The sequence below is a fragment of the Lontra canadensis genome, unplaced genomic scaffold, assembly GCF_010015895.1.
Source record: "Lontra canadensis isolate GAN:19392208 unplaced genomic scaffold, GSC_riverotter_1.0 scaffold34, whole genome shotgun sequence".
Lineage (NCBI taxonomy): Eukaryota > Metazoa > Chordata > Mammalia > Carnivora > Mustelidae > Lontra > Lontra canadensis.
Genome location: NW_022631028.1, coordinates 19,371,734 through 19,443,822, shown reverse-complemented (window position 1 = coordinate 19,443,822; position 72,089 = coordinate 19,371,734). Strand labels below are relative to the sequence as shown.

The window sequence follows — 72,089 nt, the reverse complement described above, 5'->3', positions numbered from 1 at the left end:
TAGGGGCATAGATATTTACAATTGTTAGATCTTCTTGTTGGACAGATCCTTTAAGTATGATATAGTGTCCTTCCTCATCTCTTATTATAGTCTTTGGCTTCAAATCTAATTGATCTGATATAAGGATTGCCACTCCTGCTTTCTTCTGATGTCCATTAGCATGGTAAATTCTTTTCCACCCCCTCACTTTAAGTCTGGAGGTGTCTTCGGGTTTAAAATGAGTTTCTTGTAGGCAACATATAGATGGGTTTTGTTTTTTTATCCATTCTGATACCCTGTGTCTTTGATTGGGGCATTTAGCCCATTAACCTTCAGGGTAACTATTGAGAGATATGAATTTAGTGCCATTGTATTGCCTGTAAGGTGACTGTTATTGTATATTGTTTCTGTTCCTTTCTGATCTACTACTTTTAGGGTCTCTCTTTGCTTAGAGGACCCATTTCAATATTTCCTGTAGAGCTGGTTTGGTGTTTGCAAATTCTTTCAGTTTTTGTTTGTCCTGGAAGCTTTTAATCTCTCCTTCTATTTTCAATGATAGCCTAGCTGGATATAGTATTCTTGGCTGCACGTTTTTCTCGTTTAGTGCTCTCAATATATCATGCCAGCTCTTTCTGGCCTGCCAGGTCTCTGTGGATAAGTCTGCTGTCAATCTAATATTTTTACCATTGTATGTTACAGACTTCTTTTCCTGGGGTGCTTTCAGGATTTTCTCTTTGTCACTAAGACTTGTAAATTTGACTATTAGGTGACGGGGTGTGGACCTATTCTTATTGATTTTGAGGGGGCTTCTCTGAACCTCCTGGATTTTGATACTTGTTCCCTTTGCCATATTAGGGAAATTCTCTCCAATAACTCTCTCCAATATACCTTCTGCTCTCCTCTCTCTTTCTTCTTCTTCTGGAATCCCAATTATTCTAATGTTGTTTCGTCTTATGGTGTCACTTATCTCTCGTATTCTCCCCTCGTGGTCCAGTAGCTATTTGTCTGTCTTTTGCTGAGCTTCTTTATTCTCTGTCATTTGGTCTTCTATATCGCTAATTCTTTCTTCTGCCTCATTTATCCTAGCAGTGAGAGCCTCCGTTTTTGATTGGACCTCATTAATAGCTTTTTTTATTTCAACTTGGTTAGATTTTAGTTCTTTTATTTCTCCAGAAAGGGCTTTTATCTCTCCAGAGAGGGTTTCTCTAATGTCTTCCATGCCTTTTTCGAGCCCGGCTAGAACCTTGAGAATCGTCATTCTGAACTCTAGATCTGACATATTACCAATGTCTGTATTGATTAGGTCCCTAGCCTTTGGTACTGCCTCTTGTTCTTTTTTTTGTGGTGAATTTTTCTGCCTTGTCATTTTGTCCAGATAAGAGTATATGAAGGACCAAATGAAATACTAAAAGGGTGGCAACAACCCCAGGAAAATATGCTTTAACCAAATCAGAAGAGATCCCAAATCATGAGGTGGGTGAAATGGGATAAAAAGAGGTTCAGAAAAAAAAAATTAAAGAAAAGAAATAAAGAAAAATATAGAAAAGAAAATATATATATATATATATATATATTAGATAAACTAGTTAAAAAACATTAGAAAAGAAAAAGATAAAAGTTTAAAAAAATTTGGCAGAAGATGAGAAAAAACAATTGAAAAAGAAAAAATATTACATTAACTGCAAGGCTGAAGAATCATTGGGAGAAAGCCATGAGTTCCGAGCTTTGGTTTCTCCTCTTCTGGAATTCTGCTGCTCCCCTTGGTATTGAAACTGTACTTCTTGGTAGGTGAACTTGGTCCTGGCTGGATTTCTTATTGATCTTAGGGGGAGGGGCCTGTTGTAGTGATTCTCAAGTGTCTTTGCCCCAGGCGGAGTTGCACCACCCTTACCAGGGGCCGGGCTTAGTAATCTGCTCGGGTGTGCTTTTGGGAGCTTTTGTTCCCTGAGTGCTTTCCATAGAGTTCCAGAGGACGGGAATGAAGATGGCGGTCTCCCAGTCTCTGGCCCAGAGGAGCCAAGAGCCCGGGACCCCACTCCTCAGTGCAGCCTCAGAGAACAGCGCCCAATTACTCCCATCACCCTGGCCTCTGGCTGCACTCCGAGCTGACCGAGGCTTCGACCGGTTCAAGGTAACCCCAAGCTTAGAGCTCACTCCTCGGCTCCGTCTCTGTAGCCGGCTTCCCCGTTCTAATACCTGCAAGCTCTGTGACACTCAGACACCCCCGATCCTTCTGTGACCCTGCGGGACCTGAGGCCACACTGACCCCGCATGGGCTTCTCCCCAGGTAAGCCTCTGGAGCGATGTCCCTCAGTGGAACAGACTTTTAAAAGTCCTGATTTTGTGCTCGTTGCTCCGTTGCTTGCCGGGAGTGGGCCACTCCCCCCCCCAGTCTATCTTCCAGTCGCTTTGGATTCACTTCTCCGCCAGTCCTACCTTTCAGTAAGTGGTTGATTTTCTGTTTCTAGAATTGCTGTTCTTCTTCTCTTCCATCTCCCATTTGATTTGTAGGTGTTTGCAGTCTTTAGATAAGCTATCTAGCTGATCTTCTGCTACATAAGTAGTCTCAGCCTCCTACTTCTCTGCCATCTTGACTCCTCCCCCAAAAATCAACTCTTAAACTGCAGCTCCGGTCCATGAGTTCTTTTATGGCCTTAATGAAATTACCCTAAAAATGTCGTGCCTTTTGTTCTGAATTCATACTACCTAATTTCTCCATCTGTGGCTCTATTGCTGAGGGCTCTGGACCAACATTAGTACCCATTTTCCATTTATGGTGCTGCCAACGGCAAATGTGACTATACCAAACTCTTAAACAAGAAGACATGAACTATTGAATCAAAGTGATCCTTATCTTTGCAGGAATACTCTCTCAGTCAGCAGAAATGGGGTCTAGATTTTAGTTGTTTCAGAGGCCAGGGTCCAGCCAAATATTGGCTTTATTTGGTATATTTTTGTCACTTGATTCATTATATAATCTCCAGAAGGGTGGATTGTAGGTTCGTTCTCTGATGATGAAGGGACGTGAGAATTTATCATCTTTGATCTTCATGAGGTCAACAGATGCTTTCTTTAATCCTGAATTACAGTTTCTGGAAGTCTTTGAAAATGACCAGGTATTTACACGTTGGCCAGTCCATTTATGTAAATAGAGGTATACCTCCAATTGTTCATGAATGAGTGGATGGGATGGTGATGAAATCAGCCACTGATAAGTCTTTAGGCAGCAGAAAAACTCAGATGTTTTGAGCATTACTAAACATCTCAGATCCTGGAGAAGGTAAGAAATTAAGGTGAATGAAGGAAAATAAAATTTATGTGTATTTTAAAGGGTAACAACACATTACGATTTTCTATTTTTACCACATCTCCAGTGTCTCCTTGGATTGGGCCACAGTGATTTTCATGATTGCTGGGCAGGTTAGGCATGCCATACCAGGCATTTAGAATTACCAAGTTTTCTGGGGACTTAGCATTGGAAATAAAACTTTCAGTCTGTAACATAGCAACCTTTTGATGTCTCAGGCTCCTGAATTGAGAAGGAAGGGGACCTAGATGGGGGACTAAGATTTCTAGGAATTAGAACAAGATACTCCCCCTGGAAACTAGAAAACTGACTTGTGGTCCATGTGCTTCAGGCTTTTATGTTTGATTAGCATGCGTCAACTTTTCCATGTCCAGCAACTCTGGGCTTTGGCCAGGCTGAGACCTAGGCTCTTGGATTATGGTCCATCCATTCAGGGAAGCCTCTTAGAAAAGAGCTTTTTGTGTATCTTCAGAAAATCCCTCTCCACTCTTGTTGAATTTTCCTCCACCTAGATCTCCTGACTTCTCATTTGGGCACGTATTTTTGTGAGCCATGTTGCCAACTCTCTTCTACAGGTAAATTTATTTCAATATATAACTCTGATGGCAAGCATTCTATTTGTTTACCTAATCGGTCTACCTACCAGAAATTTTCCTTTGACTTCATAAATGTATTTGTATGTTTAATCTTGTAGTTTGGAACTTCGTATCTTGTGGATCTTTAGTGATTATTAATCAGAGAGAATGAATTAAAATCAAGCAAAGAAAAAATTAGACAAAAATTAGACTAAATAGTTGGTGGTTATAAACCTACCATGTAAGTCAAATGTTAATGTCTTGAGTAGGTAAAAAAAAAAAAAAAAAAAAAAGGAAAAAGGAAGAGAAAGAGGAGGGGGGGAGAGGAGAACAAGAAGACGAAGGAGGAGAAACTTTAAGAGAAGACTAGTAGTAAAATTTAGAAAAAGGCTCACATGATACCCTTGGCTTCCACTTAGAAGAGATATCAAAAATATTTGTACGATGTGATATGAAAATATAGTTCATTTATTGCCAAACACTTAAAATTGAGCCTTTTTGGGGGGATAGGTTTTTTAATGGTGTTTGGTTTGCTTATCACAGAAACAAAAAACAAGAATTCTGTTGGAAGTAATTATGACTGGATGATCAGGTTGACAGTAAAAATCAAAATAACTTGTAGTTTAAAGTGGAGCTGATAATCATCTGTTCTGACTTGCCAAAGTCTGGTGAAGTTTTTCAGGGTAGCTTCCATTCTGATTGGTTGTGAGATCTGTTGGATTGGGTAATATCTACTACATGTTTTCAGTCTCATTCCTAGTTTTGGGTAAAATATACTTCATTGGCATCTTTCTGTTAGAGAGGGCAGCTAACATTTATTGATAACCTACTGTGTGCCTTAATTTCTTCCTTAAAGCTTGCCTGTAAAGTAGGGAGTTTTAGCCTCAGAATTTGCAGGAGCAGTTGAGGGTTCTGTAAAGTCAAATGTTGCCCAAGGTCACACCTTGAAGAGGCTAAGTTGGGAGCTGAAACCATCCTGCTCAGTTTGTGCTCTCTTTACTCCCCTCCGTAAATAATCACCTCCTGCATCTTTCCCTACTCTCAGGAGAGCCCGGAGTTACAAATTCCTGTGAAAGTATGCACCTCTGCTTAAAACCTTTTATTCATTGCTGCTCCAGGCAAGGCATATGCCAAAAAAGCATTAAATAAATTTACAGGCCAAAAGCCTTATGGGTAAAATCATTATATTGTTTATCTTTGGGGGATTTTTGATTCTAAGTGTTATTATCTCTCTAGTCAGAAGAGAAAATCCATTGGGGGGAAAAAAACACAAAAACCCCAAACCCTCCAAAACCAAGTAATGTGAATACTGCTTTGTTTATTTCCTTTCTTTGGGTTTTTCCTCATTTACTTTTCCGAATTATTTCAGGTTTCAACCCTTGAATCATGAGTTAATATTGTGGCACCAACTGTAATTTTGCAGTTTACTTAGTCTTTTATGTTATTGCTCTTTTAAACTTCTCACAGTCCACCTTCAGGTGATTTTTGTGGTGCTGCATACCATGCAGGGATCTTAAGACAACAGCTTTCCAGCCTCTTCCAACCAGCCTTCGTGCTGTTGTCTTGATACACTTATTTCCACATGTGTTATAAATGCCACAAAACAATGTAATGAAGTTTGCTTTAGGCAGTGAGTTTAAGAACCATTTAAAGTTAAAAAAAATGTTTATCTTTATTTGGAGCATTTCCAGATCTTTTCATTTCTTTATATAAATGCAGGTTTCTGTCTGGGGTCTTACTCCTTCTGCCCAAAGAACATCCTCTGCAATTTCTTAGTTCATGTTTGCTGACAATAAGAAATATCTGTTCATTTGTTATTCTGAGAAGTCTTTTATTTTGACCTTATCTTTTAATAAAATTTTAATTTAGGGATAATTTTAGAAAGACAAAATATGAATATAGTACAAAAATTTCCCATACGCTCTATAACTACTTTCCTTTATTATTAAAATTTTAAGTATGGTATATTTGGGTACAATATTGATAACTTATCATTATTTGCATATGTTACATATAAAATATAAAGTGTGAAAGTATAAAAATTGCATTTCCGTATCTCCATGATACATTTATTAAAATTAATGGGCTAATATTAATTACATCATTATTATGGACTAATTTTCTTAGTTTTTAGTTAATGTCCCTTTTCTAGAATCCTGGGCAGAATACTTGTATTTGGTTGACATGTCTCCTTAGGTTCATCTCCTCTTGTTTGTGACAGAAGTCACAAGTGATAAGAAGTCTCAGACTTATAATTTTCAAGACCTGGATGGTTAAGACCTGGCCAGTACTTTGTAGAATGTCCCACACTTGAGATTTCTCTGATTTTTTTTTTCCTTATGGATAGAATGGGATTGTGGGTTTTTTTGGAGGAACAGCATGAAGGTAAATTGCCATTCTCATCATAATCACTCCAAGAATACATGCTATTAGTACCACTTATCACTGTTGATACTGACCTTATCATGGCTGATTTTTTTTTTTCATATTTCAATGCTAAAAAGTTTCTCCTATTTTCCCCATTTCCATACTGCACTCTTTTTAAAGAAGTCATCATGTTTCCCCCACACCTAAGGTGTGGAGTTATATTTCATGCTTTTGAGGGTAAGATATCTATAAGTGACTTAGAGTTCTGCACAGAGATTTGTCTCTTCTCGCCCATTTATTACTTGTGTATTCAACCATTGATTTCTATGAGTGGGAACTCATGGATTAATATTTTGCATACCCACCCTCAGCTTTTAGCAGTTCCTACACACTGTGGCATAGATGGCATCTCCAGGTTCTTGCCCCTCTAGCATAGGGCTGCTGTTGCTCCCTCCTTAGTTTATCATCATAGGGGAATGGGGGTAAGAAGGGTGTTCTGTTTTTCTGGCCCAGCCTCAGGTTTATAGGACCCTTCACATCTGATGCTTTCTTGGCTTTCCTTCCTTCCTCCTCCTGAGAACCCAACTCTGACTTGGATCTGTAGTTAGTCTTAGCTGGTAGTTTTCTACCTCATCTTCAATCATAGCAACCTCTGCTTGGTATAGGATTTTTGACCCAGTATAGTTTCCGGTTCTTACCTTGGGGTAAAGGCTTTGTCTACCCATCCCCCATTTGCAATGGTTCTTTGCTGTGTCTTGGCTGTGACAAAGTTTATTTTCCTACTCCAAGCAGCTTAAGGCTTTTGTTTTTGTAGGAAAGAGAGGTCTGGGGAAGTGTTTTTGTTCCTATCTGCCAGCAGCTACTGATCACACTTGCACTGAAATTCTGTCCCAAGGGAGATTTTCTCCAGGATATGTTTTTGTCCCCAATGTTTCTGATGAGTCCTCAACTAAGAGCTGTGGGCAATGTAAATTCTCCTTGTGTCTGGAGGTATCACAGGATGACATTATAGGACATAATAGTCTACAATTAGCCTTTAATGAATGAATTAAAATTTTAGCTAACTTATTACCTACTTCAATGGTGGCTGCCTCTTCTACCCATTGTGTTCTATTTCTTCTGGGAGAGGCCTAGTTCTCTTTGTTTACTTATTGGCCTAGATTTTACCCCTAAGATGGAGACAAAAGTGTGAAGGCATACAATGTCTTTTTTTTTTTTTTTTCTTTTCTGAAGAGTGAGTGCCTGTCTATGCAGAGTTAGAGGAGGGGCAGGGTAAGAGGGAGAGAGAATCTTAAGCAGACTCCACACCCAGTTCCCAACATGGGGCTTGATCTCAAGATGCCAAGATCTTGACCTGAGCTGAAACCAAGAAGAGTTGGATGCTTAATTGACTGAGCCACCCAGCTGCCCCCATGTCTTAATTTTTATTTTCATGCTTATTTCTTTGTATTGAATCTAATGGTTTATCAAAGTAGTGTTTCTGTATAATATTATTACCTGAAGTGTCTTCCAGACTCATCACTTTTTTGGACCAGTTCTTTGGAGGGGTTTCTTAACTATTAATAGATTAGGCTTCAGGAGGACAAGTCCTGAACTTGTACAGACTCACACACCAACAAAGAAGGAAGGGCCCATAGGCCATGCAGTGCATGGTGTGGCACCTCCCCCTTGAGAAAGAGAAATGGTACAGAGTAGAGTGAGCATGGTGTCAGAAATCTAGAATCAAGGTGTCTGTGTCTTCTAATGGCTGAAAAAAAAAAATCACCTGCTAAGCACTGAAGAGGTATCAACTCTTCTATAAAATTTTATTTTCATGCAAAATCAGTTTTTGAATGCCCAAGAATGACATGAGGACTTGCATATGTGACTTTGGCAGCTTTATATAGAGACCATATTGGTAGGAAGAATGCATTTGCATCTAATAATTGATCTGAGGGACAGAATGTAGGTAGGACAGGGAATGGTTAAGGATTGGATCATGATTTCTCCTAGTTACACAGGTGCATGGTGATGGTTAATGTGTTAACACTTCAAACTCCTTTTCCCCATCATTATCCATCTGGACCTCTGAAATTCCTGGGGAAGACACTACCTACTCTCTCAAGATTAAGTCTCAAGGTGTCTATAAGTGTGATGTAAATATCATGAAATGTAGGGTCAGTGGACTTGGATCTTGGATCTTGGACCAATTTATACTTAACATTTCGAACCTCTGTTTCCTCATCTGAAAAAATCCCAATACTTTGAGAGGATAAATCAAATTGTGGTTATTGAAAAAAAGCACTTTTCAACTCTCAAGTTGTGTAAAATTTTTCATTTTTATTATGGCATCACATTTTGTTCACCTGGACTTGGTGGGCCAGAGCAGAAGACATATTCAGTTTTGAGAACAGATTTTTCTCTCCATGTTCAAATGTGCTCATTCCTACATTAAACAAATATATAAATAAGTATATAAATTTGATCAGTAACTTAGTTTGTTAATCTGTGTCTTGAGATATTTGCCTAACAAGATTTTCTTTTCTTGCAAACTGAGAAATGATAAATTAGAAAGCTGTGGGATTACAGACTTAAAACACTAGTCAGTAGAGGAAATATGAAATTAACAGGGGTACCATAGAGGTGTAGCAAAAACTAGAATATTGGAAAGCAAGGGAATGATAGTTTGAGAAGAAAACATATTTGTATGTTTCCAGAGGACTTGCTAGTCAGAAATTTGCCTTCTGACTGAATGGATTTGTAGTATGAAAATTAATTTTCTCTGCTATTTTTAAGTAACTCTCTGATTTTAATCTTCAACCCAGCTTCTTTCTGGTCAACACTAAAATTTCTAGCATGCAAACAGTACATGAGAATGGTAGCCATAAGTCAAAGACTACATTTGAGGAGCCAATGATAGGATGAAACTTCCTTACAGCTTGAGATGACTATTCTCTTTGGTCATAATTTTCATGGATTCATGTTACTATTTGTGTATTTCTGTCTGTTTTTCCTTTTGATCGGGAGAGTATTAAAATTAAGAAGTGTGTGTGTGTGTATGTGTGTGTGCACAATATGCATGAATATTTACATTGGGAGACAAAACTAGCATCAGTCATTTATTGAAATTCCTTTTGTAAATCCTTCAATCTGGCTCCAAAGAACTCTGTTTATGCCTCAATATGTTATCTTTGAAGCTTACCTGTTTCCTTCTAGAAAGTTACATGTAAAGTTAGAGAAGATCTCATTTTCTCAGTATGCCATCAGACCTACAAAATTGTTTTGTAGTAGTAAGTACTAATTAAATAGTGAGGCCATTCAAACTGGAATACCTTTGTCCATTATAAATTACAGAAAAACAGAATTAAACAAACCCTAGGGCAAACCAGGGTATATTCTTACCCATCGATAAAAATTTGTTGATTTTGAACTAGATTAAATAATTTATGATCTCTGTCATGGTTTCGTGATTATAACAGAACAGTTTTCTTTGGATGAGTGTAAGTAGTCATCCTGAATATTCATATTAGTCATGCTTCTTTCAGATGATAGAAACTCATCTTTACTTAGCCTAAGCATAAAAGGGAATGTATTAGTTCAAGTACCAGGGAGTCAAAGGGCATAACTAGTTGCAGGCATAGTTGGAACCAGAGGTTCATTTAATGTCAATAATTTTCTCTTTGTCTTTCTCATTCTCTGTCTCTTTCTCTCTCTCATCTCCTTACTTGTCTCTGTTTATCTCTGAATATGTTCTACTTTTCCACTATCACATACGGGATGTTTTCATGTGGTGGGAAAGATAACTGTAATGTGATATCAAACCTAAGTTATAACACCTTTTAAGACTCCAAAAAGAGATATAGTCTTTCCTGATAACTTTTTTCCCCCCTCTGGAGGACTTAATGGAACATTCCTCCTGGCAATACCCACCCAAATCTGTATTTATTGAAGTAATAATGTGAACCAGTTCTTTTGGAGCCCTTATGTGCTAGGTTTGTCTTATGTAATCGTAACTACAACACTCTGAAATATGTGTGTCCATTTTCTTCCACACATAGATGAGGAAAACAGAAGTTCAGGGATGTTGAGTAACTTTCCAGAGATTACACAGCTAGGTTCAAAGTGCTGACTCTGGGTTCAAACTATCCAAGTTTGACTCTTAAATGCAAAATGAGCACAAAGACATTCAAAAAATAAGAACATCACTGAGACATGTGTTTGAAAATTTTTGCAAATTGTGAATTATTCTATAAATGTGAATTGTGTATCAGTGTGTAGTTCATTGCCAGGGGCAGTGCTAGAGCAGTGGTCACTGGGAGTGATTTTTTCCCCCCAGAAAAATTTGACTAAGTCTGGAAACCTTTTCAGTTGCCACAGTCGGAAGGGGGGGTTCCTATTGGCACTTAGTAGGAACTGGGTACGCTGCTATGCATCCTGCAATGCCCAGAAAAGCTACCCAGAAAAAAGAATTATCCAGTCTATAATGTTGAGGTTGTAAAAGCCTGTGCTAGATGAATAGAGGTAATAAGTGAAACTTGGCTCTTAGAAGCTCACAGTTTAGTTGGGGAGGCAGACATGTAGACAGATACTAAAAAAAAAATGCAGTGGTTCAGTAGAGTTGGAGATTTTTAGACTAAAGAGAGATCAGGGCGGGGTGGTACCTGGGTGGCTCAGTGGGTTAAACCTCTGCTTTTGGCTCAGGTCACGATCTCAGGGTCCTGGAATCGAGCCCCACATCAGGCTCTCTGCTCAGCAGGAGCCTGCTTCCTCCTCCTCCTCTGCCTGCCTCTCTGCCTACTTGTGATCTCTCTCTGTCAAATAAATAAACAAAATCTTAAGAAAATAATAAAGAGAGAGCAGGGACAAAGTTACCTTCATGAACTATTTAAGGACTGAAAGAGTGTAACCCTAAGTAGCAGACGGATTTCAGCTCTAGAGAAGGTGAGCAGATGTGCTCTCCAGGGATATGGAACGTGTGCGTCTCCTCACAGTTATATCTTTATGTCTAGAGCTGTGCCTCACAATGAAGTATGTCTTAACATGTTGAATGGATAAACAGATAAATTGATGAACTTAAATGTAGAAGGGAGGTTAAAACAGAATCCTGTCTCTTTTAGAGATTCTTTGATTTTATGACAGTCATTCTTGAGGAGTTGGAGACGAAACTCTTCTTGGTGGGTAAGTCTTTGAGGAAGTGGAAAAGATGAAGCATCTCTTCTACATCAGAGAACATCATGAGCAAAGGTGTGGGTGTTAATATTCTAGAGGTGCAGTATTCTATCAAGGTGGGTTCTAAAGAGAATTCTTGGAAAAACAGAAAAAGAGAATGAGATTTTCATGATCCACTTGGAAGGAGTATGATAAGAGCAGCTGTTTCTCTCCTACCAATTTGTTTTCTGTGGAAACAAGTATAGCTGGAATGAGAATGAGTAGTAAAAAAATTGTATATGTATGTGTTAAAGGAATTACTTCTTGTTATTATCTCTATGAATTAGTCATTGTCACCAGATGTGGTAAATGGAAACGGTAGAACAGTTTCAGCATTCACCTTTTATCTTTTCTGAAGTAATTATTATCAAACACAAAAATAGAATGGTATATTTAATGAGTATTTCATGGGAAAAAGTCACAGGGCCATAGTTATAAAATCCACTTACTGAAATTATAGTATCTGTATTTTTAGTAGGCGAATTTGGAAATGGTGTAATATCTTTGTTCTATGCAATAGCCTGAGCTGTTTCCCATTGTGCAGCATGGCACTATGACACCTATTGCTTATCCGCTCAACATTCCCAAAGCCCCTGGGTTTTTATTAACTTGTATCTTTAATTTTGTTGTGTATGTGTAGGGTTATACTGTAATACATTCACAATGTGCGAAGATGATTTGTTGACTGCCACATCGAACAGTGGCAGAGGGGTGTGCCAGACTTTGATATGAGCAGGTGTTTTCTGTATTGTTCAAATTTCTGTAGTATCTAAATGATCATAGGCTGTTCTTATCTTGCTCAATGTGCAGTAGAAGAATACTTTGTTTAAAGATTGGAGATGAATGAAGATTAAGGTGCTCCAATGTTGACATGTTCAAAGAGCAGTGTGATGTGTGATCAGTAATTTCAATACTGAAGAAGGTATCACTACCTGCATTGTACTATTTATTCACAAATTACTAAAATAGTAATGCTAATACTAGTATTTTATTTTAAATGGTTCAGAATTCACAAATTTAACAAATGAAACTAGATATTGAATGTATTTCAAACTAGGAATTTATAAACACTTCAAAACACATGTAAAATATTAATTTTTGAAAACACAAATGTTGCACAAGCATACATATTTCTAACATTAAATTTTAGCCATACTGGTGCTCAGCATCCTCATCTTCAGTCCTCAGCAGTTTTGATTTCTCTTTCTTGGTTGACCTTATAGGTCATCTCTGCCCTTAGTCCATATCTTCCCCTGTCACCCCCTGGTGACTGTATCTACATGCTTTTCTAGGTACCTCCCACCAGCTTCATTTTTAATCTTGATGATGATGATGATGATTGGTATAGTTATTATTAGGTAGGAGGTGAAGAGAAGATGGAAGGGGACAGGAGAGTTGCATGAGCTCAATGAAATAAAAGGGCTAGGAAAATTGTGGTGAGGGTATTGGGGATGGGAGGGAGAGGGCAGGAGTTATGGATTGAAGAGAGGAATGAGAAATGGAAGGACATGACTGACTCATATCTGAAATAATGATATTATACTAACAAAAATCCTGGAATTGATATGTTAAAATAACAGGTTGACTTTTGGTTGAAGCAAGATGTCATAGATCCATTATTTCTGTTCTTCTCTGCTAAGCACAACCACAAACCCTAAAAATGGTATAAGAGACTGCCAGAGGATGACTCTGCTAGGTGGTAAGAAGAAGATGAGCTAGTTTGGGATCCTAGGTCTGGAAGAACAACATAGTGGCAGGAGGTTTTGTATCTCACCCAAAAGAGGAAGGTCACAGACCGGTAATTTTCTGACTCCTGATGTAGCAACAAAAGACAGTTCAGGATGCTTTCCTTCCCATGAATTGAACAGAAGTCCCATTCACAATATCAGGTAAGTCTGATACCCCTGGGAAGAAGGATTCATTGGGAGCTCTGACAGAAACAGGGGGCTATTTCTTCTGCATCAAGATTGGAACTCCCCTTTTTTACCAGGAGATACAGAGGAAAGGTGGCATAACTAGCAAGATAAACCCAGGTACAGCAAGTTTCCCTGTCCAGTAAACCTCTTTGTAACTACAGGTTCTTTCTACCCTGACCCCCCAAATTCCAGATGGACCAGCAGAACCAGAAAAAGAGACCTGGTTACAGCATGTGGCTTAGGCTAGGCAGCCATTTTGTCCCTAAAGACCTAGGATTCACCCTTTTTCTCAGAGACAGTGGGAGGCTTGGGGACATTGGTAAGGGAGTCACACTATACCACACTCTCTCCTGTCAAGAAACACTTGGTGACCGAGGTGGAGAACTTCTTTTTTCCCCCTTCAGACAGCACCACAAAGGATCAAAGGAAGCCCCATGGTCACCACATGATCACGGTGGAGAAACCAGGATAATGAGGTAGGTGAGAAGATGGTGGCAGAGGTTGAGATCAGAATGGTAGAAGAAGGACTGATTGATTGCAAAGATGCTTGTATGCTTTGTGAAGAATGTAGAATTTTATCTGGTAGACCATAAATAGCCACTAGAGGTCTCAGTGGAGAGGAGGAGGTAAAGGGATTTAGGAAGACTTAATTGTGTGAGTCAATATCTTGACAGTGTAGGAGGGACACCAAATGTGGATTTCAAAGCCACTTTGACCTTCCAGCCACATGATATTAGGCAAATAACTTAATCTATTTTGTGCTTTTCCCTCTCATTTGTAAAATGGGCAAGAACATATCTTCATACTATTTTATAGGCGTTGTGTGATGATCAAAGGCTATCATGTGTACAGAAGTGTTTTGTGAACTGTAGTTTGCATTTCCCAAATAATGGTTGAATGTTGTCTCATTTGTACATGTTTCCATGGTAAATTAAGATTCTATTATATATGTCATACTGGACACCATATATATTATGGTCATGAATAAATGATGATTATCTAATACATTAAGTGGATTCATTTAATTTCTGAAGAGTACAACACCAATATACAGCCAGTTTTGTTCTTCTCTTGTGATACTGGCATATGCAAGGGAACATTTGAGTTTAAAGAAAATTAAAAGAATTCATCACATATCTCCCTTTTGGCTGGCGAAGTTTGCCTGCTTAGATTTTTCACTTTGCTGCAATGAAGTTTCCTAAGGGTTGCCCCATCACAGCAAATGTATGTTGCTTATTTCCACACATAACAGATTATGCTTTCATTAACACTCCAGCTGCTGCACTTCTCTTCTAGCTTTTTAACATCCATAAATTCACATCTTTACATGTTCTTATTATACAGATAATGTTCTAAAAAGGCACAGAAATGCAATCTGTTTGAAAATTCCAAAGTGATTTTAATATGGACAAAGACATATCTAAGATAATTACATTGAGAAGTTTGCTTCTTATGTATTATTGTATATAGAGTTATTGCTTTTAATGTGGAGTGTCACTGTCCTTGTCTTACCCTCTTTCTTTATCATCCTTACCACCATATCTCCTTTCTGTAAATTTTGGTCGTTTCTATTTATGCCCACTTCCTTGGTAATCTCAGCTACTCCTTCACATGGATGAACCTTAATTCTACATATTCAATTCTGGCCTTTGTCCCAGATATTAATGGGAACTTTCCAACTTCTAGACATTTCTTGGCTACCCCAGCTTGGCTATACCGTATTTACATAAAGTGTACCATAGGATTCCATTATATACAACTCTGTTCTTTTCTTGTCCTCCAAATCAACTCCACTTCTTTAAGTGACACACAGAACTTCTGCTCATCCAAATCTGAGACATTAGAATCATGTTGGACTTGTCTTCTAACTTTTTCCGGCTGTCATAATTTCTGCCTGTCATCATCACTTTCCAGTCATTAAAGTCCTCTCAGTCCACCCTTCAAGCAGTTTCCTCAGGTCTTCATTCTCCTTTATATTATCACCACTGTTACATTATAGTTACACTCCTATTACTGTACACCTGAACTGTGGCACTAACTTCCCCAGTCTTCCAATCTCTAATCTACCTAGATATTTCTATGGCCTGCCACTCTGATGCTCAAAAACTTCAATAGGTCTCTATTGCCTGGACCATAAATTAAAAACGTTCTGACTGACTGATAAACTAGACTACTGTTTCCAATTTTTTTTACAATAGGATTATAAATCCCAGTCTTTTCCACGTAATTTTGCAGTACCTCTTCATGTAGATAGAGTGTACTTTGCCACTCCATTAATGTTGAAGTTGACTGTGTGACTTGCTTTGGCTGAGGGAATGTGGGTAAGTATGATGCAAACAGAATTTTGCTTGCATGGATTTCCCTCTCTGTGAGCTACCATGAGAAAAGCACGTCCCAGGCAGCCCCTATCCCTGTAAGCTAGGCCCCAGAATAGAGATATATGAATGAACTGGGGCCCAACCCATAATCTGAAGTACAGCTGCCCTGTCTGTCCCAAAGACTCAAGAGTGAGAAAAAGATGAATTTGTCACAAAGCTCCTATGACTGGGGGTGGGGGGGTGAACTATTGTAGTAATAGTAAACTAATACACTCACTTTCTCAAATGCTCTTTCACATCTTTTAAATAACCTCTTATGGAAAGACTTAAGGCTGGTAAAATAGCCTCCTTCACCATAACATGTCTCCTTCACTTTTTTGACTATTTTCCTTACTGTTTTCCTCTACTTGTCCTTCAGGGCCAGTATTTTTCCTTTCCACCCAATTTTTCGGTGATAACCACAATCCACTGGGAAGTCTCCCTTCTTCAGACTCCTTAGTGTCCACATCTCTTATCTCATACCTCAAACTTCGGTATTGTTAATTATCTAGAAGCATATATCTGGTTATGTTACCACCCTGTTCTATGTTTTATGAACATCCATTGCTTATCCCTTACCGCATGTAGTATTAAGGCACCTTGTTATCCTATCTGTTTCCATATGAACTTCAAGATCCTGAGGGGAGAAGCTATATCTGACTTCATGTCATCTGTCCAGAGGCCAATGTGGGACCTGACACATAGTAACTGGTGCAGAAGTATCTATTGAATAGGTGATGACTCTTTGCATCTCTGCTTTCTAAGAAAACTCCATGCTCTTTGATGGAAAGAACCACCTTTCACTTCCCAAGATATATAGTCAACATCTTCCAAAGAAGAGACAACTATGATACAATTGTGGCACATTTTGTCATGGTTTAGTAGACATTTCTATAGCACACATTTAAATACTTTTCCTACCATTCTATATTGTGCACATGGAAGATGTTTAACCAAGTTTTCTTTTCACATAACGGTGGGCGGGGGGAATTCTCTTTGTTAACTTTGTGGGAACCTCTCCAGTCTTTTTCCAGGTAAGGAATCTAGGAAATCTCATTCCTTCCAGATTGAGTCTTGGCACCATACTTCAGGAATCAGCAAAGACTCAAGAATCATCCAGCTTTCCTTTACTCTTCAAAACTGTTCTTCTCTGAATATTGATGTATCTCTCTGTATTATTTGCTGTGTTACAAATTATCCCCAAATGTAGCCCTTTAAGACAGCATGCATTGCTTTACACAGTTTCTGAGATCAGGGATCTAGGAGGGACTTGCATGGGTGGTTTTGGCTTGGGTTCTGTCATGAGGTTGTACTCAAGGTATCAACTTGACTGAGGCTGGAGGATTCACTTCATCCTCATTCCTGTGACTGTTGTTAGGAGATCTCAGCTCATGGCCATGTAGGTCTTTACATAGGATACTTACAACAAGAAAACTGGCTTCCCCCAGTGTAAGTGATTCAAGGGAAAGAGCCACTAAGTGGAAGCCATAGTACCGTTTTTATGACATCATCTCTAAAGTCACACGTTGTGACTTCTGCTTTATTCTACTTCCCATTAGAGGTGAGTCACTAAGCTTAGCCCACCCTCAAAGAGAGGAACTGTAGGCTCCACCTCTTCGGGAGAGGAGTATCAATTTGTGGACATATTTTTTAAATCACTGCACCTCCACGCCCCCAGATGGGCTGTGGAGGTGAATGCTAATTTTTATGGTCATACTTCCCTGGCCACTCAGGCAAATAATCTCCTGTGCCTTTTTTTTTCCCCCCTTTCCTGGTTTCAGAGTGTCATCCAAGCCTTAAAATGATAAAGATTTGGGCGATTCTAACTGGTGTAAGGTGGTATCTCAATGTGGTTTTAATTTGAATCTCCTTGATGGCTAGTGATGATGAACATTTTTTCATGTGTCTGATAGCCATTTGTATGTCTTCATTGGAGAAGTGTCTGTTCATATCTTCTGCTGAACTGAAAAAATTATAAAATTTATAATTATAAAATTATAATTATATATATTTATATTTTTATATTTATTTATATATTTATATATTTTTAATATTTATATATAATTATATAAATATAATTATATTTAATTTTTATATATTTTAATTTAGATATATAAATATAATTGTAAAATTATTATAATTTTTATATTTATATGTATTTATATATAATTATATAGTTATAATTATAATTATAAAAATTATAAAATTATATAACAATTTATATAAAAAATAAAAAAAAAGATTTGGGCGCCTGGGTGGCTCAGTCGGTTAAGCATCTGCTTTCGGCTTGGTTCATGACCTGGGATCAAGTCCCATGTCGGCCTCCCTGCTCAGTGGGGAGCCTGCTTCTCCTGCACCCTCTGCCTGCTCCTTCCATTGTTTATGCTCTCTCAAATAAATAAAATATTTTAGAAAATGATATAAAGATTTTAAATGAATAAGATGCAAAGGGAAGGGGCAATTTCCATGGATTTCCAAGCATTCCTAAAGCCATTTCACTGACTAATTTCTGCAATCTGTGACTTTCTTTTTTTTTTTTTAAATTTGTTTTATTTATTTTCAGCGTAACAGTATTCATTGCTTTTGCACCACACCCAGTGCTCCATGCAATATGTGCCCTCTCCAATACCCACCACCTGGTTCCCCCAACCTCCCACCACCCGCCCCTTCAAAACCCTCAGGTTGATATTCAGAGTCCATAGTTTCTCATGGTTCACCTCCCCTTCCAATTTGCCTCAGCTCCCTTCTCCTCTCATCTCCCCTTGTCCTCCATGCTATTTGTTATGCTCCACAAATAAGTGAAACCATATGATAATTGACTCTCTCTGCTTGACTTATTTCACTCAGCATAATCTCTTCCACTCCCTTCCATGTTGCTACAAAAGTTGGGTATTCATCCTTTCTGATGGAGGCATAATACTCCATAGTGTATATGGACCAATCTTCCTTATCCATTCGTCCATTGAAGGGCATCTTGGGTCTTTCCACAGTTTGGCGACCGTGGCCATTGCTGCTATAAACATTGGGGTACAGATGGCCCTTCTTTTCACTACATCTGTATCTTTGGGGTAAATACCCAGTAGTGCAATTGCAGGGTGATAGGGAAGCTCTATTTTTAATTTCTTGAGGAATCTCCACACTGTTCTCCAAAGTGGCTACACCAACTTGCATTCCCACAAACAGTGTAAGAGGGTTCCCCTTTCTCCACATTCCCTCCAACACATGTTGTTTCCTGTCTTGCTAATTTTGGCCATTCTAACTGGTGTAAGGTGGTATCTCAGTGTGGTTTTAATTTGAATCTCCCTGATGGCTAGTGATGATGAACATTTTTTAATCTGTGACTTTCTTTTTTTTTTTATTAATTTTATTATCTTTTAAACATATATTTTTATTCCCAGGGGTAAGGTCTGTGAATCGCCAGGTTTACACATTTCACAGCACTCACCAGAACACATACCCTCCCCAGTGTCCATAACTCCACGCCCCCTCTCCCAACCCCCCTCCCCCCATCAACCTCAGTTTGTTTTGTGAGATGAAGAGTCACTTATGGTTTGTCTCCCTCCCAATCCCATCTTGTTTCATTTACTCTTTTCCTACCCCCTTAACCCCCCATGTTGCATCTCCTCTCCCTCATATCAGGGAGATCATATGATAGTTGTCTTTCTCCGATTGACTTATTTCGCTAAGCATGATACCCTCTAGTTCCATCCACGTCATCGCAAATGGCAAGATTTCATTTCTTTTGATGGCTGCATAGTATTCCATTGTGTATATATACCACATCTTCTTTATCCATTCATCTGTTGATGGACATCTAGGTTCTTCCCATAGTTTGGCTATTGTAGACATTGCTGCTATAAACATTCGGGTGCACGTGCCCCTTCGGATCACTATGTTTGTATCTTTAGGGTAAATACCCAGCAGTGCAATTGCTGGGTCATAGGGTAGCTCTATTTTCAACATTTTGAGGAACCTCCATGCTGTTTTCCAGAGTGGTTGCACCAGCTTGCATTCCCACCAACAGTGTAGGAGGGTTCCCCTTTCTCCGCATCCTCGCCAGCATCTGTCATTTCCTGACTTGTTAATTTTACCCATTCTGACTGGTGTGAGGTGATATCTCATTGTGGTTTTGATTTGTATTTGCCTGATGCCAAGTGATATGGAGCACTTTTTCATCTGTCTGTTGGCCATCTGGATGTCTTCTTTGCAGAAATATCTGTTCATGTCCTCTGCCCATTTCTTGATTGGATTATTTGTTCTTTGGGTGTTGAGTTTGAGAAGTTCTTTATAGATTTTGGACACCAGCCCTTTATCTGATATGTCGTTTGCAAATATCTTCTCCCATTCTGTCAGTTGTCTTTTGGTTTTGTTAACTGTTTCCTTTGCTGTGCAAAAGCTTTTGATCTTGATGAAATCCCAATAGTTCATTTTTGCCCTTGCTTCCCTTGCCTTTGGCGATGTTCCTAGGAAGAAGTTGCTGCGGCTGAGGTCGAAGAGGTTGCTGCCAGTGTTCTCTTCAAGGATTTTGATGGATTCCTTTCTCACATTGAGGTCCTTCATCCATTTGAGTCTATTTTCATGTGTGGTGTAAGGAAATGATCCAATTTCATTTTTCTGCATGTGGCTGTCGAATTGTCCCAATACCATCTATTGAAGAGGCTGTCTTTTTTCCATTGGACATTCTTTCCTGCTTTGTCGAAGATTAGTTGACCATAGAGTTGAGGGTCTATTTCTGGGCTCTCTATTCTGTTCCATTGACCTATGTGTCTGTTTTTGTGCCAGTACCATGCTGTCTTGATGATGACAGCTTTGTAATAGAGCTTGAAGTCCAGGATTGTGATGCCACCAACTTTGGCTTTCTTTTTCAATATTCCTTTGGCTATTCGAGGTCTTTTCTGGTTCCATATAAATTTTAGCATTATTTGTTCCATTTCTTTGAAAAAAAATGGATGGTACTTTGATAGGAATTGCATTAAATGTGTAGATTGCTTTAGGTAGCATAGACATTTTCACAATATTTATTCTTCCAGTCCAGGAGCATGGAACATTTTTCCATTTCTTTGTGTCTTCCTCAATTTCTTTCATGAGTACTTTATAGTTTTCTGTGTATAGATTCTTTGCCTCTTTGGTTAGGTTTATTCCTAGGTATCTTATAGTTTTGGGTGCAACTGTAAATGGGATTGACTCCTTAAATTCTCTTTCTTCTGTCTTGTTGTTGGTGTAGAGAAATGCAACTGATTTCTGTGCATTGATTTTATATCCTGACACTTTACTGAATTCCTGTACAAGTTCTAGCAGTTTTGGAATGGAGTCTTTTGGGTTTTCCACATATAGTATCATATCATCTGTGAAGAGTGATAGTTTGACTTCTTCTTTGCTGATTTGGATGCCTTTAATTTCCTTTTGTTGTCTGAGTGCTGAGGCTAGGACTTCTAGTACTATGTTGAACAGCAGTGGTGATAACGGACATCCCTGCCGTGTTCCTGACCTTAGCGGAAAAGCTTTCAGTTTTTCTCCATTGAGAATGATATTTGTGGTGGGTTTTTCATAGATGGCTTTGATAATATTGACGTATGTGCCCTCTATCCCTACACGTTGCAGGGTTTTGATCAGGAAGGGATGCTGTACTTTGTCAAATGCTTTTTCAGCATCAACTGAGAGTATCATATGGTTCTTGTTCTTTCTTTTATTAATGTGTTGTATCACATTGATTGATTTGTGGATGTTGAACCAGCCTTGCAGCCCTGGAATAAATCCCACTTGGTCGTGGTGAATAATCCTTTTAATGTACTGTTGAATCCTATTGGCTAGTATTTTGGTGAGAATTTTCGCATCTGTGTTCATCAAGGATATTGGTCTGTAGTTCTCTTTTTTGATGGGATCCTTGTCTGGTTTTGGGATCAAGGTGATGCTGGCCTCATAAAATGAGTTTGGACGTTTTCCTTCCATTTATATTTTTTTGGAACAGTTTCAGGAGAATAGGAATTAGTTCTTCTTTAAATGTTTGGTAGAATTCCCCCGGGAAGCCGTCTGGCCCTGGGCTTTTGTTTGTTTGGAGATTTTTGATGACTGTTTCAATCTCCTTACTGGTTATGGGTCTGTCCAGGCTTTCTCTTTCTTCCTGGTTCAGTTGTGGTAGTCTATATGTCTCTAGGAATGCATCCATTTCTTCCAGATTGTCAAATTTGTTGGCGTAGAGTTGCTCATAGTATGTTCTTATACTTGTCTGTATTTCTTTGGTGTTAGTTGTGATCTCTTCTCTTTCATTCATGATTTTATTTATTTGGGTCCTTTCTCTTTACTTTTTGATAAGTCTGGCCAGGGGTTTATCAATCTTATTAATTCTTTCAAAGAAGCAGCTCCTAGTTTCGTTGATTTGTTCTATTTTTTTTTTTTGTTTCTATTTCATTGATTTCTGCTCTGATCTTTATGATTTCTCTTCTCCTGCTGGGTTTAGGCTTTCTTTCTTGTTCTTTCTCCAGCTCCTTTAGGTGTCGGGTTAGGTTGTGTACCTGAGACCTTTCTTGTTTCTTGAGAAAGGCTTGTACCGCTATGTATTTTCCTCTCAGGACTGCCTTTGTTGTGTCCCACAGATTTTGAACCGTTGTGTTTTCATTATCATTTGTTTCCATGAATTTTTTCAATTCTTCTTTAATTTCCTGGTGGACCCGTTCATTCTTTAGAAGGATGCTGTTTAGTCTCCATGTATTTGGGTTCTTTCCAAATTTCCTCTTGTGATTGAGTTCTAGCTTCAGAGCATTGTGGTCTGAAAATATACAGGGAATGATCCCAATCTTTTGATACCGGTTGAGACCTGATTTAGGACTGAGGATGTGTTTTATTCTGGAGAATGTTCCATGTGCCCTAGAGAAGAATGTGTATTCTGTTGCTTTGGGATGAAATGTTCTGAATATATCTGTGATGTCTATCTGGTCCAGTGTGTCATTTAAGGCCTTCATTTCCTTGTTGATCTTTTGCTTGGATGATCTGTCCATTTCAGTGTGGGGAGTGTTAAATTCCCCTATTATTGTGTTATTGTTTGATGTGTTTCTTTGATTTTATTATTAATTGTTTTATATAGTTGGCTGCTCCCACGTTAGGGGCATAGATATTTACAATTGTTAGATCTTCTTGTTGGACAGATCCTTTAAGTATGATATAGTGTCCTTCCTCATCTCTTATTATAGTCTTTGGCTTCAAATCTAATTGATCTAATATAAGAATTGCCACTCCTGCTTTCTTCTGATGTGCATTAGCATGGTAAATTATTTTCCACCCCGTCACTTTAAGTCTGGAAGTGTCTTTGGGTTTAAAATGAGTTTCTTGTAGGCAACATATAGATGGGTTTTGTTTTTTTATCCATTCTGATACCCTGTGTCTTTTGATTGGGGCATTTAGCCCATTAACATTCAGGGTAACTATTGAGAGATATGAATTTAGTGCCATTGTATTGCCTGTAAGGTGACTGTTATTGTATATTGTCTCTGTTCCTTTCTGATCTACTACTCTTAGGGTCTCTCTTTGCTTAGAGGACCCCTTTCAGTATTTTCTGTAGAGCTGGTTTGGTGTTTGCAAATTCTTTCAGTTTTTGTTTGTCCTGGAAGCTTTTAATCTCTCCTTCTATTTTCAATGATAGCCTAGCTGGATATAGTATTCTTGGCTGCATGTTTTTCTCATTTGGTGCTCTGAATATATCATGCCAGCTCTTTCTGGCCTGCCAGGTCTCTGTGGATAAGTCTGCTGTCAATCTAATATTTTTACCATTGTATGTTACAGACTTCTTTTCCCGGGGTGCTTTCAGGATTTTCTCTTTGTCACTAAGACGTGTAAATTTTACTTTTAGGTGACAGGGTGTGGACCTATTCTTATTGATTTTGAGGGGGGTTCTCTGAACCTCCTGGATTTTGATGCTTGTTCCCTTTGCCATATTGGGGAAATTCTCTCCATTAATTCTCTCCAATATACCTTCTGCTCCCCTCTCTCTTTGTTCTTCTTCTGGAATCCCAATTATTCTAATGTTGTTTCATCTTATGGTGTCACTTATCTCTCGAATTCTCCCTTCGTGGTCCAGTAGCTGTTTGTCTCTCTTTTGCTGAGCTTCTTTATTCTCTGTCATTTGGTCTTCTATATCGCTAATTCTTTCTTCTGCCTCATTTATCCTAGCAGTGAGAGCCTCCATTTTTGATTGCACCTCATTAATAGCTTTTTTGATTTCAACTTGGTTAGATTTTAGTTCTTTTATTTCTCCAGAAAGGGCTTTATCTCTCCAGAGAGGGTTTCTCTAATATCTTCCATGCCTTTTTCGAGTCCAGCTAGAACCTTGAGAATTGTCATTCTGAACTCTAGATCTGACATATTACCAAGGTCTGTATTGATTATGTCCCTAGCCTTGGTACTGTCTCTTGTTCTTTTTTTTGTGGTGAATTTTTCTGTCTTGTAATTTTGTCCAGAGAAGTGTATATGAAGGAGCAAGTAAAATACTAAAAGGGTGGCCACAACCCCAGGAAAATATGCTTAAACCAAATCAGAAGAGATCCCAAATCATGAGGGGCGAGAAAGGGGATAAAAAGAGGTTCAGAAAGAAAAAAAAAAAAAAGAGAAACAATTATAAAAAGAAAACCAATAAAGAAAAAATATAAAAAGGAAAAAAAAATATCTATATTAGATAAACTATTTAAAAAATGTTAAAAAAGGAAAGGGTAAAAGTTAAAAATATTTGGCCGAAGAAGAGAAAATAAAATTGAAAAAGAAAAAAATTAAATTAACTGCAAGGCTAAAGAATCATGGGGAGAAAGCTATGAGCTCCGTGCTTTGCTTTCTCCTCCTTTGGAATATCGCTGCTCTCCTTGGAATTGAAACTGCACTCCTTGGTAGGTGAACTTGGTCCTGGCTGGATTTTTTGTTGATCTTCTGGGGAGGGGCCTGTTGTAGTGATTCTCAAGTGTCTTTGCCCCAGGCGGAGTTGCACCACCCTTACCAGAGGCCGGGCTTAGTAATCTGCTCGGGTGTGCTTTCGGGAGCTTTTGTTCCCTGAGCGCTTTCCGTAGAGTTCCAGAGGACGGGAATGAAGATGGTGGCCTCCCAGTCTCCGGCCCGGAGGAGCCGAGAGCCCGGGACCCCACTCCTCACTGCACTCTCAGAGAACAGCGCCCAATTACTCCCGTCACCCTGGCCTCTGGCTCACTCTGAGCTGACAGAGCCTGCTACTGGTTCAAGGTAACCCCGAGTTTAGAGCTCACTCCTCGGCTCTCTGTCTGTAGCCAGCTTCCCCCTTCTAATACCTGTAAGCTCTGTGACACTCAGACACCCCTGATCCTTCTGTGACCCTGTGGGATCTGAGGCCACGCTGACCCTGCGTGGGCTTCACCCTGGTTAAGCCTCTGGAGCGATGTCCCTCAGCGGAACAGAGTTTTAAAAGTCCTTATTTTGTGCTCCGTTGCTCCGCTGCTTGCCGGGAGCCGGCCCCTCACCCCGCGGTCTATCTTCCCATCGCTTTGGATTCACTTTTCCGCCAGTCCTACCTTTCAGAAAGTGGTTGATTTTCTGTTTCTAGAATTGCTGTTCTTCTTCTCTGATCTCCCGTTGGATTTGTAGGTGTTTGCAATCTTTAGATAAGCTATCTAGCTGGTCTCCCACTACCCGAAGTATTCTCAGCCTGCTACTTTTCCGCCATCTTGACTCCTCCCCAATCTGTGACTTTCTTAAATGAATATCTCCTCAACTTTGGGCTCTGATTTCATTCCTGAGGGTAAGCCTGGGGAGTGGGGAGTTTTGGTGTTCCCTTTGGACCCACCCTTGCCTGGGCCATAATGTTGCTTCCTGAAGGAAGAGTCCTTTCTTCTTCCTGAGGTCCTAGATGCAGAGAGTGCTGAATGCAGGATGGCTGGAGGCCCGGGAATAGTCCCTTTGTCTTAGTTGAGTCTTCTTCACATAGGGGCCCTGACATCCAGGTAATGTCATCTTCATGAATCCTTAACACCACTGTTTGCCAGGAACTTTTTCTTAGCTGCCTTTCACCAGAGGGCAGTGTACTAGAAATATAGGAGCTTTGGAAGCTTTGGAATCAGGCAGGTGCTGGTTCAAAACACAGCTGCATACTGTCTGGATTTCTCAATTTTGACCAATTATTTAACCTCTCTGAGCCTCCAATTTTTTCAGCACAAAAATGAAAATAAAGTGAGGATTGAATGAAACAATATGTAGATGTAAGTAGCACAGTGTCTAGAATGTAATAAGCACTAACCAATGTTCATTCGGTAAGTGCATGAATGTCCTTCACAGATACTTGCAGTACTTAAGGAAGACTGTGATTCCGAATGTCCTTCTCTTGCTTGTAGAAACTGACAAAGCACTGGGTTGTGTATTTCTGGGGAGAATATTTGCTTGTCTATTTATATTACACGATTTGCTGAGCTTCTTAGATACATTCTCTTGGAAGATTTCCTATCTGCTTTGCTTTTTGTGACACAAAAGAATTGTGATTCCTTTTGTATTTGAAAGCTGACAGCACAATGTGGGGATGGCCAGAAAGAGCATTTTTAAAAATTCATATTTTAAGTAAGCTTCTAAGAAATCTGAGCTTGGTTTCTATGAAGAAGTATATTTTTCTAATGATTCCTCTATTTTGCTGTTTTGTGTCAAGGTTTTCTTTGGCAAGAGGGAAGTGGGGGTGTTGAAAGAGGTGAGACTGAACAGAGAGATCAAGATTCTTGATCTTCCTGCTTAGGGACCTTTCCCTATGTATGTAGTTTCTTTTCCTGCACTCTCAATGCAGAGAATTGCCCCTGCCTGATGGATGACACAATACCTCTCTCTTTCTTTCCCTCCAGAGGTGCATGGTTTTGCCTTTAATATATTCAAGGGCAGCCTTTGCTGTGTCTGGACTGGCATTTGTAATTATACACTCTGAAAATATAACATGGTGAGAGAGTTTAGCTCTTCTCCCAGGTTTTAAAAAAGTTTAATGTGTTAATGTGTTCAAATACCCCCACCTGTGGAGCAAGAGATCCAGTGCCGTTTGACTTCTTTCTTCTGCATGATAATCACATTCTGTTTAAAAATCACATTCTCTTTAACAAATGAGTGTGTGCCGCTTTGTCATGTGCGGTGCAGAACCTCTGCAATGCTTAGCCACCTTTCCTCCTTAGTTATTTTCCAAGACATTTGATATTCTCAACAGCATTAATTGTACTGAGGTCTAATAGGTTGTAATTAGTATGTTCAGACCTTGCTTTGTAAAGCTGGAGCCAGTGAATGGTGGACATTTCACAGCACAGAGGCACAGGTGATCACCAGAGGAACTCAAATAAAGGATCAAAAGCTCTTTACATAATAAGCAATATGATAATTTGTGTGGATGGGCAATTTCACCCTCCTAAATATATATTCCACTATTGTCTTCCTTAAGTTGTTAAAAAAAAAAAAACATGAGAATAGCTCAAATACAATAACCAGAATTACTCTAGTTTGGCAGGCCACCCATGTGAAGTGTCAAGACTTTTATGCATTGCAGAAATGACGATTTTTGCTTATCGATGTGTACTTGGTACCACCGTTGATCCAAGTGGACTGAATTCAAACTTTAGCATAAGAAGCTTAAGTGATATAAAAGATGACACTCTCAGAGCTAAAGGTTGTTAACTGTAGTGAATATTTATTATTTTTGCATTTCTTGTCCCATTCTATGAAAAATTTCCCCTACTTTTTGTTGCGGAAACCACCACTGGCTCACCTTTAACTCCTGTGATTTAATTTCCACTAGTCTACTCCAGGCTGGGCTTGGATTGGTTTAAGCCAATTATCATATCCCTATTCCCTGAGCATAGTGATTGACTTGGTATGTGCAGAAGGCCCACGTCTGGTCAGAGAGCATCATATCCCATATTCATGAGTGACCACTGTGGGGAGAGCAGATCTCCTCCCCCAGGCTAGAAAACTGAGAAGGGGTAAGGTCTAAAGTTTGGCAGCCGCCTTGATACCAGGAGGAGAGATCCTGAGTAAGAAAGAAATCACAGGAGTAGGGGAACAGAGGTGATCCAGAGATAAAAAGAATGGAGTTCTTGGGAAAGTATTTGAGCATCTGTCTTAAGCTGGCTTTAAAAATAATGCTAGCCCTAGAAATTCCTGGATCAGAAGTCAAGAATTTCTTCTTTTCCTCCTGGAGTGTTTGATTTTCTGTTACTGGCAAATCAGAAGACTTCTAATTGAGTCAGACACAGAGAGGATTAATGCTCACTCTCAGAGTTGATGGGATCTATATTTGAATGGGCAGGCATTATCTGGCATGTCTTGTTTGGTTCAGACTACCTGGCATTTCAAAGTCTCGGTGTGTTTTCTAGTTGATCTTTTTCTATTTTTGTAAAAGTAGATTCTGGTCACTGATTACCGATATTCTACATTGTGCATATTTCCACTTTTTAAATCTTATCCAAGCCTCAAGTAAGAGGGGAAATTTCATTTTGACAGTTTTCTACCATTTTGTCTTTTTATCTTCTCCTTTCCATATCCAAGTTTCCCTGCCAAATTTAATAATTGGCTTTGTGACTAAATTATAAATCTCCTTTAATGTTCTTCTTTATGGTAATAAATTTTAATCTCTTAGCTTCGGGATTCTTTCCTCTCCTGGGCTATTGAGATTTCCCAGGTATTTAAAATGATTCACCTGCTTGAGTAGTTTATTATATACCACTCTGTATCTCGCCAACCCCTCCAAAGAATCATGGCTTTTTATAGAAATTACCACATTCATATTTGGGCTCCTTTTATGGTTGTCATGGTTTAAATTCTCTGTAGGTTGTTTTCAGAATTTGAACAATGTTGTCACATTGGCTTATAAATGTAAACAATTTAAGGCTACCCCCAATATATATGTATGTGCATGTGACACACACATGTACACATGCCTCCATCAGTCCAGTTTTCCAATTGAGAAGAGAGTTCCTTAGACATCTAATCACTGCCTTAACCTCTCTCTCTGTGGGATCCCAAATGGTTCTTTCATTATTTATCTTAGAACTTCCATTCTGTGACTGGATCAGGTAGGACCTAGTAATGTCATTTTTTTCCCATCCCTTTGACTCCATGCAAATAAGGACTTGAATAATCCAAGAAGCCTGTTCTTACTTGCTTTTGAGAACCTTCAAAAAAAGGAAATTCAGGATCTTTTTTGAGTATCTATTTCATTATTTTCATTGTTCTGTTGTCTCCACTAACTCCCTCCATTATTTTTTTTTTAAGATTTTATTTATTTATTTCACAGACAGAGATCACAAGTAGGCAGAGAGGCAGGCAGAGAGAGAGGAGGAAGCAGGCTCCCTGCTGAGCAGAGAGCCCGATGTGGGGCTCGATCCCAGGACCCTGGGACCATGACCTGAGCCGAAGGCAAAGGCTTTAACCCACTGAGCCACCCAGGCACCCCAACTCCCTCCATTATTAAGAGCAATTCCCTCTCTTGATGTCTACATCCTGTACCTGTCTGTTTCTCTGTTCCATTGGTTCCACTTCTTTGATTTGGTTTTGAAATGCAGGAACATTCCCAGGACATGCACTACATCTTGGTTATAGAGGACCACACCCAAACTTCCAGCTTTCAGTTGAATATACCCACTAGGGTATTTCATGGGTACCTCAAACTCAGTATGTGCAATGAGGACCTTGTGGAGTTTCTACTCTTCTTTCCCTTCAGAGATAAGTTTTTGCTTGTTTGTTTGTTCTCCTATGTTCCTTCTTCCACTTTGTGGCCCCATCTTCAACCTAATAACAACTGGGTGATATCTTTGACCTCTCCACTTTTTACGCTGCCCCCTGTGTGTCTGATCTGTACCAGATTGGTGTCTGATACATACAAGATTGCATTCTTTTCCTCAAATGTCTTTCCTATCTGTTCTTTTATCTTCTCCTGGGGTAGGTTCCCCAATGGCTGCTAACTGGTTTCATTGTCTCTTTTTGCTCCTCCAGCTATCTTCCATATTTTTGCCATGCTGATCTCTCTGCAATATAGATAATATAGTGTAGGTTCTCTACTCAAAAGCCATCAGTAATTCCCCATTGCCATAGACTAAAATCAAACTTCTTGACATGGCTGCAGGCATTAAGAACCCAGACTTGGCATCATACTGATCTGAGTTCAGATTCTCCTTAAGCCACTTACTAATTGCCTGACTTGGAAAAATCTCATAGTTTCTCTATGCCTCACTTTCTGTACTGTAGAGATAATAACCACCTTCCAGAATGGTCATAAGAATCAAACTATATGATGCTTGTAATGCAGTAGCACAGTGCCTGATGACTTTGCAGCTCTCAGCAAATGATCATTGCTATTATTAGGATTGCTGTTTTCATTGTATACCAGTATAACATAATTGTTGTCAGCTTGGCCACCTTTACCTCTTAAGAGCTGTATGACTGTGGTCAACTTCTCTTCACCTGTTTCCTTATCTGTGAAATGGGGGAAAATAACCATAAACTCCTAAAGTTTTAGTGTGTTAAATTGGCTAATAGAGAGTGGTGTCTGACCTATAGGAAAGCATTGTAAAAATGTCAGATCTTATTCTTGTTCTCAAACCATGAAGTCATTTCTCTAAGTCATGGAGTCATACTTCTGTACCTTTGTCTATACTGTTACATGAAAACATGTTCTCTCATCTCTGTTTTCTATCATAGGTTCTTAGTTTCCTCTGTGACGTGGGCCCATGTGGCATCTGGTGAAGTCTGTTCACTTCTTGTCAGAAAAACATTTTAAAATGTGTAATATAAAATCCATAAATATACAGAAAACCAATTTTTTTTAAATAATCAACAAAAGTTCAAAAACTTAATTTGTGTTAGAGTAATGTATGTGCTTTTCTAATGGACTCATAAATAAGATGTAACTGTTGGCCTAATAATTACTATAATTTCAAAGGAGCAATGAACATAAATAATATTTCAATTATCTATAATGTAGTAATGTGCCATGAGAATACCTGTGATTTCTACTGGTGACAAAATCACAGATTCTACCAAAACTATTACATGTGTGCCTTACATTAGTAAATGAAGGAAGTGCTAAGTACCAGAGACTGTGAAAATCAAGACATGATTTTTTTTTCCCATTCAAGTTCATGGACTCTATCCAAAGGTCCATGGAGTTCAAGAAGTCTTTATCTAGATCCTACACATATTTTAAAGTGGAGTTCAAACATGCTTTCTCAAAGTCCTTCTTAATCCCAACCAGGTGTAATGAACCTGCCTCCTTTATCCACTCATAGCACTATGTTTTTTTCAAAGATCCATATATTTTTTTCCTCTAACATGTTATTAGCTCTATGCACATGTTCCTTCTCATCAAGGATGTCGCACCCATGGTCAGTCTTCACACTGGTACATGGTACCTGTGAGTAAGGAGGCCATGGTTGGATAGAAATGTGAGCATGAAGTGGGCAGTCATTACTTATCTCTATTTCCCTAACTGCCCATTGCAACATAAAGTACAGCATTTCTGAGAATGTAGCGCATTTCATTTTAGTGTTATTTACTGTGCTGGTTCTGCTTCTTGGGCTGACAAATAGCCCCTCCAAAAGGCAGGTTCTAATCCCATATGTAGTCCCAGCTCAGTGGCAATTTATATGACAAACTCTCTGAGTTTAGGCAAATATCCTGATATTTTAGCTCAGTTATTCTGACAACAACAATTTCTGCCTTATGGAGTGCATATGTCACCAGAGAAAATCAGCTTCCTGGGCTTCCCGCCTGTTGCAGGAACATAAATTTTCATGGTGAACTCAAAATGTAAATTTTGTGCTTTGATGTTCTTTGCAAATCTTTGCTTGCACCTGGCAGACGTTTTGCAGAACAGTGGGTAAAAGGAAAGAGAGGGGAAAGAAATAGAGACAGATGGGAAAAGAGAGAAAGGAAGTGAAGAATAAAAGGATGTAAGGAGGGAGGGAAGCTGGGCTTTATTTTCTGTGTTGCCTGGTACTCACCACTGAGTATGCAATCATTTTTCTTGAATTTCATGTATTAAGATTTTAAAAAAGTAAGTAGATATTTAGTTTGAGAGTTAACAAAAATTAATGTCTTATAGCCAAAACTTGTTTTAGCATTTTTTCTACTAATTTAGAGCAACTTCGATACTATTGATATTTTAGGGTGAATAATTCTTTTTTTGTGGGAGGCTGTCTGGTGCATTGTGGGCTGTTTAGAGGCATCTTTGGGTTATACCCAGTACAGGCCAGTAATGTGCCTCCCCAAGTTGTAACAACCAAAAATGTCTCCAAATATTGCCATACGTACCCTGGGGTGGGCTAGGGGGGGATAGCTTTACCATATCTCCTGTTAACCAATAGAGAACCACTGATTTAGAGGATAATGGTTCCCTATGTGTGTCAGACTCTGCTTTTTGTATCACATATGTCTTCTAACTCAGTCTTCACACAGTCCCATAAAGTAAGTGCTATCATTATTTCCCATTATATAGTTGAGAGATAAGATTCAAGGAAATAAAGCATAGTGAACTAGAAGGGAACCTAATGAGAAGAGAAGGAAAACTAATGCAAAGGGGCAGCCATTACATGATTTAGTCTAAGAGTAGGGATAGGAAAACTGTGGTACAATTGTATCACCAAGATGCCTAAGAAATATGTCATATCTACTCTCAGCAGTCTATCGTGAAGAGCCAAAATGACCATTAAGTTGGGGATTACTATTAGAATGAAATTAGCAAGGGGGTTAAGATATCATTTACCAACCCTAGTTGGACTAAGTCTTCTTCAAAAATTGACTTTTTGTGTGACTGTATGCTTTCATAGGGCATTGATCACTTGTGACCACTGTGTAAGTACACTCTCTGTACTACCGACACATAGAGAGGTCTTTAGCATGGACCCTCAGTAAGTGTTTGTACAATAAATATGAAGTACCTGAAATCTCAATACTGGCAAGTCCTGACTTAAGATACAACATTGTCATCTTTTTTTATTTTCCTTTAAATGCATATATTCTTAAAATATATATAGTGCCTAGGGGTGTTGATTTAATAGTAACAGACTTATGCAACACTAAAAGTATAACTGTAGACATGGATATTTTCATGTGCTAGATGAGGAGACTGAGGCCTAGAGGGGAGAAGAAATTTTTCCTATACAAATTATGGACTGAGTCTGGATATAAAAGTAATCCGTGGAAACTTACGTCTCAGTGTTCCTTTTCACTGTGTTATCCATCACTTATCACTTTACACTGAGCCATTACACGTCATTTTCTGTTGGAAAGGAAATCCTTGGTTAGTTTAAAAGATGTAGAAGGAATTGGAGAAATAGGAGTGGGAAAAAAGTTAGCTCAGCTAGACAGAAGAAAAGATTACAGAGAAGAGCAGGGAGACCTGTAGAAATGTTTCATCAACAACTTTATTGGCTTGGGTTGAATTCAGTAACAAATTGTATTTTATTTTTTATTTTTTAAATCTTCTAATTCTCATTTGGAATGTTCTAAAATCAGGTTTTTAAAACTTAAATATCAAAGATAGAAATAGGTCAGAGACAGCTTAGGATTTAGTCCCCTTATGTTGAAGCCCTATCCCTCCATGCAGTTTTATCTGAAAATAGGGCCTTTGGGTGTTAATTTGAATTAGATGATTTCATAAGAGTGAGGTCCTTATGATAGTATTAGTGCTCTTAAATAAGAGAGAGAAAGAGTTTGCTCGCTCATTGTCTCTGCCTCATGAGGACACATTGAGAAGGCAGCAAGACACCAAAGAGGATACCCCACCAGAACCTGACCATACTGGCACCCTGATTTCAGAGTTCCAGTGTCCAAAACTGTGAGAAAATAATTTCTATTGTTGAATTCACCTAGTCTATGGCATTTTGTTATGGCAGCCCAAGCTGATAAAGACAATGTTTCACCTAATAGAGAATATCAATAAAGGAATAGAAATTATTTTAAAATAAAGAAGAAAAAATAGAAATTTGCAGCTGAACAGTATAATAACTGAAATGAAAAAATTACCAGAAGGATTCAACAACAGATTTGATCAGGAAGAAGAAAGAAGCAATAAACTTAAAGATGGATTAATTAAGATGATTCTGTCTGAAATACAGATAAAAGAATAAAGAAAAATAGAACCTTAGAGATTTGTGGGAGACTATAAAGGACATCAATATACCCTTAATGGGAGTTCTAGAAAGAGAGGAGAGAAAGTGAAAGCCTATTTGAATAAATAATGGCTGAACTTTGATGCAAAACATTAATCTATCCATCAGGTAAACTCTGATTCCAAACAAGGTAAACTCTATGAGGTAATATCTGGACACATTCTAGCCGAGCTGTCAGCCAAAAGCAGAGATAACCTTAAAGCCACAAGAAACAAGAAAATTATCATATACACAGGGTCCTCCATAAGAATGGAAGCTGATTTCTGATCAAAAGTATTCAGCACATTAGGCATATTCAACATGTTAAAAGGAGAAGATTGTAAGCTGAGAATTCTGTATTCAGTGAAACTACTTTTCAACAGTGGACAAGTGAAGACATTGTCAGTAAGCAGAAACTGAGACAATTTGTTGTTGACAGACCTGCCCTGGAAAAAACAATAAAGTCCTTCAGGCTAAAATGAAATGATACTGGGACATCTGTGTGGTTTGGCCAGTTAATTGTCTGACTCTTGGTTTTAGCTTAGGTCATGATCTCAGGGTTGTGAGATCAAGCCCTATGTGGGGCCCCATGCTCAGTGTGGAGTTCACTTGAGATGCTTTGCCTCTCCTTCTCCCTCCCTCTCTGCTCCTCACCCCACTCACACACTCTTTCATTCTCTTAAAAAAAAAAAAAAAAAAAAAAAAAAAAACTTTAAAATAATTGGAAGAGTAGAAATTTTAAAAAGTTTAAAAAAATAAATAAAATAAAGTGAGGGGTGCCTGGGTGGCTCAGTGGGTTAAGCCTCTGCCTTCAGCTTGGGTCATGATCTTAGGGTCCTGGGATCGAGCCCCGCATCAGGCTCTCTGCTCGGCGGGGAGCCTGCTTCCCTTCCTCTCTCTCTGCCTGCCTCTCTGCCTGCCTCTCTGCCTGTTTGTGATCTCCGTCTGTCAAATAAATAAATAAAATCTTTAAAAAAAAGAACTATAAATAAAATGAAATGAGTAATCTAGTTCATAGGAAAGAATAAAGGGGACCAGTAGGTCCTCTTTTATTTGTAAGTAAATATAAAGGCAGTATAAATGTATGCTTAGTTTGTAACTCCCTTTTTCTGTTATTTGACTTAAAGACACCTACATAAAGTGATAGTTATTAATTTGTGTTGAGCTACATACAGTTTATAAAGATGTGATTTATATGACAATAACAGCATAAGAAGAGGGGAAGATATGCAGATACACAGGAATAAGGTTTTTGTATTCTATTGAAATTAAGTTGGTATTAATCTGAACTATAACAATATCAGCTAAAATGTTGATCTGTAAGGCAACCATTAATAAAAAATAATACAAGAAATAGCAAAATAATTAAAATTATGGACTAGGAAATATCTGTTAACATAAAAGAAAGCAAAAGTGAAGGAACAGAAGAATAAGAAACCATAAGATATATACAAAAAATAAGTAGTAAAATGGCAGGTGCAAATTCTACTTTATCAGTAATAACATTAATTATAAATGAATTACATTCTCCAATCAAATGGCAGAAATTGGCTGAATGAGTTTTTAAAAAAATTATCCAAGGGTGTCATCACCAAGATGGCCCCATAGGTCATCTGACTTCACTCCCCCTCACAAGAAAAACAAATGTAATTTGTAAACAAATAGTTACAAACAAGACACTACTGAGAGACTTCTAGGATATGGGGGTGAAGCTGAAATATTTCCCTGCACCCTAGAGACCAAGATGGACTGCATTAGTAGGGGAAGAGGAACAGATAAATGCTGACCACATGGCTCTTTCTCTAGGTCATTGCAGCACAGTGCAGAGGGAATTCTTTTTTCTCCAGTGGGAAAAGAGAGTCCAAGAAAGAACCCTTGGCATTGTGAGTTGCTCTGTGGGAACTTCTACCCCACACTCACCTCACAGACAATTATAAATATGTGCCCAACACTGACACACCTAATATATAAAAGAAAACTAACAGAGCTAAAAGGAGAAGTAAACAGAAATAAAATAGTAGTTAGGAATTTAAATACCCTAGTCTCACCAATGAATAAATCAGACAGAGTCAAAATAAGGAAATAGTGGGTTTGAACAAAACTATAGACCAAATAGACCTAATAGACATACACAGAACATTCTATCCAACAATAGTATATTCACATTCTTCTCAAATACACATGAAACATTTTCTAGGGTATAGACCATTTGTTCAGCCACAAAGCAAATCTTAGCAAATTCAAATAGATTGAAATTATACTGAATATCTTCTTTGACCACAATGGCATAAAAGTAGAAATCAATAGCAAGAGGAATCATATGGTATCACTTACTTGTGGATAAGGAATAACTTGGAGAACATTTTGAAAAGGAAAGGAAAAGTGAATTGGGGGAAATTCGAGGGGGAAATGAGCCATGAGAGATTGTGGACTCTGAGAAACAAACTGAGGGTTCTGGAAGGAAGGGGTATGGGGAGATGGCTGAGCTTGATGGTGGGTATTAAGGAGGGAGTGTATTACATGGAGCACTGGGTGGTGCATACACAATGAATCTTGGAACACCAAAAAAATAAAATAAAAAAAAAACTGGAGAATTCACAAATACGTGGAAATTAAACAACACTCTCTTGAGTGATCAATGGATTGAAGAAGAAATTAAAAGAGAAATAAAAAAAGTTTCTTAAAACAAGCAAAAATGGAAGTGTAGCATACCAGAATTTCTATGATGCAGGAATAGCAGTTGTAAGAGGAAATTTCATAGCAATAAGCACTTACATTAAGAATCAAGAAAGAAAGAAGGAAAAACACTCACGAAAGATCCAAATCAACAACCTAATTCTATACTTTAAGAAATTAGGCACCATTTATTGAAGAGACTGTCTTTTTTCCCCCAATATATACTTTTTCCTGCTTTGTCAAAGATTAGTTGACCATAGAGTTGAGGGTCCATATCTGGGCTCTCTACTCTGTTACACTGGACTATGTGTCTGTTTTTGTGACAGTACCACGCTGTCTTGGTGATCACAGCTTTGTAGTAAAGCTTGAAATCAGGCAATGTGATGCCCTCAGTTTTGTTTTTCTTTTTCAACATTTCCTTAGCAATTCAAGGTCTCTTCTGGTTCCATACAAATTTTAGGACTGTTTGTTCCAGCACTTTGAAAAATGCTCGTGGAATTTTGATCAGGATGGCATTGGAAGTATAGATGGCTCTAGGCAGTGTAGACATTTTAACAATGTTTATTCTTCCAATCCATGAGCATGGAATGCTTTTCCATCTTTTTGTGTCTTCTTCAATTTCTTTCATAGTGTTCTGTAGTTCCTCAAGTACAGCTCCTTTAACTCTTTGGTTAAATTTATTCCAAGGTATCTTATGGTTCCTGGTGCTATATTAAATGAAATTGATTCTCTAATTTCCCTTTCTATAATTTCATTGTTAGTGTATAAGAAAGCAACTGATTTCTGTGGATTGATTTTGTATCCTGCCCCAATACTGAATTTCTGTATGAGTTCTAGTAGTTTGGGGGTGGAGTCTTTTGGGTTTTCCATATAAAGTATCATGTCATCTGCAAAGAGAGAGAGTTCGATTTCTTCTTTGCCAATTTGAATACCTTTTACTTCTTTTTGTTGTCTGATTGCTGTTGCTAGGACTTCTAGTACTATGTTGAACAACAGTGGCAAGAGTGGACATCCTTGTCATGTTCCTGATCTCAAAGGGAAGGCTGTCAGCTTTTCCCCATTGAGAATGATATTCACTGTGGGTTTTTCATAGATAGATTTTATGAAGTTGAGGAATGTTCTCTCTATCCCTATACTTTGAAGAGTTTTAATCAGGAAAGGATGCTGTATTTTGTCAAATGCTTTTTCTGCATCAATTGAGAGGGTCATATGGTTCTTCTCTCTTCTCTTATTGAACAAATCCGTAAGAGAAGAGACAAGAACCACATGGTCCTCTCAATTCTCAAATGACACTACAGACAAAGGGTTGATATCTGAGATCTATAAAGAACTCCTCAAATGGAACACTAAAAAAACAGGTAATCACATAAAAAATGGATAGAAGACATGAACAGACTCTTCTCCAAAGAAGATACACAAATGGCTATCAGACACATGAAAAAATGTTCATCATCATTAGCCATCAGGGAGATTCAAATCAAAACCATACTGAGATACCATCTTACACCAGTTAGAATGGCCAAAGTTAACAGGACAGGAAACAACAAGTGCTAGAGAGGATATGGAGAAAGGGGAACCCTCTTACACTATTGGTGGGAGTGCAAGTTGGTGCAGACACTTTGTAAAACAAAGTGGCTTATGAAGTTAAGAAAACAAAACTCCTTATGAATTTAAAAATAGAGCTCTCCTATGACCTTGCAATTGCACTATTGGGTATTTACCCCAAAGATACAGACATAGTGAAAAGAAAGACCATCTGTACCCCAGTGTTCATAGCAGCAATGACCACAGTCATCTAACTGTGGAAAGAGCCAAGATGCTCTTCAACAGACAAATGGATAAAGAAGATGTGGTCCATATACATAATAGAGTATTATGCCTCCATCAGAAAGGATGAATACCCAACTTTTGTATCAACATGGAGGGGACTGCAGGAGATTATGTTGAGTGAAATAATTCAAGCAGAGAGAGTCAATTATCATACGAGTTCACTTACTTGTGGAGCATAAGGAATAACACAGAGGAGATTGGGTGAAGAAGAGAAGTGAGTTGGGGGAAATCAGAGGTGAAGACAAACCATGAGAGACTGTAGACTCTGAGAAACAAACTGAGGGTTTTGGAGGGGAGTGGATGAGTGGTTGGGAGAGCCTGGTGGTGGGTTTTAAGGAAGGCACATACTGCATGGAGCACTGGGTAAGGTGCATGAACAATGAATCTTGGAACACTGAAAAAATAAAAGAAAAAAAAAGAAATTAGGCAAAGAAAAACAAACTGGGTCTAAAATTAGCAGAAGGAAGGACATAATAAAGATTAGAGTGGGAGTAAATGAAATAGAGAACATAAAAACAGTAGAAAAGATTAACTGAATTAAAAACTGGTTATTTGAAAAGATAAAATTGACAAAATCTTGGAAAACATAAGATAAAATCTCCTTGGCATGGGCCTTGGTAATAATAATTTTGTAAATCAAATCTAAAGCACAAGCAACAAAATAAAACTAAAAATAAAATAAGTGGGACTGCATCAAACTAAAAAGCTTTCCAGGCAGCAAAGAAAACCATCAACAGAGTGTAAAGACAACCTATAGGATAGGAAAAATATTTTTATTTTTATTTTTTTAAGATTTTATTTATTTATTTGACAGACAGAGATCACAAGTAGGCAGAGAGGCAGGCAGAGAGAGACGGAGAAGCAGGCTCCCCGCTGAGCAGAGAGCCCTATGTGGGACTCGATCCCAGGATCCTGGGATCATGACCTGAGCCGAAGGCAGAGGCTTTAACCCACTGAGCCACCCAGGCACCCTGGAAAAATATTTTTAAACCATATATTGGAAAAGGGGTTAATATCCAAAATATATAAAGAATTCCTATAACTCAATAGCAAATAGAAAAACCCCAAATAATCCAATCAAAAATGAGTTTTTCCATTTGTATTCTTCTTTGGAAAAATATCTGTTCATGTCTTCTGCCCATTTCTTGACTGGATTATTTGTTTTTTGGGTGTTGAGTTTGGTAAGTTCTTTATAGATCTTGGATATGAGCCCTTTATCTGGTATGTCATTTGCAAATATCTTCTCCCATTGTGTAGGTTAGCTTTTAGTTTTGTTGACTGTGATCGCTTCTTGGCCTTTTGGCTAAGACCAAGTGTAGTTTTGTTGACTGTTAATTTTGCTGTGTTAATTTTGCTTTTTATCTTGATGAAGTCCCAATAGTTCATTTTTGCTTTTGTTTCCCTTACCATGCAATACTTATCTAGCAAGAAGTTGCTGTGTCCACGGTTGAGTAGATGTTTGTCTGAAGAAGACATATAAAATGGCCAAGAGACACATGGATAAAATGTTCCACATCACTTAGCATCAGGGAAATACAAATCAAAACCACAATGATAAACCACCTCACACCAGTCAGAATGGTTAAAACTAACAAGACAAGAAAAGACAAGTGTTGGTGAAGTTCTGGAGAAAGGGGAAGCATCTTAAACTGTTGGTGGGAATGTAAGCTGGTACAGCCACTCTGGAAAACAGTATGGAGGTTCCTCAAGAAGTTAAAAATAGAGCTACCTATGACCCAGCAATTGCACTACTGGGTATTTACCCCAAAGATACAAATGTAGTGATCTGAACGGGCACATGCCCCCCAGTGTTCAAAGTAGCGATGTCCACAATAGCTAAACCATGGAAAGAGCCAACATGTCCATTGATAGATGAATGGCTAAAGAAGATCTGGTATAGGGGTGCCTGGGTGGCTCAGTGGGTTAAAGCCTCTGCCTTCGGCTCAGGTCATGATCTCAGGGTCTTGGGATCAAGCCCTGCATCAGTCTCTCTGCTCGGCAGGGAGCCTGCTTCCTCCTTTCTCTCCGCCTGCCTCTCTGCCTACTTGTGATCTCGTCAAATAAATAAATAAAATCTTTATATATATATATATATATACACACACTATATATGTATATATACATATACATATATACATATACCATATATGTATATATGTATATATGTATACCATATATGTATACATATATACATATACCAGAGCTTCTTTTTTTAATATATATATAACTTTAATATATATATATATGTTACTTAAAAATATATATTTTAATATATATATATTACTCAACCGTAAGAAAGGATGAATACTTAACCATTTACATCAATGTGGATGGAACTGGAGGGTATTATGCTGAGTGAAATATGTAAACCAGAGAAATACAATTACCATGTAGTTTCAATTATATGTGGAATATAAGAAACAGTGCAGAGGATCATAGGGAAAGAGAGTGAAGGGAGACAAATCAGGAGAGACTCTTAACTATAGGAAACAAACTGAGGGTTGCTAGATGGGTAGGTGATGGGGTAATTGAGTGATGGGCATTAAGGAGGGCATATGATGTGTTGAACACTGGGTATTATAAGCAACTGATAAATTATTGAACTGATAAATTATTGAACACTACATCTAAAACTAATGGTGGTACTATATGTTGGTTAATTGAATTTAAATAAAATTTTAAAAATGTGTCTTTAACAAGGAGATAATGAATGGTTACCTGGTACATGAAAAGATGCTCAACATCCCTAGTTATTAGGGAAGTTAAAATTAAAACCACAGTGATAGATCACCTCATACCTGTTAGAAACAAAAAGATAAAATATACTGGCATGGATGTGGAGAAAATGGGGAACACTTGTGCACTGTTGGTGGAATCATAAATTGGGGCAGCTACTATGGAAAACAGTATGGAGATTCCTCAAAAAATTAAAAATAATATTGCCATATAATCTAGTAATTTGAATTCTGGGTACATATCCAACAGAAACAAAAACACTAACTTGAAAAGATAGCCACACAGCATCATTGTTTATAGACATGGAAACAACTGAGTGTCCATTAGTGGATTAATAAATAAAGAAGGTGTGCAATGTATGTACAATAAAATATCATTCAGCTGTAAAGATGTGGAAATCCTGTTTGCAACAACATGGCTGGAACTTGATGGTGTTATGTTAAGTAAAATATGTCAGAGAGACGACTATTATATAATCCCACTTATACGTGGAATCTAATAAAAAAAAAAAACTACTAATTTATAGCAGAAGTCAGATTTGTGATTACCAGAGTCAAGAAGTGGAGGGGTGGGGGCATTGGATGAAGGTGGTCAAAAGATACAAACTTGCTATTATAAGATAAATAAGTATTAGGATGTAATGCACAACATAATGACTGTAGCTGACAGTGCTGTAGGATACATAGGAAAGTTGTTAAGAAAGTAATTCCTGAGTTCTCATCCAAGAAGAACTCCTTTTGGTATTTCTTAAATTTTATTTTAATTCCAGTATAGTTAATATACAGTGTTATATTAGTTTTAGGTGTATAATATTGTGATTCAACTACCATATACATTACCCAGTGCTCATCACAAGTGTACTCCTTAATCCTGTCACCTGTATTACCCATCTTCCCCCATCTCCCTCTAGTAACCATCAGTTTGTTCTCTATAATTAAGAGTGTGATTTTTGTTTATGTCTCTGTCTTCTTTCTTTCTTTCTTCTTTGCTTGTTTGTTCTGTTTCTTTAATCCCACATATGAGTTAAATCATATGGTATTTGTAGTTCTCTGACTGGCTTATTTTGCTTAGCATTATACATTTTAGCTCCACCTGCATCATTGTAAATGGCAATTTACAAAAGGAATTTCATTCCTTTTGATGGCCAAATAATATTCCATCACACACACACACACACACACAATCTTTTTTTTAATGCATTCATCTATCAATGGACACATGGGCTGCTTTATTTTTTTTTCTTTTTAAAAAATTGTGTCTATATGGTGGTGGATGTTAAATAAACCTTTGGTAGTAATCATTTTATAATCTATGGTAATCAAACTATAATGCTGTGTATTTAAATTTACATAGTGATGTATGTCAATTATTATTATTATTTTTAAAGATTTTATTTATTTGACAGAGAGAGACACAGCGAGAGAGGGAACACAAGCAGGGGGAGTGGGAGAGAGAGAAGCAGGCTTCCCACAGAGCAGGGCGCCCGATGTGGGGCTTGATCCCAGGACCCTGGGATCATGACCTGAGCCGAAGACAGATGCTTAATGATTGAGCCACCCAGGTGCCCCGATGTATGTCAGTTATTATCAGTAAAACTGGAAAAAACAATTCAACTAAATACTGTCTAAAAAGATACAGATTTTATTCAAAGACACAAATAGGTTGAAAGTAAAAGAATGGAAAAAAGATATACCATAAAAAAGTAACCCCACAATCTGGAGTGGCTCTACTAATAATAGACAAAATGTACTTTATGACAAAGCTTGTTACTAGACACACAGAGGGACATTTTGTAATAATAAAATGTTAATTTCACCAAGATGATATAATAATTATAAACATCTTTAAACCAAACAATACAGTCCTGCATGCATGAAACAAATCTGATAGAATTGAAGGGAAATCAACCAATTCAACTTTAGTAGTTGGAAACATCAATGCTCTATTTTATATAACAACTGAAACACCTAGGTATAGGATGAACAAGGAAAGAGAAGACTTTACCGACACTAAACAAACTATACCTAACCTGCATCTCCAGTGCTTCTCCCTCAGTAACTGCACAATATGTATTCTCAAGTGCATTGGGAACATTCTCCAAAGTAGACCAACTATTAGGCCATAAAACAAGTCTCAATACACTTAAAAGAGTTGAAATCATACAAAATATGTTGTTCCCTGACAACAATGGAATGAAATAGAAAATAAGCAACAGGAGGATATTTGGGAAATTCCCAAATATGTGGAAATTAAACATCACCTTCCTAAATAACCTGTGAGTCAAAGAAGAAATCACAAAGGATATTAGAAAATACTTTGATATGAATGAGAAAGAAAAAAGTACACTTTATTAATATAGAAATTAAAATCCTTTACAAAATACCAGTGAACCACATCCAACAACATACAAAGAGGATTATATGCCAGGATCAAGTGGGATTTATCCCACAGCTATGCAAGTCTTGGTTAATGTAAAAAAATCAATCAGTGTAATATACAACATTAATAGAATGAAGAGAAAAAACTCATTTGATTATACAAATAGATGCAGAAAAACCATTTTACAAAACCTTTTTGTGATGCAAAACACTTTCATCAAACCATAAATAGAAGGGAACTTCCTCAACATGATAAAGGTAATCCACCATAGTTAACCTCCTACTTAAGTGTAAAAAACTGAAATATTCCTTTAGGATCAAGAAAACAGCAAGGAAGCCCACTGTCATCAATTTTTTTTCAGTACTGAACTGGAGGTCCTAGCCAGGGCAATTAGACAAGTAAAAGAAAAAGAAATAGAGGGATACCATATGATTTATGGGCAAAAGTGTAGTCTTTTCAACAAACAGTGCGGGACAAATGGATGTTCACATGTAAAAGAAAGAAGATGGATCCCTACCTCATGCCATTAATAAAAATCAACATAATAAAAAAAATGAGTCAAAGTGGATCAAAGACCTAAAGGTAAGAGCTAAAATGAAAAAAAAAACTCTTAAAAGAAAGCAAGTATAAATGAATACTTTTGACCCCTGATTAGGCAATGGTTTGGCAAATATGACCTCCAAAGCAAAAGCAACAAAAGGGAAAAATAGATAAGTCAGATTTCATTGAAATTAGAAGGATACTGTGAAGAGCGTATAGAGGCATCCTGCAGAAAGGGAGAATGTATTTGCAAGTTATGTATATTTTAATGGACTATATCCAGAATATATAAAGAACTCTCACAATTCAAAAGACAAAAGCCTAATTAAAAATTGGGGGAAATATTTGAATAGCTATTTTTCCAAAGTAGTCAATAAGCACATGAACAATGTTGGGCATCATTAGTTTTTGGTGTATTCCAAATTGAAGTTTCAATTGGGTACCACTTCACATGCACTAAGATCACTATGATAAAGACATGGAGTACCTCAGTGGCTTAGTAGGTTGTGTGCCTTTGGCTCAGGTCATGATCCTAGGGTCCTGGGATGGAGTCCTGCCTGCATCCGGCTTCCTGCTCAGCAGGGAGTCTACTTCTTGCTCTGCCTCTCCTCCAACTCCTTCTCTCTCTCTCTCAAAAATAAATGAAGTCTCTTTAAAAATAACAGACAATAATAGTAAATGTTAGTGAGGATGTGGAGAAATGGGAACCATCCTATTTGTTGTTAGAGATGGAAAGCGGTACACTTTAGAAATCAATTTGGCAGTTCCAATGAACTATCATTTGACCCAGAAATTCTACTCATTGGTATATCTCTAAGATAAATGAAAATAGGTACACATGAAACACAAACATGGAAGTTAATAGTAATATTATTCATAATAGTCTAAACATGGAAATGACCCCAGTGCCTAATAATTAATGGATGATGAAATTGTGGTGTGCCTTTAAAAGCTATAAAAATAAGGAAGTACTGATACAAGCTATAGCCTCCATGAACTTTAAAACCTAATGCTAGGGGCGCCTGTGTGGCTCAGTGGGTTAAAGCCTCTGCCTTCAGCTCAGGTCATGATCCCAGGGTCCTGGGCAGGGAGCCTGCTTCCTCCTCTCTCTCTGCCTGCTTCTCTGCCTGCTTGTGATCTCTGTCTGTCAAATAAATAAATAAAATCTTAAACAAACAAACAAAAAAAACCTAATGCTAAGTGAAAGTAGCTAACCAAAAAAGGCCACATATTATATGATCCCATTTATATGAAGTGTCCAGAATGGACAAATCTGAGGAACTAGTCAGTTCAATAGTGGATGAACTCCTTCAGGAGAAGGCAGGAAGGAAGGAGGGAAGGAAGGAAAAGAAGGAAGGGAATGAAAGGAAAGGAGGAAAGGAAAGAAAAGGAAGGAAGGAAGAAAGGAAGGAAGGAATAAAGGGAGGGAGGAAGGAAGGGAGGGGACTGCTAGCAGGAATGGGATTTCTTTTTGATGATTATAAGGTTCTGGAATTAGAGGTGATGATTGTACAATGTCATCAAGGTACTAAATGAATTATATACTTTGAAGGTGTGAATTTTGTGATGTGAATTATATCTCAAAAAGTATGATAAAACCCACATTCAAGTTATTCCCCCCACCAAAAAAGAATAGATGTGATTTTGTATGTAAGTAAGAGGAAGAAGAGCATTCTCAGATTTTCACAAAAGAATATATGTGGTCGAGTTTCATTCTTCTACATATAGCTACCCAGTTTTCCCAGCACCATTTATTGAAGAGACTGTCTTTTTTCCACTGTATATTTTTTCCTGTTTTGTCGAAGATTAACTGACCATAGAGTTGAGGGTCCATATCTGGGCTCTCTACTCTGTTCCACTGGTCTATGTGTCTGTTTTTATGCCAGTACCATGCTGTCTTGGTGATCACAGCTTTGTAGTAAAGCTTGAAATCAGGTAACATGATGCCCCCAGTTTTATTTTTGTTTTTCAACATTTCCTTAGCGATTCGGGGTCTCTTCTGGTTCCATACAAATTTTTGGATTATTTGCTCCAGCTCTTTGAAGAATACCGGTGGAATTTTGATTGGAATGGCATTAAAAGTATAGATTGCTCTAGGCAGTATAGACATTTTAACAATGTTTATTCTTCCGATCCAAGAGCTTCCCTATGACCCTGCAATTGCACTACTGAGTAAAAGATACAGATGTAGTGAAAAGAAGGGCCATCTGTACCCCAGTGTTTATAGCAGCAATGGCCACGGTCGCCAAACTGCGGAAAGAACCAAGATGCCCTTCAACGGACGAATGGATAAGGAAGATGTGGTCCATATACACTATGGAGTATTATGCCTCCATCAGAAAGGATGAATACCCAACTTTTGTAGCAACATGGACGGGACTGGAAGAGATTATGCTGAGTGAAATAAGTCAAGCAGAGAGAGTCAATTATCATATGGTTTCACTTATTTGTGGAGCATAACAAATAGCATGGAGGACATGGGGAGTTAGGAGAAGGGAGTTGGGGGAAATTGGAAGAGGAGGTGAACAATGAGAGACTATGGACTCAGAAAAACAATCTGAAGGGTTTGAAGAGGTGGGGGGGTGGGAGGTTGGGGGAACCAGATGGTGGGTATTAGAGAGGGCACAGATTGCATGGAGCACTGGGTGTGGTACAAAAACAATGAATACTGTTATGTTGAAAATAAATTTAAAAAATTATTAAAAAAAACAAAAACAAAAAAGAATGTATGTGGGGACTGGGAAGTCCTAGAAATGTGCCACTCAGATCTATTACAAGCTGAGAGTATGCTAGAATTGGTGCCAGACTCGGAACAATACAATGGATTCCAAAACAAGGTATTTCTTGCACTCTTGGTGATTCATTCTAAATGATTTAGTAACTGTCATCATAGCGATGGCCATTGGTTTTATAATAGATATAATCACTCCAGAAAAATCTAGAGTTGTGCTGTCTAATATAGTAATCATAAGTCATATGTGTCCATTCACATTCAAACTTAAAATATAATTACAGTTCAGTTGTACCAGCACATTTCAGATACCCAGTAGCACAGCTGGTTGCCGTATTGGACAACATAGAACAGTCTCATCATTGTAGAGAGTTCTGTTGGGCATGATTGATTTTGAGAGAGATGAGTAGAGAACAGAAGGAAGGGAAGGGGAACAGTAAAGGGGTCCAAAACAAAACAAAACCTTCCAAAATGTAAAAATCCTGTGAATTCCAAAACTTTCTAAAAGTTACCCAACAGTATTAACTGAGCCCGTGTCTATTATGGGTCATTCTAGACAATGGGGATTGATAAATTGTTTCATTGATTTTTTTTCAATATGGAGTAGCAATGAATTCAGAAAACTGTGCTAGGGACATGGTGTAAAATAACCAAACTGGCATATTGTCTCTTCTCAAGCAGTTTACATTCCAGTGGAGGAGATGGCCCTTAATCAGCAATGACACAAACAAATGTAAAAGGACAAATGTGATAATCACTCTGGTGGAGAGTATCTGGACCAATGAGGGCATATAGGGGTATGTTTGATCTCCTGTGGAGCATCTTTCCTATGGAAGGGGGCATCTGAGATAGAATTTAAGTGAATAGCTTAAGGAAAAAGAGAACAAGTCAGCCCAAAGACAGTGTGCACAGAGACCATGGAGCAGAGAAAACATGATAGGAAGGAGTTGACAGGTCCAATGTGTACCATCACGGAAAGTGAAGGGAAGGTGTGAGCTGAGGCTAAAAAGGTAGAGTCCCTATTCTCTATATCTGCAGCACCAGCATCACCTGCAAACTTGTTAAAAATATAAAATCTAAGTCTCCACGCCAAGCGAATGTATTAAAATCTGTATTTAACAAGATGCTCAGGTGATTAATAAGCATGAAGTTCAGATGCATAGTCCAAGAGTCTACAAACTGTGGAAAGCAGGCTGTATCCTCCCACTGCCTGTGTTTATATAGAGAGTTTTATTGGACATCTATTTTGTCTGTCCATTTACTAGGTGTCTATGGCTCTTTTCTTGCTGTAGTGATGGCATGGAGAGGTTGCCACAGAGATTGGTTGGCTGGCAACACTGAAAATGTTTATTCTCTGGCCCTTTACACAGAAGTTTTCTGACCCCTAGCTCATACTGTGCCATACCTCAAAGACAGCTTAAAAATTTGGCACTTATTCTAAGAGCAGAGGGAGCCTATGAAGACTTCCCTTTTAGAAGGATTTCTTTGGCTGCACAGTGATGAAAGGCCAATAGACTGCATAGGAGTGTTCATTCTCAGCCTGAACTTGGCTGACCGTGACAGTTTCCACCTTGCTGTCCTGGCCTCCGTCCTAAAGGATAGTCCTTGTAGAAAGCTCTTGTGTCTACTGCCTGAAGATGACCTGTTGGGGCCCTCTCAGCCCCTAGGAGTGCCCTCAAAGGATGAGGCCCCAGGAACTTGGGCTCATCCTGAACTGAATTGCTCTGACAGCAGTTCCCCAGGTTCCTCCTTTATCTGATGGTGCAGATGGAGAGCATGTACTACATACTCCAGAAGATCCAGCAGAGTCTCCAGGAACATCACAAGCAGGCAGAAAGCTTCCTGTGGACAATGGAGACCTGGAGCTGACCTTTGGGCTTCCAGCCCAGGGAGTACCAGGTGAGCCAAGTCTCCTCTGGTTGAGACTGCTCACCAGGATTCCTGGGGATCAGCCAGACCTGAGGCTTCCTCACCCCCAGTGTTCAAGATCCCACACCCCTCCAGTCTTCAGGGACCGTACTTCAAAGATGTCATGGCCACAGGTCATCAGACAGGAGCAAGCAGCCCTCTGGATCAGACACTGCCCCAGTATACCAGTTGGACATGCAGCCTTCTTGGGACTCTGAGCCCCATTATTGGCAGGATATTTGAACAACTGAACAACTCTGGCAGATCTTTGCTGGGACCCTCAAGAAGTTGGACCAACCACAGCATAAGATGACAGAACAGGCACCAAGCCTGGAGAGCCAGGACCCAGGACCACATTACTTGGGACTGGAGCCATGTACCAAAAACACTTGGGTTCTAATCCTACCTGTGCTTCTCCCTACCCCCAGCTTGAGGGTTCCTAAGAAAGGGGAACAGAGCCAGGTACCAAAGCAGAGAAGATGCTCTCCTGTGTGGCCTAGAAGCCTGCTATGAGAACCTATCCATTTCTGAAGCCCATATGCTAGGACCCTGAGGACTTTGAGGATATGTGGAAAAGACCAGATGTCTTGCCCTAAGGATCAAAGAAGTTGGCCGTCCCACATGGAATGGAGAAGATGTAGATGCTAAAGCACAGGGAGCTGGTGCTGGCCATGGCTGTCATCAGCTTTACATGACATACATTCACCTCTGACAAAGGTGGTGTCAAAGTGTGGAGTCTGGTTAGCCAGGTGGTATAGGACAAGTATCCTTATATAGGACAAGAACAACCTGTGTGTACAGACCTATTTGGCCTACTTACACACATGCCTGCTGTCCTCAGTCTAACTCTGCTTATGGGTGGCCACAACCTGCCTGGTTTAAGTGTGTGGGACCTGCAGTACCCTTCCTGCATGGGACAGATGAGCTACCCTGTGCAGTTCTCACCTGCCAGGCCCTGGCCTTCTACCCTGAAGACAACTTGACCTTCGTTGGCTTCATTGATGGCACAGTCAGGATCTGGGACCTGTGGGACAACAGATTGTCAGGGACCTGCTGCCACCTGAATGGAGGCAAAAGCATTGCTGTTAAAGACCAGAACATCTGAACAGGGTGTGGAGCAGGGGTCTGGGCACCTGCCTGTAGGGCTGGGACCTGAGGACCACTGGAGTCCAAGAATACCAATTTGAGTCTCAGATAATGAGCCTATCCCCAGTCCCCCGGAGGACTGGGTGCTGGTGGGTACAACCAATGGCCAACAGTGGCTGCAGCCCACTGCAGAAGCACATGGTGGGGTGTAAGGATGGAACCATCTTGGGTCTCAACTCAACCTTGCTGTTCAAGGTACCTGAGACCTCCTCCATCCTATGTTGTGATGTGTCCCCCAACAACTGCCTGATCATCACAAGGTCCACACCTTGGAGTACCAGATCACTTATTGAGGGTTTTGGCACTGTGGTCCTGACTTGGGATCCCTTTTTTGTCTTTTTTCCCTCAACAAGGTGGAGGCATAGTGGTAGGACGATGTAGTTGGTGGGCTGGGTCTCTTTCCCATCGCACAACCGGGCCAGTGATCTTTGTCGCATGTAAGAAAGCAAACAAAACAAAACAGAACAAAAACCAGGCACATAGGCAGAACTTGCTCCAGAGGAGCTTAGGGTCTAGTGAGAACCCACTTTTGTCTCCCAAATTGGTTGTTGACTCTTTTCATGAGGAAGCGGACTATATTATCCTATATTATCGCCTAGTTGTCTGTTGTTAACTCCTTCAGTGCCTGACAGAGTGCTGTTTAGCCAGGGAGTGCTGCTATTTAACGATTCAGTAAATAGCTTGACCTTGTTAACAGTTAATGCCTGCCACTCTTAGAAGCTTCTTTTCTGGATACTTCAAAAGGCAAAATACCATGATGCCTGATCTGCTTCCAGCAGTTTCCTTGACAGCTCAGCTCTATGTTCGATAGGGTACCTAGGCCAGCACAGTAGATGGCAAGCTTTTGGCTACCTTGCGAGTTTGAGGAGAACAGGGAAGACAAGAATCTGATTCCAGTTTCCAGTATGGATAGGAATGCAGGAAGAAGTGTCTTTGAGCTTTAGATTCTCTCTCCATGATGTGAGGAAGCAGGGACTATTCATATTTAAGATTTCCCAGAGCTTGAGCATCTTTCTGTCCCTGCACAAGAGTTGCACAAGGTCACAAAAAGGGGACACTAGACAAGGCTTTGGCTTATCCAACTCAACTGCCTGTATATTTGTGTACATAGAGCTCTTCATGCACCATACACAAAACATAGTTGATGAGAATACAGAAAAAAGACAACTCTACAGTCACAAAAGAGGTTTTTGAATTATGCATTATTTTAGATTTTAAATACTTCTGTTCCCTTTCCTTTGTACAGGTAATTGAACATTACTGGCTTATTCATAATGAAACCAACCTTTTCTACCAATTAGGCATGATTGTGTAGACTCTGGCCTTCCTGGCTGGTTAGCTTGCTTTTTATATCATGAGCTGGCAGTATTTGAATAAGTTGAATATTCAGTGAAGAAAAGTTGGATGTTTATAAACTCAGCATGACAAATGGACATGCCATCACATCCACAATGCAACCAAAAGGAAGTGTTTTGAGAAAATGTTGGGTAATGGTTTCTGGAAGAGGTTATAACTTGGTGTATAAAAAGAAGGAAAAGCTTTAAGGATAATAAATTACTTTGAGTGCCAATAGGTTTTAAGCAGTGTTGCCATCTCCTGGGCAATATGCCTGCTACAGAAGTGTTGTTTCAACGAATAAAAAAGCAGTTTGCAAGTTAAGCAGACCGTCTAATGGATAGTACTAAAGTAAGGAGGAATATTGTGAAGTCAGCTTTGTAATACTTTGTGAATGTCATTTCTCGGCATTACCTCCCATTGATTGTCATTGATGGCATTCAATTAAAACATTATTTCATTAAGTCATCCTATATTAGGTGCTGTGGAGAATATAGAAGCAGAGCCGGCTTCAAGGGCATGCAACTTGTGCACCTGTGCACAACCTCTCACTTAAAGCACCTGGTGTTTGACTTAGAGCTCTAAGATTACCATCTGGAAATTCTTAGTGTATTTTGGATAAGGGATCCTGTACTTTTGTTTTCCCAGGGCTCTGCAAATTATGCAGCCTATTCTGTACAGAAGACATACAGTCTGTTTCTTCCCTCAAGCTGCTTACAGTATTGTGTCTTAGAACCATGTTGGGACAGTGTTATAGGAAGTTGATTAATTTTTCTGAGCTGTGGTTTCTTCCCTTTGTATATAAAAATACTGCCAGCAACATGGTCTAAGGAAAGGAATGGAAGACTTAAACAATTAAGTTGATTTTCCCAAAGTAAGCAGTCAAGTCAGGAGATTCAGACTTCCTCTCCTGAGTTTCAGACCACTGAGAAGGGACTTTTTGAGCAAAGCTCCCTGCTGAGTTCAAAATAGGATTCAGCCACGGACTAGTGGCATCACGTCTCCAGTTGCTAGGGAACTCATGAACATCTGGATGTATTGGAAAATTGCCCCAGGAGAAAGAGATCTGGGCAAGGCTGTGACAGAAAGATTCATCAAAAAATGGGAACCAGGATGAATAGGCAAAGTAAAGGTCAGGTCCACAATACCATATTAAAAGCTCCTGGGACATTTTGGAGTTTGGAATTTTTCTTCTTTTGAAAGGTAACATGATGTATGTTTCACTGATTATGTAAAATCTCCCCAGCATGTCTGGGCAGAGCTTTACAATCAAGTGTGTTCATTTTTCTGCAGTGAAATGTAAAGCTGTTCACACCAAGTAAGAAAATTTAAAGACTACAAATAGTTTTATGTGAGTTCACCTCAGGCTTTGCTGCCAAATGTAATCAGGTCAGGTTTTACCACAAATGGATTATAAACTCTTGGTTTTCAGAGAGTTTGGATTCTAGAATTGTGGATAAGGAATCACAGACCTTTATCAAGCAAGATTTCAGGAAATGGGTCCTTAGAATTTAGGAGGGAAGAGATAGGTCTGGCATTTCTCAAGTGAAGTCAGGGTAGGTCTAGTGTCCTGTTCCACTGGCTTGTCAGAAAGCCCCGGATTTCCTTCCCATGATAGCCAGAACACAAACATTGTGCTGAAGTAAATGAAGACCTAAAATACAAAGCTGTGGGCATCAGTTCTCAGCTTTTCTCCTCTCTTTCCTGTTGCTTCTGCTTGGCAGCTTCTGGAATGCATGGTCTCTTTGGTCATATTTTTTGTAGTAGAAAATAGCATTTTCAGAACTGGCTGTCCCTAGGATTCATCTGTCATATTTCCTCAGTGTTTCTTCTATGGCAGTTGGCACAAATGGTTCACTCTTCACTGCTGACATGGGTTTAAAAACCCTTGGCCAAATAACCACTCTCTTCATTAGTACCCTTCTGGTCCCCACACCAAATAAAGCCAATGAAATGGATTGATATTTATGTGGCATTTTCCCCAGGAAGATAGAAATAAGCCCATCCAGGCTTGATATTGGTTTCTTCATTTATTTTCTGCTTTGCTTGGACCATAAAATCAACCTAGTAGAAGCTGTCAAAGATGAAGCAAAGCTAATCCTACCCTTTTTCGTTCTGCTAGGCAAATGGTTTTCAAAGTATAATCCCTGGACCAGCAGAAACAGCATCACCTGGGAAGCTGTTAAGAATGTAAATTCTCAGGCCCCATCCCAGACCTACTGAATCAAACTCTGGGGTTGGGGCCTGACAATCTATAATTCTGATGTTAGCTGAAGTTTGAGAACCCTGTACTAGATAAATGCCTTTCTCTTTCATGTGTACAGAACTCCAGTTTTGTTTAAGAGATGCTACTAGTTAAAAATTGTCTCCACCCCAGATCCCCTAGAACTGAGATTGCTATGGGATTTGCTTCTTATCAGTGAGATATAACTGGGTGGCTGCAACATTTACACGGGGTTGGATAATTAAAACAACTCACAAGTGTGTAAGTGTGTACGCATGTGTGTATACCATACATATGGATCCTATATGTAAATACAAGTCATATACACATATATATATTTTCTTGTTACATAGACCTAGCTATATATATCTATTCTATATACAAAATAGATTACTTAAAGATACATTTGTTTCTCTATGTAAAGATACATATATATGTATATATGTATATTAAATGAAGACTTAAGATAAAATATAGAAAGATAAAGAAAGCCTAGGTAAATATCAAGAAGGTTTGAAATATCTAGTCACAGCTTCTCAGTTTCAGAGGAGTATCTCCTCACCAGATCATAAACTACCCTTATGCTTTCGAGATAGCCCATTCTTAGGGAACCTGGGGCACAAGTTTACTGAGGAGATTTTTTTATACAATACTCATTAAGTAACAAAAACTAGGCTATAAAACCAGGTAAACCAGCTGCAGCCTATCAGTCTACACATTTTCAATGAACAGTGTAGGGAAGCTGGTATACCATGCCTCCTGGGGATTTTGGACTTTAAGCATAATATTGTAAAGCACTAGTTAGTGTGTTTCATCCCTTCCTTGTCCAAGGGCCAGTACCATGGTTCCTGGCATGGTTCTAGCCATCCATGGGATAGGAATGGAATTATCACAGACAAACTATAAATTAACTCTCTCCCTACACAGTGGACTTCCTGGAAATAGTATTTTCCTGTTACAAGGAGATGAATTCAGTAGGCATACCTCATGTTCCCTTCTTTTTTCTTCTTGGAATGCAAACATAATGTCTGGGATAGAGAGCCATTGTGAAGCTGTCAAGATGGAGTCCACACCAAGGAAGGCTAAAGAGAAAGATTCAATGAGTCTGGATCCCAATGACATATCTGAGACTCTTTCTAGATTTCTTATCAGATGGGAAAGATGGACCCTTGTCCATTTTAGCCACTGTACCTCGACGTGTTGTTATTATAGATAAAATCCATCCTCAGGGAAACAGATCTAAGAGGCAACATGTACCATTGGTCTTTCTTGCTATATGAACATACCCACTCTTGTTCTCCCAATAACCCAATGATGTCAAGAATGATTATTTCCATTTATTTCCATTTAGTAGATATGAAAAAAGGGTCCTAATAGATAAATTACCCAAAGCCTTGTAGTTAGAAATTCAAAGCCAGAATTAACTCTCTTAGGGCACATTTCTATATTGCCTAAAGTAGTAATAAATGTAAGTTTTGAGGGACCTGAAAGTCATAACATTTCAAGGGCCCTCTTGGGGAGCTGTCTGGTAAAATGAAGGACATTCACCTTTATAGAAAGTTAGCTTTTGGTTTCAAACTCTGTTATTAAAAATAATCATTTTCTAGCATCATGTATAATTCCTACAGGAAAACTTGATATACCAATGACCAAAATTTCAGACATTTTTTGGAAACCTTAAACCAAAAATTTTTATTTTTCATGGTCATTCCTGGCTTTAATGCAAGCAAGTAGATGGTTTCTATATCACCATTTCTTTATACATTGGCTAAATTCCCTTAGTTTTGTGGATATTAGCAGGTATTGGCCTTTAGGTGGTGATAAGTGCATGTGTCACTGAGATGACACACTTTTGCAGTGTGACAGTAACTAGGAACACTTTCTTTCAAGTCACCCTGCCTAGATAAACCTTACTCTACAAACTTATACCTCAGTCTTCTTATTTGAGAAAAATTGTATAAAAATTCATGAAAATAGCCCAAGTGAAGAACTTGCTTACCAGGTACTTGGCACATAGTTAGTACTCAGTAAAGATTAATGGTGCTTATTATCACTTCCAGTGCTCTTGTTTATTACTGTGTGATGCTAGGAAAATAACTCCCTAGGTCTCAGTTTTCTCATCTGTGTAATTGGATAGGTTAAATTGCTCTTGTGGCATCTATATTCTATAGGCAATTTTCTGCACATGCTTGAATTATATGTAATTCTGAAGTCACAGACTGTATGTGCTTTGTGAATATTTATCTACTTAATCTATAGCATAATGCCTGGCACATAAGATCCATTCAATAAATATTTGTTGAATGAATAGTGTTTGCAAATGTTTAGCTTCTTAAGAATTAGATTCTATGGCTTATCCATGCAAAAAAATTGCACAACTGGAGTTATAAGTAAACATTTCTCTGATGAACATGACCATGGTAAAAGAGAATACTTAGTTCTGTTATGCTAGAGATTGGAAAGATGTGTGGTTTCACTTGTGTTGTGTTTACTGGCAGCATGATCTAAACCCTATCAATTTTCATCAGGAATACAAGTTTGAAGTCTTGGGGACTGTAGGGGAAAACAGTATCAATATCTGTTATGCTTCCTCTTCACCGTTTTGTATGATAACACATAGCTCCATCAGTTTGTGATGATGTCAAACCTATTTTCATTTACTCATTGTCACTATTGGCTTTAATTTTCAATTTCAAGTTTTTCCTTACAATTTGGATGCAAAGATGGGATTTTGCCAACCTCTGTCACCCTACAGTCAAGATTAACTCAGCTGGGATTTAGTTGGGTAGGCTGATACCCCTTCTTCTTTCCATGTTGTAGATGATGTGGCCTTTACTAAAAATGGTGACTTTTAAGAGATCATAGACCTATTCTGCAGTTAAGGGTGGCAAGAAGTAAAGTTACCTTTAAAGTCTTACAGTAGGTCCTCAAGACCCCTTTCCAAATCTGGAATATTCCATCAGTCTGTTTATAGAGCTGTTCTGAGGCAGGAGGCAAAGACAAATAAATGGTTTGTCCCCAGATGACATCCATGATCACTAGACCACAATGACTATGAAAAAGTGTCTAAATTGCCAGTCATATAATGTGTGGAAAGCTTTTTATCTCTGAGAAGCAGATAGCCAAAACTCATCAATTTCCCCTCTGGAAAAATAATTGACATCATTGTCATAAGCCCCAGAGAAGCCTCATTGTATCAAGGACAAACAACCAGATATTGTGAAGCAGGTCACAAAAGTAACACCAACCACCTACAGAGATCAAGCAGGATGCAAATCTCCCCATTTCATCTCTGGAAAGAAGACCATGAAAGTAATGAGGTGGAAACAGACCCATATGACATCCTCTTCCCCCACTAACCACCACCTGCCCTTGTCTGGATCTTCACCAGAAACAATTTCCCATTTGTCTTCATGATTATTTAATTAACACTTTAAACGTGAGTTTGATCATGTATCCTCCTGGTTAAAACCTTCAATAATTTCCTACTCCCTTAACATCCTTAGTATAAAATATAAACTTCTTCCCTTGGCGGTCATGCATGGATAAAGCCATAGAGTCTCATTCTTAAGAAGATACATGTTTGCAAACATTCACTCACTCAACAAATATTTGTTGAGTGGCTGCTGTGTGCCAGGCATTATGTTATGGATTAGGAAAATAAATATAAGCAGCACCATGTTGATATCTAAAGAGGAAAAATTAATCTTTCTTTTCCTGCCAAATTTAGAGCTAGACGTTGAGAAGTCAGAAAGTGCTTTGGGTCTGTGGTTATGGTGTAATTCCTTTTTTTTTTTTTTAATGGTGTAATTCTTTACTGTGAATCCCAGATTACTATAAAACTTTCCACCCAAAGACAATGCTGCATCAACATGGCATACCTCTTCTTCCCACCCAGGAACCTGCCCCCTGTATAAGGTACAGTTTGAAGGAGTAGACTGAACTTGTCATCCTAAGAGAAAGGGGGTGACTCCAGATAAAGTTCTGTTCTTTATCTCAAATTCCTTATGGGGAGGAGTGAGTGGGATGGTGTGTGTGAGAGGCTAGATGTCCACCTGGAAGGATACCAGCAATGGGAGATCCATCTTCCTCAACAGTATAGGGTCATAAAAACAAACTGGTGAGCTCAGTATTTGAACAAAAGCAGCATGGTCCAAAATGGCCTTTTTTGTTTCAGCAAAGGCACATTTTCAGTCATGTGATCTTTACCTTACTGAAATTGTTCTTACTGGAGTAAATGTCGATCCTATTACTTGGGAACAGTCCATTTTCTTTCAGCTGATGTATTTTGTTTTTTCCCCTCCAATAATAGAAAATAATGCTTTGGCTATTTGGTTGAATTACGTGAAATTGATGTTATTCAACCATTTTTGACACACTCAAAAATGGAATTTGATATAATTCAAACTAATAAACATACTCATGTTGCAGAATGTAAGAAAAGGAATGAGGATACTGATCAATTGATCAATGCTAATAGGTTATAGATATTAATAATAGATTAAATAGGCTATGGAAAATCCATGGAATGAAATCAAATCTGAAGGATCTGGTTTGGGTCTTTTAAATGCTCTGCTTGATTAGGGATTTTTTGTTGCAAGTGACAGGGGGCAGTAGAGGAAGAAAGGGAGTGTATCACTAGGAGACAGAGCTTTCAAGGAGACTAGGATCTGTGGGGACAGGAGACAAGTTATATTTATCTGTGGTTGTCCATTAGTATTTGGCTCCAAGCATCTACCTGCTTTGTTCACAAGCATAGGGAGGAAAGTGAAGAAGGAAAGAATCAAAGACAGTAGTCATCACAGTAATACTCTGGAGGTCCCTAAGACCCTTTCAGGGAGTTCTAGAGGTCAAAAATATTTTCACGGTAATACTGAGATACCATGTTTTTTTTCTACTGACACTTGCACTGCTATTGCAAGAATAATGCTGCTTCAGTACAAATCAAGGCTGTGGGTTCAAATAATATGAGGAGTCGTATTCTTCAAGCCATGCATTTACACTGTTTAAAAAATGCTAGTTTCATTTAGGACTGTCCTTGATGAGGAAATAAAATTATTTTTATATTCTGTGTGAAGAAATAAGAAATACACAGGGCACACACAGTTCCATTGCAAACTAGGTATATATAGTATAATGGTTATCTCAAGGAAACATACTTAGGCAGTTGTTTGAATTGTGAGCAGAATTACCTGCTTTTTTCACTGAACACCATTTTTACTTGAAAGACCAACTGACCAACTATTGGTATTTGGTCTTGGGCACTTGGCAGACATTTTCTCTAAAATGAATGAAGTGAGCTTGTCATTTCAAAAACAAAAACAAAAACAAAAACAAAAAAAACAACTGAGAGTATTAGTTGCCAATGGCAAGTTTGAAGCTCCAGGCAACCATTTTTAGAATTTTGGAAAATTTATATTTGCCAAGCTGAACTTGAATATTTAATGCCTTTTTTGTTTTTTCATTTTCATAGAAATGCATTATGAATGTAATAAGTTTATTGTTATTTAAAATAAATTAATAAATAGGTTTTTTTCAGGTTTAATTTCAAATATGGTCAATATTAAAAGATACAGTTCTCATAAACAAATGCTTTGTGGGGTCTTCAATAGATTTTAAGTACCTAAAATATAGGGACCAAAAGAGGTTGAAAATGGTTTGTGAGGGCAAGTTTTTTCCTTTTTTTTTTTTTTAAGATTTTATTTATTTATTTGACAGACAGAGAGAGATTACAAGTAGGCAGAGAGGCAGGCAGAGAGAGAGGGGGAAGCAGGCTCCCTGCTGAGCAGAGAGCCCGATGCAGGGCTTGATCCCAGGACCCTGAGATCATGACCTGAGCCAAAGGCAGAGGCTTAACCCACTGAGCCACCCAGGTGTCCCAAGTATTTTTCCTTTAAATTTATTTATTTATTTTTATTTTTTTATAAACATATAATATATTTTTATCCCCAGGGTACAGGTCTGTGAATCTCCAGGTTTACACACTTCACAGCACTCACCATAGCACATACCCTCCCCAATGTCCATAACCCTTTAAATAAGCTCTAAGACTCATGCTTTTTTCTCACCAACTTTCCCTCATGATTTCTGAACTTCTTTCTCAGTGATCTGTTGCCCTGTGTGTGTGCCTCTCTCTCTGTTTCTTTCCATTATGAACATTTATGTCTGGAAAATATCTTTTCATGGTTATATTAATAACAATGCTTCTTGGGAAAAACCAGTGTCTCTTGTCCTAGAAGATTTTCTATATTCCCTGTTTTACAGCTCCTAAAATAGTTTCTTCTCTCTTGCTGGTTTAATCTTATGTTTTCAGTGATTCAGCACGTGAGACTGTGAAATGGAAAAATGGTATTATAAACTTATATATGATGAAAAACCAGAAATAATAATTAAGGGGAAAAAAGGCATTGTCAATGAAAGTAGAAACCACATACACAGAAAAACAAATGCAAATGGTAGAGATCATTCTGTTTTTATAAAGTCTTGGATATGTCCATTTCCCCCAAAATATCTATTCTGTGTTCTGCTTATTACTGATATTGCCGTGATTACTGCAGACAAGTGCGGCAGTACACAGACTTGATGACAGGATGATTACTTGTATGGAAGAGACACCTAAGCCCACACCCATGAGGAAATTCACACGCATGGGCCCACACACTGAGATACTCAGGAAGTCACTACTGATGACTATTAAATTATACTTTCTAAATGGTAATAATGCTGCCGAATCAGCCAAATTGTAGAATACATGATACAGAGGGGGCTCTGGGGACTGTTGTTTTCATAGAAAGTGAGGCTCAGATCACATAGAAATTAGAAAATATTCCGCTTGAAGGAGATTATCATTATAGTTTTCTCATGGGTACCATTCTCATGTCTGTTTTTAGCCACTGATTCCCTCTGTTATCTGGGTAATTCCCTTTTATGTAAAGTGGAAGATACCTCTAAAATCTTAACCTGAAATCTTAATGTACAGAACAGAGAGAACAGCTCCCTGGCTTAAAGAAAAGATGAGGAAACTTAAAATCTCCCCTTTGGCTCTCCACCAAGCTTCTCTGTCTCCTTAGTTTGTGAGATTCTGCAGTGAACCCTGGAACTCTGGGGGACACAGTCTGAGACCCATTGCATTAAGGACTCTATGGCTCCATGTGTATGTGGAGGCCTTGTTAGAATCCGAGTAATTTATTTTAATTAGAGATTCAGCTGGCATCACATTCAGAATTAAGTGCTCCCCGGATGCAGTTGGCAAAGATGATGGAGAAAGTGGCAACTCCCTACCTCAGTCAGATTCATGAGCTAAGAGCCACTGTGCACTTACTGAGTACCTTGTAAGTGTTTATCCATATCCTGACATTGTGGGGTGAACAAAATAGAGACAGACCAACATCTATCTTTAAGGAGCAGAGAGTCAATTTGAAAAGGCCCAGCATTAACTGGAAATCTAATAAAAGATCAGATATAATAAGGTTTCAGAATTCAAGGATAGATGGTAGGTGGCATGATTATTATTTTTCAACTGGATAGTATTCCATAGTATGTGTATACTGTGTTTTCTTTTTTCTTCCACTCACTGATGAACATTTTTGTTGTTTCTGTATATTAGATATTACAAACAAGCTGCAAACCATATATCGGATAAGGGGTTAATATGGAAAATATGTAAGGAACTCCTATAACTCAATAGCAAAAACATCCAAATAATCTCATTAATGAAAAAACTTGAATAGACATTTCTGCAAAAGGGGACATACAAAGGGCCAACAGGTACATGAAAAGGTGCTCAGTATCATTTATCATCAGAGAAATGCAAATCAAATCCATAATGAGATATCCCATCACACCTGTTAAGATAGTTATTATATTCATCAAGATAAAAAGCTTTTGCAAAGCTAAGGAAACAGTCAACAAACGAAAATAACCTTGTGATGGGAGAAGATATTTACAAATGTCTCATCAAATAAAGGGCTAGTATCCAAAATCTATAAAGAACTAATCAAACCCAACACCCAGAAAACAAAAAATCCAGTCAAGAAAAAATGGGCAGAAGACATGAACTGACACTTCTCCAAAGACATACAAATGGCCAACAGACACATGAAGAAATGCTCAACATCACTTGGCATCCAGGAAATACAAATCAAAACCACAATGAAGCTTTGCACAGTGGCAGTATTGTAGCTAATGAGGTTTATCTTAGGTGCAATTATTGCTAATTGAATACAATGAGATACCACCTCACACCAGTCAGAACAGCTAAAATTAACAAGTCAGGAAACGACAGATGTTGGCAAGGATGCAGAAAAAAGGGAACTTACACTGTTGGACTACATAGTGATCCATATGGGCACATGCACCCCAATGTTTATAGCAACAATGTCCATGTTAGCCAAACTATGGAAAGAACCCAGATGTTCATTGACAGATGAATGGATAGAGAAGTGGTATATATACATATAATGGAATATTACTCAGCCATCAAAATTGCAATGACATGAATGGAACTAGAGATTATTGTGCTGAGCGAAATAAGTCAGTCAATGAAAGACAGATACCATATGATTTCACTCACATGTAAATTAAGAAACAAAACATAAACATAGGGGAAGTGATAGAAAAATAAGATAAAAACAGGCAGGGAGGCAAACCATAACAGACTCTTAACTATAGGAAACTGAATATAGCTGGAGGGGAGGTGGGTGAGGGGATGAGATGACTGGGCAATGGACATTAAGGAGGGCACTTGAAATAATGAGCACTGGGTGTTGTATGCAACTGATGAATCACTAAAACTCTTCCTCTGAAATTAACAATATAATACATGTTCATTAAATTTAATTTTGTTTAAATAGAAACTTTTAAAAAAGATAAGTGTTGGTGAGGATGTGGAGAAACTGGAACACATGTACTTTTGGTGGGAATGATGCAGTTGCTGTAGAAAACAATATGGAGGCTTTGCAAATAATTAAAAATAGAACTACCATCTAATCCAGCAGTTCCACTTCTGGGAATTCACGCCAAACTACTTTTTTAAGTGGGCTGGTCTTGATAGAGAACAGCCAAGAAATGGCTTTGTTTTATGCCCAGCTCTGCCTTCAGATATCTTCTGTTGAATTCCTTTCTTTGTTCCAAGATACTGTGTTAAACAGATTCCATTAGTTTTCTGGTTGGTTTCAGATACTCAGATATCATTTTCAGAGATAGAAAATTCAAGAGTCTAGTCTGTCATCAGTTCACAGCTGATTTCCTCACTTGGGTTTACACTTGCCTTGCATTCCACTGACCAGCCATGGGAAAGGAAATGCAGACAGGAATTTGCTCTCCTTTCTCCACATTTTCCCCAACTCAGCCTGCTGCTTCTGGCTCCTCTGCAGTTGGGGATAAAGGGAAAGAAGTGTGGTAGGGAAGAGAATTGAAGCTACAAATAATTTTGTTTGCATAATTCCAGTAGACTCTGAATATGTGTGTGTGTGTGTGTGTGTGTATGCTTGTGTATGTGTATAAATATATATGTGTGTATGTGTGTGTACTGAATCATCTAGGCGACCTTCTTATAATTGAATTCAAACATATGCTGTCTAGTTAGGATGACCCTTTCATTCCAGTTTGTCTAGGATTTTTCCAGTTTTAGTGCTAAATGTCCCACATCTTGGGAAAACTCCCCCACTCTTGGACAAATTGTGATTGCTGGACTCCCTAAAGAGCACCTAAGAAGATCCCTTAAGAGTGCATCTCAGGAGCCCTGGTGTTAAAATGACACTCACATAGCAAATAGATTCCTGATGTGAAAATCAAGAGAAGTTGCTCTTCCTTTTACTAGCAGAGAGACCTTGGGTAAGGGGCTTAAACGAAGTCAATAGTTATTTGCAAAGGAATGAATAGATGAATGTGAATATAGAGCTTTCCATTGGACCTATATTTATGTTTCTCCCTAAATGTGGTTAAGACCAGACCAACAGTAAGCACTGGTTGTTTGGTTAAACAAGATTAGTTGCTTTCAGTTTCACCATTGTTAATCATGTGAGTAGATGTTTATTTAAAATATGTAAAGTCTAAATGAAATTATTAATCCATTCAACTCATTGAAATAATGAGTGTGGGGTACATTAACATCACACAATATTCACGTAAAAGGAAAATATTTTATTTAGTCTTCCCATGTTTTATTCAGGAATTCTGATCATTTTTATTAAGCTTAGAATTGATGTGAAAGTACCACAAGTATTAGGAATTAAGAAACAAAATCAAATAAATAATAAGAAAAAAAGCTATGTTGATACAGTCAATCTGCTCAGAAGATGTGGATCATGCATTCAAGACTTTGCTAATTTATTTTAATGCTTCCAGCATATGCAGTAGAGATATGTAATAAGAGCATTGACACAAATGGGGTGCAGTCAGTTTATTGGGAAAAGCATGGGCATAAGAGTCAAAAGACTTGGATTTTCATCTTGGCTTTGCTGCTTACCAGCCATGTGACCTTAGACAAGTTATCGTTGAGCCTCTGTTTTCTCACCGATCTTCCTATTTTATAGGAAGGAAGGAAATCACTATTTTGGGACGATTAGGATACTGAATATAAAATGACCAGGGACAGCACATTGACTCCTGGTGACCAGGAGTAGGTTGATGGAGGTGAGGGAATGAAAGAAAATGTGTGGCCTGGAAGAAGCAGCAGCTATGTTAGAGAGAGGTAGCAATTCTGGCAACCAAAAGGGAAGCATCAGGCAAATAAATCCCGACATCCTTCTTCTGCCCTCTGTAATCCTGACAGTGTCTTTCACAAGCTAAATCCAATGAAAGCAATAAGACAAGGGAGGCAGTTGGTGCAGCCGTGGACACCAGTCTTCTGAGCATGGAGAAAAATGAAGAGGAGCCAAGAATGGATCTGGAGGAATAAAGAGCGGACATAATCACTGTAATAGCAACTGCCTGTAATAAAACCGCAATCTGGTAGATATGAAAACTACCTCTAACTTTGGAAAACTGTGGCACTTTCTTAATACAGTTAAGAACACAGCTACCATATGACCCAGCAATCTGCTCCTAAAGACTTAATCCTAAAGCAATGAAAACTTCTGTTCTTACAAACATCTACATGTGAAAGTTCATGTCAGCTCTACTCACAATCACCCCAAACTGGAAACTTGCCAAAATGTCCTCCAACAGGTGAATGGGTAAACAAACTGTGGTACATCCATACAATGGAATATTATTCAGCACTAAGAATGTAGGACCTATGGATACATTCAACATCCTGGATGTATCTCAAAGTGAGTAAGCTGAGAGAAAGAAGCTAGTCTCAAAAGGTTATGTATTGGGGCACCTGGGTGGCTCAGTGGATTAAAGCCTCTGCCTTCAGCTCGGGTCATGATCCCAGGGTCCTGGGATTGAGCCCCACATCGGGCTCTCTGCTCTGCAGCGAGCCTGCTTCCTTGTCTCTCTCTGCCTGCCTCTCTGCCTACTTGTGATCTCTCTCTGTCAAATAAATAAATAAAATCTTTAAAAGAAAAAAAAAAGGTTATGTATTATACGGTTCCAATTATATGACATTCTTGAAAACACAAAACTATAGTAATGAGAAACTGCTCGGTGGTTATCAATTGTTAGGAGTGAAGAAGAGTATAACTATAAAGGGAAAGCGGGGAAAATTTGGGGGGTGATAGAATGGTTCTGTATATTGATTGTGATAGCAGTTACACAAACTAATTTGTGTGTTAAAATCCATCAACCTGTACATTAAAAAGATTTAATTTTATTATATGTAAATTTAAAAAGAACAATTTAAATATGTGAGATACATTGTGGACAAAAGCAGCAATGATAGATTTATTCTTGTAAACATATTTGTCAACCTGTTTGTCTAAAGTTGAATCCTAAGCCATTCCAACCCAAATTGATAGAACTATAAATGCAGAAATGCCTTAAAATAAGACATTAAGAAGGGAGAGTTTTCTGTGGCAGGATGAAGGCAACAGGCATCAGAATCTAGCCAGTGGGCTTGAGGGTCAGAAAGCAACTGATCCAGATGGAACTAAAAGACATGGGAGCAAACAGGTGTCTTAGAAAAGAAAGAAAAGAGAGATTAAGGCATGGAGTCAAGAAGTTGAGGGACCTGGAGCCTGGAGACAAGGAACCAGACCATGGTTTGACTGTATCACAAGGGTTCAAGACAAGAGACCATCTAGCTCTTGGCAGCTGATTACTAAGCAGAGAGATGGGACAAGAATGAAAGAAGAAACAAAATAGTGCAGAGTTTAAAGGCATAGAAAGTGGAGTGACACAGCTGGGCTGGATTCTGGCTTTGCCACTTCCTAACATATGACCTGAAATAATTGTTCTAACTTGTCATGTACAGAAAGGGTTAAGAACATCTTGCCCATTTCACTGCTATAAAGATTAAATGAGGTCATCTGTAGTAGTTTCAGTTAAGTTTCTTACCCAAATGATAGAAGTACATTAAACAGAAAGTTGCAGGTCACATCAGGACCATGGAGCTCATGAGCTATGCATTTGGAGGGTCATTTTGTCTTGCTAAGCCTCACCTTCTAAATCTGCAAATCTGCATAATAATGTCTACCCCCGAAAATTTAGGGGAGAGGAACCCACTGAAATAAGACCTATGAAAATGCTTTGTGAACTGGGAATTGCTATTTCAATACAGGTCAGTCCAGGCCAGGAAGAAATCTTTGCTTCTTACTTAGCTGCTGTGCGAAAGATACATAATCACCCAGATCTGGGTCAGTTTTTGAGCTATATGGGGCCAGATAAACAAAGGAGGATCAAGAGGGTTCAGCCAACAGGTGCTAAACAACTTTGGTCAGGAGGAAATAGTGATATAATATCAACATGACCATGAAGACTCACCTTTGTGCATTAGGTGCAGATTCAAAGAAGTACCCTGAGGTAGTTAACAGCATGGGCTCTGGAGCCAGAACTTATTAGGGGAAGTCGGGCCAGTGGTAAAATAGGTCTATTGTTGAAGATGCTTAACTGTTACCCTGTATGCCCCTCCATACATATAATAGGATTGTCCACCCGTATTCTTAATCCTGTGAGTTTGCAGCGCCTCCTGCTGCAAATTTGTCGAGTAGACAAATTCTACATCCTTATTCCATTGACTTTGTATTTACCCAGTGACTCATTTAGGAGAGTGATAAGTTGGGGGATATAACATGAACATAGCCTCATGCACTGCTGACATGTCATGAGGAGGTCTTGCCCCAGATACCTACTGCAACTTTAGCTTGGGTCACTTCTGAACCCAACCCACAACCTGAACCAGAGTTAACTCAGTCCTTCAACTGATTCTTTGAATAGGAAATGTATGATGATTGTTGGAAGCATTTGAGATTTCGGGGTCATTTGTTATGCAACATTATTGTAGCAATACGTGACTTAACACAGCAAGTTCCTTAACTTCAATTATCCTTCATTTTGTCTTTTTAAATTTAAGATAATGATGCCTAATTTTAATCATTTGGTAGGACAATTATCAGGAATAAATAGGGTGATGCATGTAAAATGCTTAGCACAGTACTCAATACCAAACAAGAGAACAGTAAATGAAAGTTACTACTATGAAGATAGAGAGTAGGCTAGGAAGAAATTCTTTAAAAAATGGCCATCTTGCTGAGTCTGTTTCCTCATCTGTAAATTGTGTATAAAAATACTTGCTCCACTTCTCTTTGAAGGATGGTGTTAGAATGACAGCAGGTGATGGTTGTGAAATTAACTTGCTGTCTGTGAAGAGATCTGTACAAGTTAGGAGTTACTATTCTTTCTACTACAGAGAATCATTTTATCCCAATGTTACTTATCATCACCCCTAAGTTTACAGCTATATAGGAGAGTTGGATGAAAAGCATCAGCGCACGACAGCATGCACTAAACAGTCCACTCGTTACGGTTAGTGTCCATGTGAGTATCTCTCTTCACTTAACACACCTCTCTACATCCACAGCATTGGTACCTTCACTGGGTGCTCTCAGATGTCTGATAACATAGCACATATATATTCCAATTTGATTTCAGAAGGAAACTGCACATCTTGGAAAAAAGTTGCAGGATTTTTGCAAAGATCAAGGGATGATGATGGAGAATTTCTCTAATCACATGCAAAATAATTTACAAATGAGGATCTGACAGAGTTAGACCAGTTAATAATTGAAGAAGAGAAAAATCGACAAGGAGGATCATGACAAGATAGGCTTCAAAAGAGAATAATTCGGTGATTTGACTATCAAAGGATGCAGGGAGGCCTTTGGGAAATTGATGAAATTTCATTTTTTTTTAATGTAAAAATGAATCCCTTATCGTGAGCATGCAATTATGTAATTTCCTTGGAAAATAATTTCAGATATTCTTTGTTAATGATCATCAAATAATTGCAATATAACTCATGTTTTTATTAAACATTAAATTAACTCCTTTTAATACATTTTAGCTTTATATTTTTCAAGATGAAAGACTAAACAATGTTCCCCCCATTTTCTAGGAAATGGTAGTTCCTATTTTTAGTGGTTTATTCTGCCAGCATTTTTTACTTGTTAATTAAGATTTTGCCCATTTATTATTCTCTTCTTTCTTTTAGGTTCATGGAGCCTTTGGAACCACTCTTTATCTAGAGATTTTGGGAACTGAAGCTTTCAGTGGGTCAACGAAGGCCGGAAGATAATAGTCCAAGGTCCAGAAGACTGTCTTGACCATTTAGGGGTGAGTTATTTTATGTGACCAGCCAAACGAACTTTTAAAAACCCGAGTGTGTGGGGTATAAAGGTATGGCTGTAAAAGCCTATCACAGAATCCCTCGCTTTTCATTACTTACTTCTGTGTGACTTCAGCCAGGAGAATCACCTTGAGTCTTTTCCTCCTCTGTAAAGAAGGAATGACAATATTTACTCTGAATGAGATTATAAATAATAAAATATATTGGGCAATGTTTTCACAGAAGCCATTCAAGAACATAACTGTAGGAGGGAGGAGTCAAGATGGCGGAGAAGTAGCAGGCTGAGACTACTTCAGGTAGCGGGAGGTCAGCTAGATAGCTTATCTAAAGATTGCAAACACCTACAAATCCAACGGAAGATCGAAGAAAAGAACAGCAATTCTAGAAACAGAAAATCAACTACTTTCTGAAAGGTAGGACTGGCGGAAAAGTGAATCCAAAGCGACGGGAAGATAGACCGCGGGGGGAGGGGCCGGCTCCCGGCAAGCGGCAGAGCAACGGAGCACAAAATCAGGACTTTTAAAGTCTGTTCCGCTGAGGGATATCGCTCCAGAGGCTTAACCGGGGTGAAGCCCACGAGGGGTCAGCATGGCCTCAGGTCCCGCAGGGTCACAGAAGGATCGGGGGTGTCTGAGTGTCGCAGAGCTTACAGGTATTAGAAGGGGGAAGATGGCTTCCTGGGGGAATTCTACCAAACATCTAAAGAAGAACTAATTCCTATTCTCCTGAAACTGTTTCAAAAAAGAGAAATGGAAGGAAAACTTCCAAACTCATTTTATGAGGCCAGCATCACCTTGATCCCAAAACCAGACAAGGATCCCATCAAAAAAGAGAACTACAGACCAATATCCTTGATGAACACAGATGCAAAAATTCTCACCAAAATACTAGTCAATAGGATTCAACAGTACATTAAAAGGATTATTCACCACGACCAAGTGGGATTTATTCCAGGGCTGCAAGGCTGGTTCAACATCCGCAAATCAATCAATGTGATACAACACATTAATAAAAGAAAGAACAAGAACCATATGATACTCTCAGTCAATGCTGAAAAAGCATTTGACAAAGTACAGCATCCCTTCCTGATCAAAACTCTTCAGCGTGTAGGGATAGAGGGCACATACCTCAATATTATCAAAGCCATCTATGAAAAACCCACTGCAAATCATTCTCAATGGAGAAAAACTGAAAGCTTTTCCGCTAAGGTCAGGAACATGGCAGGGATGTCCATTATCACCACTGCTGTTCAACGTAGTACTAGAAGTCCTAGCCTCAGCAATCAGACAACAAAAGGAAATTTAAGTCATCCAAATCAGCAAAGAAGAAGTCAAACTATCACTCTTCACAGATGATATGATACATATGATACTATATGTGGAAAACCCAAAAGACTCCACTCCAAAACTGCTAGAACTTGTACAGGAATTCAGTAAAGTGTCAGGATATAAAATCAATGCACAGAAATCAGTTGCATTTCTCTACACCAACAACAAGACAGAAGAAAGAGTAATTAAGGAGTCAATCCCATTTACAGTTGCACCCAAAACTATAAGATACCTAGGAATAAACCTAACCAAAGAGGTTAAGAATCTATACACAGAAAACTATAAAGTACTCATGAAAGAAATTGAGGAAGACACAAAGAAATGGAAAAATGTTCCATGCTCCTGGATTGGAAGAATAAATATTGTGATAATGTCTATGCTTCCTAAAGCAATCTACTCATTTAATGCAATTCCTATCAAAGTACCATCCATTTTTTTCAAAGATATGGAACAAATAATCCTAAAACTTATATGGAACCAGAAAAGACCTCGAATAGCCAAAGGAATATTGAAAAAGAAAGCCAAAGTTGGTGGCATCACAATCCTGGACTTCAGGCTCTATTACAAAGCTGTCATCATCAAGACAGCATGGTACTGGCACAAAAATAGACACATAGATCAATGGAACAGAATAGAGAGCCCAGAAATAGACCCTCAACTCTATGGTCAACTAATCTTCGACAAAGCAGGAAAGAATGTCCAATGGAAAGAAGACAGCCTCTTCAACAAATGGTGTTGGGAAAATTGGACAGCGACATGCAGAAAAATGAAATTGGACCATTTCCTTACACAACACATGAAAATAGACTCAAAATGGATGAGGGACCTCTATGTGAGAAAGGAATCCATCAAAATCCTTGAGGAGAACACCAGCAGCAACCTCTTCGACCTCAGCCGCAGCAACATCTTCCTAGGAACATCGCCAAAGGCAAGGGAAGCAAGGGCAAAAATGAACTATTGGGATTTCATCAAGATCAAAAGCTTTTGCACAGCAAAGGAAACAGTTAACAAAACCAAAAGACAACTGACAGAATGGGAGAAGATATTTGCAAATGACATATCAGATAAAGGGCTAGTGTCCAAAACCTATAAAGAACTTAGCAAACTCAACACCCAAAGAACAAATAATCCAATCAAGAAATGGGCAGAAGACATGAACAGACATTTCTGCAAAGAAGTCACCCAGATGGCCAACAGACACATGAAAAAGTGCTCCACATCCCTGGGCATCAGGGAAATACAAATCAAAACCACAATGAGATATCACCTCACACCAGTCAGAATGGGTAAAATTAACAAGTCAGGAAATGACAGATGCTGGCGAGGATGCGGAGAAAGGGGAACCCTCCTACACTGTTGGTGGGAATGCAAGGTGGTGCAACCACTCTGGAAAACAGCATGGAGGTTCCTCAAAATGTTGAAAATAGAACTACCCTATGACCCAGCAATTGCACTGCTGGGTATTTACCCTAAAAGTACAAACATAGTAATCCGAAGGGGCACGTGCACCTGAATGTTTATAGCAGCAATGTCTACAATAGCCACACTATGGAAAGAACCTAGATGTCTATCAACAGATGAATGGATAAAGAAGATGTGGTATATATACACAATGGAATACCATGCAGCCATCAAAAGAAATGAAATCTTGCCATTTGCAATGACGTGGATGGAACTAGAGGGTATCATGCTTAGCAAAATAAGTCAATTGGAGAAAGACAACTATCATATGATCTCCCTGATATGAGGGAGAGGAGATGCAACATGGGGGTTAAGGGGGTAGGAGAAGAGTAAATGAAACAAGATGGGATTGGGAGGGAGACAAACCATAAGTGACTCTTAATCTCACAAAGCAAAATGAGAGTTGATGGGGTTAGGGGGGTTGGGAGAGGGGGGGTGGGGTTATGGACATTGGGGAGGGTGTGTGCTATGGTGAGTGCTCTGAAGTGTGTAAACCTGGCTATTCACAGACCTGTACCCCTGGGGATAAAAATATATGTTTATAAAAAATAAAATTAAAAAAAAAGAACATAACTGTGATTACGTCTCATAAGCCACAGTGACCAATATCCCACTAGGATAATTCCTTTACTTCTTCATTTCTAACTTCCTTTGTCTTGAGTTTTTGTGTGTACACTTCAGAATTTTTCTTCCAGATTTTCTTGTGTCCTGTGCTTGGTCTCACAAGATGCACATTCTGGAGGGCAGTGTCATACCTACAATTCATTCTTCAATGGGTGGTATAAAGGAAGGTCTGCTTTAAAGTCCCATTGAACTTGATCTCACTAAAGGGATAACAGGGAGGAGGACGGGAGGTCTGGGAATGAATTCTGGCACTAGGCATAGAAAGGAGTTTTACCTTCTCCATGATTTGTTGTGTTAGCCTTCTGTAAGTTGATTTCTCAGTTTTTTAAACAAACACTGTACCAACTGACACCATGTCTAGAATTAATGTCCAGAACTGGAATCACCTCAGTTGTGTTAATTTTGTCATCCATGGAACTAACATGAGAATAACTCTATGAGCTAATTATTTTGTAGATCAGGAAAAGAAGGTTGATAATTCAGTTTAAGTAACTTGCCTAGGCTCACACATACAGCCAGAGTTGGAGGTGGAATTTAAACCCTGCAGATCACTCCCAACATCCTTCCTTACATGTAACCACAAAGCTCTACTGCTGTGGGCCAAATAAGAGCACGAGAGGAGGCACCTTGAGCTTTTATCCTTAT

The 72,089-nt window shown here is 38.6% G+C and overlaps 1 pseudogene; it reads left to right on the top strand.

Annotated features, from left to right (window-relative positions):
• The first annotated feature begins 46,712 nt into the window (after positions 1 to 46,712).
• On the top strand, positions 46,713 to 49,703 carry LOC116873594 (annotated as a pseudogene).
• The last annotated feature ends 22,386 nt before the right edge of the window (positions 49,704 to 72,089 follow it).